The 72089-nt window shown below is 37.6% G+C and overlaps 2 protein-coding genes across 3 annotated transcripts; both read right to left on the reverse strand.

Annotated features, from left to right (window-relative positions):
* Nucleotides 1-1595: 1595 nt before the first annotated feature.
* Nucleotides 1596-21002, reverse strand: CCNL1 (cyclin L1). 2 transcript variants are annotated; one of them, XM_072408016.1, is made up of 11 exons: nucleotides 20680-20997; nucleotides 20477-20551; nucleotides 17670-17779; nucleotides 8095-8215; nucleotides 7363-7427; nucleotides 5761-5860; nucleotides 5354-5458; nucleotides 4949-5090; nucleotides 4179-4278; nucleotides 3472-3555; nucleotides 1596-2320 (listed from the first exon to the last, which is right to left on the reverse strand). In XM_072408016.1, exons 1-11 carry the CDS (start codon nucleotides 20920-20922, stop codon nucleotides 1969-1971), a joined length of 1497 nt encoding a protein of 498 aa, XP_072264117.1. In that variant the 5' UTR covers nucleotides 20923-20997; the 3' UTR covers nucleotides 1596-1968. The 2 variants fall into 2 exon arrangements, with proteins under 2 accessions (XP_072264117.1, XP_072264118.1); XM_072408017.1 differs by lacking the exons at nucleotides 1596-2320; nucleotides 3472-3555; nucleotides 4179-4278; nucleotides 4949-5090; nucleotides 5354-5458 and having other exon boundaries at nucleotides 5851-7143; nucleotides 20680-21002.
* A 3856-nt stretch (nucleotides 21003-24858) lies between these two features.
* On the reverse strand, nucleotides 24859-45408 carry LOC140328428 (uncharacterized). The gene is made up of 3 exons (XM_072408018.1): nucleotides 45072-45408; nucleotides 31273-31822; nucleotides 24859-29161 (listed from the first exon to the last, which is right to left on the reverse strand). The coding sequence occupies exons 1-3, from the start codon at nucleotides 45320-45322 to the stop codon at nucleotides 28724-28726; spliced, it is 1239 nt and encodes a 412-aa protein (XP_072264119.1). The 5' UTR covers nucleotides 45323-45408; the 3' UTR covers nucleotides 24859-28723.
* Between the last annotated feature and the right edge of the window lie 26681 nt (nucleotides 45409-72089).

Raw genomic sequence — 72089 nt, forward strand, 5'->3', positions numbered from 1 at the left:
TGAATCCTGTGTATCACTCCAACTGAGAAGTATTTCCTCAGCATGGGGACATTCATTTTCCAAAGGTTCTCATGAAAATGAGGGAGATTTTCTCAATTTTAAACAATGATTTGATAGTTGTGGATGTTCCAGTCAGCCTCTCTAGCAATCCTTTATGAAGCACAGAAGTATCTGTGACAGATTTTGCATTCTAGGGTTTTTAATACCATGTGAAATGCTTACATCATGAGGGCTTGATTCCATTGCAAGAAGGCAAGAGACATTCAAATAGGGAAGGGGCAACCTTATAGACTTCATTTACAGAAGTATCTACGGAAGTGATCTGTAAATACCAGTTGGAAGTCTTCCAACATTCATTTAGCTTTATGGGTTGGAGCTTCAACCACCTTGGGGCTTCCTTTTGACAAGTGGCTCTTTCTAAAGAGTAACTTTGTTTCCATGGCGTTGTTTTCTTCCCTCTCTCATGTTATTGCTTGCTACATCTCATTTGTACATGCTGCCAGGAGGAGTGTCAGGAAAATGGAAAATTGTTGTCATACTTACCTGTAATCTCTTCCTGACAGCATGTTTCCCTCCCTTATCCTGTCGCGAGCTTGTTACAGAACACCTGTATAGGAGAGGGAGGTTACTTTTATTGCTTGGGTAAAGTGGTCCTGTGGAGAGCAAGGGCCAGAGATTACCCATTTGTACATGCTGTCAGGAGGAGTTTACAGGAAAAGAAAATTACAGGCAAGTATGACAACAATTTTCCATAATTCCTCTTTATAAGGGTAAAAGCATGGTAAGAATAAAGTGCAAACAGATTATCAGGTTGTTTCTAATCTCCACAAAGGAAGTCCTCAGAAAACAGCAGAGGAACTGGACAGGTCTGACACCTTACCAGACCCAAAATGGTCTCTTATTATGGAGTTGCGTTAGACTCATAAAATACAGATTGCAGCAACAATTTTAGATACAAATTTTGCAAGGGAAAGTACCAAAGCTGCCTGTGGCCCAAGTCACTGATAAAATAGGTTATCTGGGTCATACGTGAAAAAAATCTCTGACAAGGTAGAAAAAGAAGCCATAACAGACACAGCTAGGGAAGACTCAGCTCATGAAAGAATAATTCAAGGCTGTCTCATCATAAGGCGTGCTACAGGCAACCCTAAGACATTGGTGGAGTGTGGGCTGGGAGAACTTTACAGCAGGACTGACACTTGTGTCTAAAAAAACACAGGGTCAGAGATGTCCACTACTAGGGACGATTATCTAAAATTGGAAAGATCAGCCGTCGCAGTGATAAATCTCCATCAATAAAACATTGAAGAAAAACTAAGCTAGCAGAGATGGAGGTTTTGAACCTTGCACCTATCCATACTCCTGAGCCACTACAAAAATAAAAATATAAGACATGCAGGTAGAGATGTTATCCTAGGCAAGCCATACCCATACCCATAACAAGAGGAAATCATCCCAAAACACAATAAAACAAAGTTCCTGAACTGAAAGTTCCTGTTCCTGAAAGTAACTTTGTGATCTCCTGTAATCACTGTAGTCCCCCCATATCTCTTAGGTGGTACAAACCCACTTACAATTACACAATGCAGCACACATTGGATATTTTAAATTTATTTCCTAATAAAATTAATATTGTACACATGCAGACTAAAACCAGTATGAAAGATTCCACAATTCTTTTAAATAATCCTTAAATATAACAGTGTCTGCAACCAATTTATTTAAAAAAAATACATTTTACAGCAATTCAGCAACAGAAGCTGTTTTAATACAGAACTCAAAATCAATGCCATCAAACTATGGTTCCATAAGAAAGATACTGTCAAGGTATAATGTGCAAAAGTATAGATAGAAAGAAAACCAAAACAGCCTGTTAATTGTCTTTCATTGTAATTTATTGTTAGAAAAACATGATGACAAGAGTCCATATCCAGCAAACTTCTATTTGCTCCATATATGCTGGTGAGTTCAGCGTCTGTGTCTGCTGTGTCCAGAATGACCACTGCTGTGATGTTTACTTTTGTGTGACCTTTCAAATGAGCGAGAACGCTCCCTTCGATCTCTGTGATGATGGCTCCGATCATGTCGGTGTTTCTTAGAGGGATCTCCATGATCCCTGGATTTGCCTGGGGTAGGGGAATGTGACCTTTTCTGTTTATGTCCATGTCTGTTTGAACCTCGCAGATCATCCCCACGATGCTTAGATTTGAGGTGTGGTGATCCATGGTTGTGGTGTCTGCGTGGGCTATCACTGTGGCTACGAGAACGGCTTCTTGACCTTGAGCTGTAGGTTCCAGATCGACTCCGTCGGTTGTTGTAGCTTGAGAAAAAGAAGACTCTTTTAGTGGTGTTTGTCAACACTAAACTCTGATTTACTATAAACCAGGCAAGTCAAAATTGTGTTTTAGGCCCACATAAAGCCCTTTTCTTCCGGCCCTTAAACTAGTTTAGGAATTGAAATGGCAGGAGGCGCTAACCAATTAAGGTAAAATTAAACTTTTCAGAATGAGTATTAGAGGACTCTTCATTGACCCTTTTCCATGGTAAAATTAAAATGTATACTCCAATGAGTGTATTTATGCATTATTCCCCTGTCAATTCACTCTAAATTCAACTATAATATCTTTTATACATATAGCATTTACTATCGTGACAGCTGTGCACTTATGACAATGACCCACTAGGTGGCAGAACGAATCATTGTTTTAATAGGCACTGAAATACTGACAATTTAAAGCTGACAGAGTTTCTAGCATTTCATTCTACTTTTCTGTGTTGCTGTTAAGCGAGATTTCCCCTCATTTCCTGTCCTGGATACGGCCTATTTACAAAATAGGAAGTATGTAAATCCCTCCATTAGTAGTATAACCTGACAGAAAGAAAGAAATTGGTTATGGAATACCTAAGCGATGTCATTTTTTTCTAGAATATAGTAAGTGTGACAATCCGTAGCCACTTCCAACATAACACAATTTTGGCTTACAGTTTCTTCAATTGGCATCCCTTTTTCCTACCATAGGACAAATATCTAACATGTCCCAAGAAACTACAACAGTGTGCATAATATTAAAAAACAATGGGCACAAATATTTCAACTCGTCAAATATGAGAAAGCTATTTTCTAGTGAACTAAATAAAGAAAGTTTCCTTCAATCCCTCAGGGTTCAGAAAGAATGCTATAATGCTCAGTTGCAGAAAATGTACACTTTTCAGGGATCATCAAAAAATAAACATAACAAAGATGTACTTTATATTCACTATCCTAAAGTTAAGCTGCATTTTGATGATTTAAGAAAACAAGCAGAGTTGTAACCTAAAGCTGTGAATCAAAATACCTTTCCTTGATCCCATTTCAACTAAAATCCATATAGTATTATTGCACACCTGTATACTGCTTTATAAACCTGGTCAGTCTGTTCAAAGGAAAAAGCATACTACTAAAAATATTGAGATCGAAGGATTTGAACTTACTGTCTTCGTGGGGATCGAGATCTTGATTTTGTCCGTGATCTTGACCTACTGCCACTTCGGCTTCTTTTGATTTCCTTACGCAGCCTACAAGATATGGAAATTATTTAACTGGTGCTAAAAATCGGTTAAACCCACAAAATAGGTTCAAGTATAAAGAAAACAAAAACCTCTTATATTATCAACAAAGGTGCTATTACCTAAAATTAAAAAGGGAATGCTTTTTCTATTTGGTTTTACTTTTGGCATGCTTGTAAACCTTTTTCTTTTACTATACAGTGAAAATAATTGTACACTTACCTTGACAGCCTGGAAATTCATTCAGCACTCCATTTGTATTAAGCTAGTTTTGCAAACGGGGCAATCAGCTAAATTGTGTGGGGAAGTTAGATGTAATCTATGAATAGTGTCCAATCCTTAGGACTTACACGTAATAAATATCTTGTTTTGGTCTTTTGATGTAATTCCTAGTCTATGTTTACCTTTTTTGACAGTGATTGTTACCTCTAATAATGAATTTTATTTTTTCTCTCTACTTGTACTTGGTGTTGCCATGTTTTATTCCTGTTGGTCTGTTTGAGGTTGTTTGGATTAATACTAGTTAAGGGTCTGCTTAAAGCAGCAATTCTCAACCTGTACCTAAAAATCATCCACACATTTCAAACAAGCTACATTATCAAGTTAGCCTTTCTATCATAAACATTACGCACCCATTATAAGGGCTCTTTAACGACTGTTTTTCCTCAGGTTCACGTTTGACTTTTGCAAGTACTGGAGACTTCTCTTCTACTTTCACTTCCCTTGGAGTTGCTGCAAAATAAGACAAAGTATGGTGCTCAAAGTAATTTTTTTTATAACATTTGGTATCTGCAAGGCTGATAGGAAATGCAAATAGCTGCAGTAATGTCTCTAAATCTGGCTCCAATACAATTAGTTCATCAGTTATGTCTTGTATATTAGTATAAATCTACATTATTAGTATCCCAATTTGAATGCATTGCAATGTCAAAATGTATTACAGTCCAAAGATCAGAATAGGCCCCTGGCAGAAAAGCAATGACATCCTTTATATAAGCAAAATAGAGGTTCAATGGAGAGAGAAAAAAGCCTGATGAAATCATCTGATTATAATAACTGCAGAGCCCCATGCAACAGTGCTGGAAAGATGTAAGGAAACCAATACACCTAATGTTACCATTTATATTCAATTACAGTTATTCAGGCAGCTACATGTGACGTGATTCTGTTGTATTCTGCCAGAGTAAACTTGATCTTGCCCAATGGACAAATATAACTGCAGTTTTTGTAAAAGTGATAAGAACAAAAAAAGGAAACTGCAGTAAAGGGAAATTTCAAAAAAATGATTTACAAAAATTGATTCATTGTCAAGAATAGTTATTAAAACTACCTAAATACTTGCTCTGCATAAATAAAGTTATATAAATATGACAGACAGAATGAAAAAATGAAGCATATGTACATGGTTTAGATGCTGGAGAAAAGCCTCCTATTGTAGAAAGGGCAGGCGTTCCATCGGGGTGTAATCCCTTAGCCTTTAGCTTGGCTTCCTGTAAGGACACTTTTCGCTTCTCTACTTCTTTGTCCAATATTTCGAAATTCGGCTGTTGATGGAGGAAAAAATACAATATATATCAAAACGATTCAATACAAATACACAAGAACATGTAAAGACATGTCGAGAAAGGCTGGCCTGTTTTACAGAATACAAAGGGGTATACAATTGTAGTAGCAAATAATGTTGGTTAGTACTGGGAAGAAACCTGGAAATGACATTATTTTGATTTAAATATATTAGGATCTTAATAAATTATTGATGTAAGGACCACTCTTTATCAAAGTACTGCTAAGAGAAAAAACAAGTTACCTTTTTCCGTGTGTAAAGCCTGAGAGCTGTAAAACAAATCTCTTGCATGTTTTCCTCATTAGCTCCAAAAAGTAAAAACCAGTGAGGCTTATTGGGTAAAGGAATCTGAAAAAAATGGAGGGGGGAGAGGTAAGTTACCCTAAACTTTAGGTTAAGCATAAATACTCCTAATTACTTATATTTCAAAAAATAAGGTTTATAACACTTTTTTTTAGACTACATGCAGATTTACAGCAGTTTAATAAACCTATTGAACTGAGCAGACGCAAAGTATTCAGAACTAGTCAAGCACTAGAAATACTCTACAGAAAGTAGTCCAGTGTCATCTACATTAACCACAATCACTTTATTTACACTGTGAAAAACACCCTTTGTGTAAAGGACACAGAAGGAAAACATCATCTAACCTGCAATACTCTTGCCGCAAGATAAATGCACGCACATGCTATTGTTTCAGCATCAAATCTGACAAACACATTTGTACGAAGGCAATCATTCATGTAATTCCTGGAAAACACAAACGTGAAAACTGGTTAGCCACAAAATGTGCTACACAATACAAATTGTTTGGAGACTCAGCATACTTTGTTTTTTTTTCTTCTCTCTGAACTCTAGCATAAAATTATACTAACATATACACAGTTAAGCCTTGTACAGACATGTACAGACTGTCATCAGTATATAACACATTATAATAAAACAATGCAGTATATATGGGAAGTGTAACCTCATTAGGATTTCTCCTAGTAATGAAAATAAGTTTAAATAGAAATAGCTAATTCTGCACTGCTAAATTCTATAAGCCAAAAGGGCTAACAAATGATCACAATAGAGATTTTCTTTTAATAGCTCACATATTATGTCTGCCAACATCTATAAAAAGAATACCTGGTTAAAGCCTCACTTATACACTATCCTAGCTATATAATAAATTAATACAAATGTATTTCTTCTATATCACACTGGTTTTCATTTATGGTCCACTACAGTCAATGCAATTCCTAAGTCACCAAGAGGCACACATGCACTTATTTTGGAAGTTTGTGATTGTCTCGTCATGGTTTGTCAGCAATATATTTTCACTGAGAAAGTGCACTATGGATAAACTATTACTGTAGTTTCCAAGTCTTCCTTGGAATAATTCATTTTGGGTAAAAAAATCAGAAAGTCAAGTTGAAAACAATAACACAAATATGTATAATAGATATGAATCCTTATCATGTTGCTCCAACAGAGCTAAGAGGATTAATCTGCTGGTATTAGTCTGTGCAAGCTAACAAGAAACTAACTCTTACGGACACAGGTTCCAAATGTTAAACAATGTGTGCTTGTTGGATCAGACATGTCTCAAAGTCATGATTTTTATCTCACCTGTTTTTCCCCACAGGACAGTGAAGACTCCAATGCAGAGATGAATACAACATTCTTTGTTTTAACTCACCTTACGTTCATTTATAGAAATAATACTTTTGTAACAAACTATGGAAAGTGTTATATCCTTTTCATACATGACCTGTATTTTTATAAATGTCATATAGGGATATATAGCTAAATATATACTATTGCCTGCTTAAGTGCACAAAACATAGAAGTTCTGAAAGCAAATATACAAATCCTTTGGAACCCAGGACAGAACTAGAAGATGCGGCCAGATGGATATGGACCACTTCAGTGAATCTCGGATGAAAGCTTGCACTGCATTGGCTGAAGAGAAGGGCAGCCAATCAGGCCATCCAGAGGTTGGTGTGGTGCTGAGGGTACAGTTCTATGACTTACCATCATGGACTACCCTTTAACCAAAGAGTAGAAAAAAGAACAAAGTTAAACAGAGATCTCCAACTAAGGTCTAGCTTAAGCCATGAAAACAGTAAGCAGAAACATGTATGTAACCTTAAGCTCTAAAAATTTGCTCCCTAGCTCATGGAGCACAAATATATATATATATATACATTTATAAATATTTCTGCTACTATTTCCCTGGCCCATTAGGAATATAAAAACACGCTTACCAAGCTGTTTGAACCAGAGTCTGATTTTTTTCACATTCTAAAACTTGAAGGTACATTACAATGATCTAAAAACAAAAACAAACAAAAAACAGAAGTTTTACAATGGTAAATTTTAACATTTTGTGGGGGAAAGTGCAGTATAATGCATAATTGTGCCTAGATAAAGTCTTACTCTAGGATTTAAACATGGCAAGGTAGGATGTCCATGACCGGTGTACAACTGGCACCTCCAGATGATAAAGAACTTCCAGCGGAGCAATGCATAGCGTAAGAAAATCTCCTAGATTTAAACAAGCTTCTAAAACTTGAGGTATTAGGGATAACCCACTTTGGGTTTAAATACTAAAGTTTAGAATTAAAGGTGCAGTCAAATCCAAATAAAAAAATTAGGTTTTTTTTTTAGAAAATGATGAGTTACACCACCTGCCTGTTTCTTACTTCACTAAAGGATTTCCATTTAACATAACTGACATTGCCACAAAGGGGTCCTGACATGCAAAAGCTGTTCCTGATTTAGGCAGGACCAGCTAAATGTCTCTAGTGAGACAGGAACAAAATATAAATAATGGCAGGAATGTCTTTTTTGTAGGAGTTTTGCTGACCTAAATAGCAAGCCATAAATTTATACAGTTAGGTACATAAATATTTGGACAACTTTCTCATTTTTGTTCTGTACATTACCACTAGGTAAGACACAGTAAACAATCTTCAAATAGTAATGCATGAGCTCACCTTGTGTGGGTGTTTTACATGAACACAAAATCCCAACTCCTTCAACACTCTTCTTTCCGCCTTGATTACTTGGTTTTTGGTATTTATGTAGCTTTGATCAAGTATGAGTGAACTTGGGGTCCTAATTGGTGGGAAACAAAATCAAAATGGCTTTGAAGGAAAAAAAAAAATTCTCGCTGAATTTATCTTTCCCTCCAACCGACTAGACGGCAACAGAAACTTAACATTAGCTTCCTGCAGCCAAGTCCAAACCTTCGCCTCGAGCTGTCCAAGTTTAATTTAAGTGATATTTGGGCATTTATTGAACTGTAATATACACAGAGAAATTTATTATGAAGCTAGATTGAGCAAATAGGTAAAGAAGAGTTTTCATTTAGAAAGTAAATTCTAGAGCACTCCAACATTTAGCTTTAACTATGGCACGCATACTATAATGCACATTTTTTGGTGGCATTTTAATCCTTACTTACCACTGGGAAAATATGCCTCTATTTCCTATTTAAATAAATATGGGACATTGGATGTTGTGGTAGTTTGACACATTCAGCACAGATTAGCCAAGTAAGGATTAGACAAACTCCATAAGCATGATAGCCAACACACCTGAAAACTATCATAGCTGGTTCATCTTTCCACCTCTGTAGTCATTAGGGAAAATGCTTGCTTCCTTTTGTGGACCTATATTCAAACACTTTCAGATGTTAAGATGGGTGGCTGCTGTAAGAGGTATTGCTGCAAATTACAAATTTGGAACTAGTACTGAGCTGTTCAAAGCCCTCAGTATCATTGAAATTAATGAGAGCAGTTCAAAATCATTTGAAGGTTGTGCTTTTGGTTTTTTTTGCAAAGCTTCAGGTCAATCTGACACTTAAAGCATACCTAAACTCAGAATTTTCACTTTACATAAAAGGACATCTATGACACAATCTGCAACACGTACAAGTGAGCTACAATTGCTTACTACATTGTTTTAGCAAATTTTCCCAAATGCAGGTCAATGTCTCCACTACTCCTAAATACACAGCAGTTAAAAATTGAGTACCAGGATCTGGTAAAGATCCTTTGGAACTGCACTACAAAGGATTGATTAGCTAAGTCTTAAACTAAGACTCCTATGTGTAAAAACAAAAAGAATGTCTTGTATCCCCCACAGGGCCACTTCTATAAATTGTATTTTCTTATTGGACTACTGGGTGTGAGAAAGGTCCTAAACATATTAGGATTTTCCAAAGAGTATTCACTGCTTCCAAGAGTCAGACACATCTTTTCTTTTAATGGGACCATCACCATTTTTAATCACAATAAGCCAGAAAGCTATGAAATGGGGCTGCAACTGATCTTGCTCGCCATATCAGTCCCACTAGATTCTACAAATACCAGTGACTAAAGTGTTATTAAACTATTCAAAACTTACTCTGTAGAGTATGATGGAATCATCAAAACATTATGACTAGCACAAGCTACAATAAATGTCAGCTTGTAGAGCTCAACAGAAACATGGGAAACCAGAAACCTATTAAAAGTGCATAGAACTTCATATTCTTCAGCAGAATAAACATGGGTCAGGCCCTGCAATAAATGGTATTAGATACTTATCTATACATACATGACAGATGTGAAAACACTTTGGCTCCCAATCAGTATATCTCTGTTGTTCTTTTCTTTATGGGTGGCTTATTGAAAACAAAGCTATCATAAAAGAACAATAGTGAGTTTACGTACTGAACTAATATTAATCATATAAACTATAAATGATATATGGGGGGAAACAAAATGCAACATTGACTGTCACAATGTTTATGTACATAAAATACAAGCTGATATTAGAAAACAATTTACATAAATCACATCATAGCATTGAATATCTTTAAGAGATTTAAGACCCTATTGACAGTCCATATATACAGCACATATATGAAATGTATTCATATTTTGCACCAGGTTACATATTTAGTTTAACTTATGCTATACATTATGGATCAAATTTAATAAAAATAAATATGTCAAAAGTGGTACATTGTTTTGTGTGGAAATTTGTTGTTTAATATTTTAGGCCTGTAATTCTTAGGAATAACTCCCAGGTATGATAAAGTTTGAACACAAATCATAAATTATAATAAATACCTATAATTTTATAAATAAAATAAACCTTAAAAATGTTAAAAATGTTTAATTTTGTCCAAACAAGGGTACAATAATAGAATAAACTTTTGGATTTAATATTTGGATTTTTTATAACTTTATCACTGTGATCAATGTTTTAAAAGCAGATCACAATGTAATCTGCTTTTAAATTTCCCACCAAGCCACACCTTCCCAATGTACCAACGCTTCACGCATCTTATCAATCGCACCGGGGATGAGATGCAGAACCCCGCTGGGGATCGTTGAGGAAGCTGCTGGATCGAGGGGAGCAGGTAGGATTTTTTTCCCTAGTGTTTCCCGAGTGTGGCTCGGGGAATACGCTTTTGGTATGTAAGTTTCACCCCAAGCTACACTCAGGAATACCGCCAAGCCAGTTAAACAAATTTCCAAAAGTGGAAACAGGTTCAGTTCCCCAGCAATAAGGATTTCAAAGATAGCTCTATACATGCCAGTTCTAGGCAGAGAACATGTTTTTCAGGATACAATCCAATGTCAAGTGATTTCTGCAAGTCAGATGTATCTCTGGAGGTTTTAGCTTCTTGGCCTTAAAGGTTTACAATGTGTGCATGGCACAAAGCAAAACATTTCTCTGAAGTATTTAATGGAAGCAGCCCTTTTACATTTATTAGGCGTCCTGTTTTAAATCACGTCATCTAGTTACTAAGCATTTATTTGATATTGACCAAGGAATGATAATTTAATGTACATTCTTTATTATCAATATAATATACAAGAAACTACAAGAGACAAATGATTTATAATATGCAGTCTAGTTAGTTATCAGGGATTATTTAGTTCTAGGTAACAAGGGTTATTTTAAAACGTAAAAGTGTAACAAACTCCGCTGGCAAAGCATTGCTATTTTTTAATAAATGCAAAAGTTCTTTTTTTCAGACATGTTTACTTTACTCTTCTTCCTATTTGTGTTTAGTAATGTACACTGCACAGCTTATTCTCAACATATTGGGTACAACGCAACTCCTTTACACATGTACACGAGTTACACAATTAATGGTAAAGCAGCTACCATACTTGTGTAAGCAAGTAAAAAGCGCAATTGTGCAAGTATGCAGTACAGAAATAGTTATTCTTTACAAGTAGAATTTAGTACTGATTTATTACCAGTGTTACTGCAATGTGACAATTATGGCTAAAAATAACCTATTCAAGAGAAGCCAAAATATCTGTCAGGTAACCCACTGGCATTTTTAGGAGGATTGAGAAGACAACATTTTTTCTAGTTATTGTAGTGTATCATAAGACCAATTAGGTATAACTTAGTATTTGTATAGTTAGAGCTCAAACACAGTCTTATATTTTCTATTAAATGATCCATACAGAGAGACCCTTTGGAAGCTGCAGCACCATGGCTGCAAACCCTCTAGGCTACGGTCTTCTTTCTGAGCAAACATTGAAAAATCTCACTTATTAAGCCATCTACCCTCTGGGGGCATAATAGACCAGGCCAGTGCAGAAATAGTGAGGCTCTGCCTGGAGAGTTCGCAGCAGCTTCATTTGGGCATGGCAGTGTGGATCTTGCAGAAGAATGAACAGCTAACCAAAATTCTGCAGTGTGAAATTGATAATTGCATAAGGGAATATACAACTGTCAATTAGATCATACTAATATTTTCATTTTACATACTACATAATTTTTCATTCACGCCAACAAGCATATTTTAGAATCTACATTTAAATAATTCAGTCATCAGAACTATTCATTGGGCAATAGCGAAGACAAGATTCAATAAACAAAATCACGACCTTGTTAGCTCTGTAGACAGGAGGCACTTTTAAAGGAAATGGATGATAAAGTGAAGTACCTGTCTCAGAAGTCAGTAATCGGAGAAACAATTCTCTAATTTACACACAGAATAAAATTTTATATGGGTTATCTTACAGCAGCACATTCTATTTTCTTTTTTCTTGACATATGTAAACGGTATGCAAGACACAAAAAGAACTCCTTATATCAGTACTTCAAGGTGTTGCCATGAAACTTTTATGATGTTTGAAAGACATGTAAAAGATATCAGCTAACATTTCTTAGACTGGCATTTGGCATTCTCACAAATTTTTAAAGCAAAGCCAAAAGCAAATACATGTCTACCGATACCACCATAAGTTTCACAAATGTTAAAAATTACAAAATGTAACCTTTTCTTAATAATGAAAACCCTGCATGCTTACGATGACAGGTCACGTACTGGTACCCTGCATATACATTCTCCTAAATTTAAATAACATTTTCCCTGAGTATTAGTGTGGACTATGTAGTACTTTTAAGCTTCAAATGGACCACTTTAGCCACTTCTATCCAACACTGTTTCTGCTAAAAGAAGAGGAGTATACTCATCTTTTATGCACCCCATTTCTTGAAATGCTGTATCCCTCCTGCCTGGCTGCTGCAAATATTTATCTTATGGGATGGTCTAAACACACAATAACCCTGACATTTGCAGTTCTCTCCCTTTGTATTGCACATTTGTAGTGACACGTAAACTGGCGTAAGAAAGTGTATCATGTGGCAAAGCAGAAGGTAATAAACACACCTGAAAGTTCAGAATACCTGCAGAAACTGTTGAGCAAGGAAATAGGGGTGTTTCAAGTGGTGGAAAGTATATTCATTTTTCTTCTAGCAGGTACGGTATTGGATAAATGTGGTCCAGTGCTGAGGAGGTAAATTTTGGAAATAAAATGATGGTGGCCAATTAGCAGAACCCAGTCCTGAGGTTTCTATAACTAATACCCTAAAAACAGGTAAATCAGACAACTTACAGATAGCCAGCAGTATGATGACAGTTCTAATAAAACCATCAATTGACTGATCACAGACAAAGTTACCCACATATCAGTGACAGACAATTTAATGAAAAAGGGTAAAAACCACTTGGTTGTACGCATGAGTAACTAAGACAAAGCAAACAATATTTCATGACTTCTTTGCTACATGTGCTATGTTTAACCATAAAATAGTCAGGGCAAAATCTGGTGTTGTTGAGTGTACTACTGAAAAGAATAATCGGCAGTAGTATGAATCCAGGTACTTTTGCACAATGCAATATAATGTGTGCAAGAGTCTTAGTGTACACACAAGAATACAGAAAGGTACACCTGCAGAACAAAACTTTGTACTTTGTTTTACCATGGATAATATGATAAAACCTAGTACAGCTTCTCATTACTGCCTAAAGGTCAAATAACTCAATTTAATAATTTATTAACCATAAGCCTGAACTGTTCTTACCCATAGTCTGTTATTTTCAGAGAATACATTTTATTTATAGCCATAGATTAACTCTCTGTAAGATATATTTTTAACAAAAAGTAAGAAATTAAAATCCAAATCTTGTAATTATCAATAACATAGTATTAAGAGGTCAGTAAGATGTTATTGTAAACAACTAACATCTAAAGGGCACTTGCAGACAATGCTAGTTTAACTTATGCTAGGCAAAAGGAAAATCGGGCAGATCTGAAAACTTCATCCAGTCAATACTGATTCACCTCCGATATATTGGGGCTGCTCACACAATGAACGACCAGCCATATAACGACCATGGCCACATGGTGTGTGGGGCTATATTGGCCAGTGCAAGGTACCTGGATCATACATGTTATTGCCTTCAGCCAGCTTTAGACACAAAAGGACCTAGTAATTGTTAAAAAAAAAAAAAATAATCCAGTGTAAAAGTACAACATTTTTAAAAGTTTAAGGAAAACCTGTCACACAGCTACATATCCATATTAGAAGCTTATAAAAGAAACTATAATCTTTGTTTTCTGATGTCTCTGCACCAAAGTATTACCTAAGTAAAAGTGACCTTTCTCCTGACCTCCTGGTCAGTGAAGTGCTGTCGATATGTTATGGCAGGCACATCCTAGGTTGGTACTTGGCCACATTCCCAACTGTGTGGCACAACTTGCCCTGGTCAAGCACCAACTTCCTAATATGAACTTATCATTTCCATGTATGAGTGCCCTGGGTTTTGCAGGGCCTGGAATATAATTAAAGCTGAAGTGATGTGCAGGAATCTGTGTGCTTGCATTAACATGGTGCCACTATACAGATTAGTGAACAAAATTAATTTAAACATCAGTGCCCCAGATTTCACAAATAAAGACTGCGTCCATTGGAGGGTACATGAAAACCTTCTTTACTCTGTGACAGTCTAATTCTAACATCTCGGCTGCAAGTGGTTTCAAAACATTGACAATATTTATAAAATATTCCTGGTAAATTAAAACTCTTAAGGTGTTCAGTTACCATGGCTGATCAACACATTTTGGGTATTAGTTTACCAAAAGTTGCTTTGTCTATTGCATAAAACAAAGAACACAAATCCAGAAGGGTCATATGGAAAATCAGAGATACCAATGGGTGTGTGTCTCTGTATGGTTTCTGGAACTGCGCCATTATTCAGTAAAGTGCTTACATTGAATGACTCCAAACCAGTCTCATTCAGTTGAATGGAAGCAGATGAGTCCTAAATTGAGCCTGCTGTGGAACGCTGTGGTCAACTGCAAGTCTGAAATGGCCCTAAAAAATATACTTTGTTCAAAGGTTGCTGTAATGCATTTGCTTGAAACCTTTATATAGTTCCACATATGTAAATCTAAAATATTTTTCAGTTATGGTGTATAGCAAAATTGAGAAAAGAAGTGAACATATAATGTATATTACAACACTACTGAAAAAACTGGATGGAAGAAGAGTAATTCTACCTTTACACAGGGCAAAAATGTGATGTTGTAGGTCCGTAACCAAGATAAAGAAAGTGGAAAGGTTAAAAGTGCTAAATAGCTAAACCAAAGTTTTCCAGTAATGTAAATCTCTAATGGATTAGTTGAATTGTAAATGCTGAACTCCTTTAGTAATAGAAATGTGTGGTATAAACAAGCTTGAGATGTTTTTACTGTAAGAGTGGACTCGATGTTTGAGAGATGCAACATAAATAACCATTAAATTAAACTTGGACAGCAAAGACAAAAGTTTAACATGACACAGGAGTCTGTCCAAATGGTTCACCAGTGGCCAACCTGTGAGTCCCCGATTCCAGTGACCTATTCTCAGAGCACTGGCTTCTCCATGGGGATTTTCGACACTTCACTCACTGTTGACGAGAGCTTCATCTCTATGTACCACTCCACATCACCCAGGCATTGGTAAATGTAGCTGGTTGCTGTATAGTCGGTTGCAAGGGAAAAAAATGTAAAGTCAATACACATGTTTAGAATATAAAAAAGGTAACAAGACTTTTCTTCTGCTTGCTTTACATGTCATAACCACTACTCTTGGCGTCTGCTTAGATTTCTCAAGATGCTCTGACTATACTAGGAAGTATAGAACTTAGATTCAAAGTGCATATGTAAAAAAAATAACATAAAGACCACATTAAAGAGTTGCTTTAATATCTTCTATGTCTTCATTCCACATGACATGCATGCTGAAGTGATATAATAATAACTCATTACGCCAATGTGTATTGACATTTACTGTAAAGCAAACCAAGTTTCTAGAAACAAGACATTTTATTAAAAGTCACCATTCTGACCAAAGCTTTATTTGTAATGGTGTCACAAAATACAGCCATAGACCTTAAAATTCAAAAAAGAACACCACTTCATGTTTTTGCAATCCTACAGTAGAGCTAGGGGGCAGAACATTTTGTTTCAGAATAAACATAAAGGGTTTGTGTTTTTTTAATGTAGTATTTGAGACTCATATCTGTAAAGGCTCTTCCATTACATGTAAATGTGAATTTAACCTCCCTGGAGGTATAAATAAGTATTTTTAAATGTAAAAGTGGTACATTTAAAAACGTTTAGTATTTTAAATTTTCCCGCCTCCCAGCCTCTGCCGACATCTGCTTCCTCTAGCCTCACATCCCCAACATTCATATGCCGGCCAGGCATCGCCAGGTTACATAGATGCCCCGGGCATCGCTGGAAGACACTGTGGGCACGTGGGACCCAGGTAAGCTTTTTTAACTCTCTAGCAAATCCACCACGAGTGTGGCTCGGGGTTACGGCTTTTGGTACTGAAAATTAACCCCGAGCCACACTCGGGATTACCACCAGGGAGGTTAAAATTTGTGGTTGAAAAACTTGCGGGGGACCAAAAAACCAAAATGGGTATGTATACAAAAAGGAGAGCGGACTTTAAATACTGCCAAAACAAAGCTCAATAAGGTGTAGTGTCTGCACTGTGGTTAATCTATTCAATGTAAAGTTTAATATGGAATATTTGTAGATTACAGTTTCCCTGTTCAGACAAGCAGTGGGAACAGAGGTTCATAATAGTTGGCACCTTGCTAGCACCTTGCTAGCAGCCCCCACTTTTTACATTACTGTACTTTAACTTAACCGCCTGTTTGTATAAGTTCATAAACAACTAAGCAAAGAGAAACGTTTCTTTACATAAACCAATGCACCCAGTGAATCTGGATGTACAGAACCAATTACAGGTATATAGGCTTATAACCAAGGGGGGTCGTGTTTAAAGGAGAATAGTTACTTCAAACATTACTTTTTATTTTGGTGCCTTTCCCTCATCACAATCTGCAGCTCTTTTGTGTGTTTTGGTCATTTAAATGTGGTAGATTGGTCTAATTCTCTGCTCTGTGAGGGTTGTGTGTTTACCAAGAAGTCAAACCAGGAATAACTTTACATTTATTGTTAAACTCTAAAGCAGGTATCTCCCCAGAAATGTTGTGATATTGTGACCCAACTTTTCAGTAACCACCCAAAAACAGCCAGGGTAGTTACTGAAAAGTGATGGGTGAACACTGCTGAAGAATGCAAACTGCTTATACTAAAGAAGAAAATAATCTACAAACATGGGCTTTAGGGCTGAACCATTTATGGAATGTCACAAAACTAGATCACAAAGTAAATGTTTTAACATTCAATACTGATCACTGAAACATAAAACCATTGTTCAAAATATCTCACATGCTATTTAGTTTAATAAAGAAGCGACCCTCTCATTTTTACTTATAAATTCTACTACAAAAATCAAACCTGAGTCTTGTCTCTCGACTTGTCACTAACTTAGGAGTCTGTTAATTAGGCCTGGGGATCCATACATAGCTAAGTGCTGAAAACAAATTCCAACACAAGACCTTAATAGAAAAAATTATGCAAGATGTCCAAATAAAAGGATTACCGGCAGGATGAAAAATATAGGGAGCAAGATTATCAGAGCCACAACACAAATCTGCAGTACCTGTGTAAATACCTAAATGTTTCCTCAAGAAAGCAAAATTGGCAATATTCAAAATAATTGCTGAAAAAAAGATATATCTTAAATTCTACAGCAACTTGAATACTGATTTTCATTCTATAGACTTGGAGGAGGACAATATGGTAAAGCTTTTGAAGAGTATTTACCAAATAAATAACTGCAGTTACATAACAAAGACACATACCGTTTTGCTCTTAATTGGCGCAAGTGATGAAAAACGTTTATCACATCTCTAATCCTTCTGGGTGCTTCTTCAATTTTGGAAGCGAGATTGATACAAGCCATGGCAACAATCTGAAAAGAAGTCATTTAGATGAGAGTACCATATTTCAACAATTGGTTCAAAGAAAAAGCAAGGAAAGGAAGTAAATGATAAGCAAGTAAAAAGCTACATTTAAAATGACATACAAAGCATTTGTTTGCTTTTTTTGACATAGGTGCGAACAAGACTAAAAAAATCAGTGCACAAACCTCTGACACCCATATACCTTTCCCCTACTCAGGGCAATGTCACGTGTCATCCTGTCACTGGTAACAACTAACCAGTAATCTAATCACTAAAAACTGCAGAGAAGATACACACCTGCTTCAATGTGTCACGCTTCTTCTGAGAGATGTCATTCCAGAACAATGTTACCCAAACAGGGTTCCTCCAGAGGTTGCTGGAGCAATGAGCAACTTGTGACTGTCAGTTCAAGTGACACCAATGATCCCTTTGGCTATCCGTAATGGTGACATTTTTCCCAAAGGACAGAAATATAGGAGGAATTCCTCCTACTGCCAACCACACTAATACACTTTAAACTGAGGGTATAGTAAATATAGCAGAGCGTCTCTGATAACCTGAATGTTATCTCACATAAAATTCTATACAGACAGCCTTCACACACCACAAACCACAGATGCCCTAATTACTGGTCGGGGGCTCTGGGAATAGAAAGTAATGGAATTTTTATGATGAAACCCATTTACATACACACAACCTGCCAACATGGCCTTGTATCTGTGGAAACACATGCACTTTCAGATGTCTGCATTTACCGTATTTTCCGGCGTATAAGACGACTGGGCGTATAAGACGACCCCAGCTTTTTCAGTTAAAATATAGAGTTTGTTCCATTTAAAAAAAAAACAGTAACAAAGAAAATTTTTACTTTCAATAATAGAATTGTCTACCATTCTATGTAAAAATGGTCACACAGCGCCACCTAGTGGCTGATTTGTAAATCACACTATTTTTTAACAAGCATGTAAATGTATACCGCATGGCTCACAGCGTTTCCCGAAGCTCTGCCGGCTGACCCGAACTCGGATCTTCTCCCCGTTCAGGGGATTGGTAAGTACCCGGTGTATAAGACGACCCCCGACTTTGACAAACATTTTTTGGGGTTAAAAAGTCGTCTTATACACCGGAAAATACGGTAATTCACTCAAATGGTGAACTGCAGACTGACAACACAACTCCATGAGGCAGTGGCCGCCAACCGGCAATCCGTGGACCTTTTCGCCTTTATTTTGTACTAAATTCCTGAACAGTACTAGGGATGGGGAAATAAAAAGGAGACGCAGCGGGAAGTCAGCGTGGTCTTAAGTTGTATGAGGCAACCATTGCTGAGCCGTACGCTTCAGTATTGTTTCCATCATTACAGCAGTCACCCCGCTCCGCGAATACCAATTCTCATCTGATTGTTTTATTTTATTTCTCAGATGCTCCTTTAGGTAAGTATAATAGTTCGACTATAATAGTAGGTATAATAGTTTGATAACTATCATTTCTTGTTTGGTTTTAGATTAGAATAAAATAAACCCAGAATGAGTAAGAAAAAGCAAACAGATATTTTGCATTTCTTTAGTAATACCAAAGATAATGCAACTAATGATAATAGCAAGAATAGTAATACTTCACCTAACCGTGAGCTTATCAATGAATCAGAGCCCCCACAGTCCTTGTCAGACACCTTTAGGAAGATCATTATTTTACAAATGTATTTATCTTTTCAAAAAAATTGATATTATTGTCTGCAGGATTTAAAATGATGAATTTAGTGGTTTATGAGGTCTGAAAGGTTGGTGACCGCTGCCATGAGGGATGATCTCCAAACATACTACAACGTATCACCCGGCAAAAACAGAACCAGAGCACACAAGGGACACACATCAAACACGATCGGAGCGTGTCAAAAGTGAACAGATAGCCCCTGCCCTTCAGAGAGGTAAGTGATATCTTTTTCAGACTACAAGACATGTATCTGGTGTAAGTAAGGTAATTAGGTCAATACCTATGATTATGTTGGTCCCTTTTTTTTTTTAATACTGTGTTCATGGAGAATAGTGGAGACACACAGGAGACCCCCATATACTTTTGTATTGTGATTTCTAGATAAAGGCATCTCTCTGATAAAAACAAACATGCACCTAAATATATACAGATGAGTTTTGTAAAGCAGAAGCTCCAGCAAAAGAAAAGAAAAAACACATTTTCAGGTGTAAAGTCCCACGCAGTCCTGGCTTCCTTCTTTCTGACGTGGATGGGCATGAACATTTTCTTTTAGCTTAGGTATGGGTCATCCTGAAATGACCGATCGAATGCTCTGCGGCATGGAAATTAAGTGGATTTTTTATTGTTTTATGTCATTTTTGGGTTTACTTCCTCTTTAAACCAAATCCAGAGCACGCACACGAGTATTGGCCATACACAAGCAAAGTATTACAAACTCTGCCCCCCTATCATTGGCACCATGTTTTTCTGGTATTCTTGTGCACATAACATCTTCTCTCTTCAGCTATTGGATAGCTGCTGATGATGTAATCCCTGAGCTGCTGTGACATCATAATGGCACCTGGTTACCCCTTTATGGGAGGAGCTTAGCGATTTCACATACTTCTAATGAATACTAATCAGTTTCCTGTCACAGAAATACAGGAGCCCTGGGAATAAAACTAGTTAGAATCCAGCCCAACCTTCTATGATTTCCATTAGGCATTTCTCACCTCGGAGCTGTGTTTGACAAAGGACTTGGAGTAGAAAAAGCGGTGAAATAACACCTGACCGGTCGCCATGGCCACCTGAGGAAGAGACAAGAAGATGGGAGGAAGACATGAGACAGCCGCCATCTTGGGAGCCCCGGGCCCAGTCACCATATCGCTAGGCCTAGCACACAGAGCCTTCCCCGCCGCCTCTACCCCCTCCTCACCTGAGGCATTCGGAGCAGAATCCCGGCGGACTGGATGAGCTCGCAGCCCAGCACACGTAGGTCTGTCTCCATGTTCAGGTCCAGGCCGTCCAGCATAGAGGGAGTCGGCGAGAGCCGTTCCTCGGGAATGATAGAATTATCGATGGTGAGGTAGACTTCGGAGTAGAGCCGGTCACCGATAAGAATGCCTTCGTTGGGCCGTGGCGGGGCAGCGGGAGCGGAGAGGTAGGGTAAAGCCGCCATCGCGCTCTGCCAGGAACGTAACTGCAACGATGTAGTGGCCGGCTGCGACTGGTCTGCTCGCAGTATCCTTCCGCCTGCGTCATCGCATCAAATGCTGCCCCCTGCTGGTGCTGGCAGACAGTGCGCCCGGCTCCTCAGTTATTACGTGACAGGGCCTCTGTGTTGATGTATTCATGTCAAGGAAATAAAATACGGCTATTATAAGGCATTATTCCCTTATTCTGGTAGAGATAAACCAGATAATTACATCCCCTGTGCGACATTACTGCATGAGAAATAATATATTGCATCCTAGAAATCCTTAGATGTAATGGCTGCCTCAAGTTACTTCATTCACCACAGATTCACCCTTCCCGTCCTGGGTGCGGTGTTGTCACCTTGGCTGCACTCCTGATATTGAATACAAGCATCTCCTTCTCTCCTCATGCATATTACATTGAAGGACCATGATTTTAATGAGTGAAAAACATTGTTTAATCAGTTTATTTCCACAACACCAAACAGGACACCAGGAAATGTAACATTTACTGATGGACTTGGAAGGTTCTCCATTACAGAATGTTTCAGTGAATGTAAGATTCACCGCTTTATATATAGACCCTTTATTAGGTATGTAGTCACAAAAATAAGATGGGGCACAGTACGTGGCCGCCCCACCACACCCCTGCCTGTGTCACTCACAGGGGAAGAAACTTCCTCCATAGTGACGTCATGATACCGGAACCTGCCCATTCCCCCATCGCAGGTCTGAGCCTGTCCACAGACATAAACCACTTCCCGAGTCTGCGATTAGTATGGGAGACCTGGTTCGCGGCTTTGTCCGGTGCACAACCCCCCCAGCAGAGGTCTTTTTTCTGACCCCATGTGAGGGCGAGCCAGACCGGCCAGAGCCGGTGAGTGTGTGTTCACTCCCGAAAAAAGTGAGGGCACGGCGTTCCCACCCATGCCTTCCGCCATCACACCCCTGCCCTTTATACATCATACACGATTTAAGCTGAGAATGTAAAAGAAAATCAGCACAGGAACTGCCAGCCGCAGTCTATGGTCGTCACCCTATGATTTGCTATGTGTTTTTTTTGTTGTTGAATATTTGTTGTCTTTAATAAATATCTATTATGCTAAACCTGTGTGATTTGTACTTTGTCACACTGACGGAATGAATAAGAAGCAGCATCAAATAGCAGTGGACATCATTACAAATCATGTACAATTCCAATGAGACAAACCTGTCCAATATTAATGGTGGCAGGCGGCTGGAGAGGTTTGGACTCCATACAGGTGGGTTCATACCTGTAGTGGAAGTAAATGTTCCCACACAGCTGGGTCACTCGCACTGCAGCTCTAGCGCACACAGATTTGACAGCACGCAGCAATTAGAAGTACTGAACTGCATACCGTTACCTCCATTTATTTCTCATGGGGCTGCTGCAGGCAGTAGCTACATGGCACCAGGGAGCAGTAACTGCACTACAACTTCATTGCCAGTCTGATCATAGCCTAAAGGTTACTTATATTGTGACTTGAGGCTTTGTACATAAACTAGATTCATAGACATTTGTGAGATTGAGGAAATTATTTCTAAACTGACATATTGGATCACTAAACCTACATTCACATGTCACGTTTCTCTCTTGATCATTTCCAGTGACAGGAGAATAGACGAGCTCTGTACACACAGCATTGTCTGATTTTATAGAGAGGAGAGGGGAGGATGGATGAGAGGGACTCTGCTGTGTCCTCCTCTATAAGAAATCACAGCAGTCATTCATAGTCATGTAGCAATTTACAATAGTGCAGAACAGTGTATACACTCTAGAACAGGGGTGCCCAACAGGTGGATTGTGATCTACCGGTGGATTACAAAGGCAACACGAGTAGATCGCGGAGCCCTATCTTTTAAAATAAACTCTACCGTGCACAGGAGTTATTAATTTCAAGTTTTTATTGTTGGAAGATCATTTTGATATGGTCATTTTAAAAGTAGCTTGCGAGCCCAAAAAGTGTGGGCACCCCTGATCTAGACTTTCACCAGAGATGAACACAATTGTTGATCTCAGGGCAGAATTATCTAGCTTGTGTAGCTTTATAGTCAATGCTTTTGTTATTTCAACCAATGTCCCCAAAGTGGGGCACCTCCTGCATGTTCTTCCCTCTCTATACAAAACAGGCTGCTAGGCACAGACCCAACCAGTAGGTTTCTACAGCCAACTGTTTTGAGCGACTGTATATAACAGCAGTCGACAACCTTTTCAAGTGGGCGGACCACTAAAATCACCGACCCCCGACCACGCATGTGTGGGGAGCCGGGTGTCCCCCAGAGTGACGTCAATTTGACATAACTGCGCCCACTCTCCCATCGCAGATCGGAGCCTGCAATGAAAGAGTGGGCAGGTTGTGTGCACAGCCCGCTAACCTCCCTAAGTCTGGGAACTGTACGGGGACATGTTCCACGGCTCTGGCCTGTGCGTCACTCCAGTGGCCTGTGCGTCACTCCAGTGGGGTCCTTCTGACCCCACTCAGGGGTGCACCGACCAGAGCTGGGCACCCCCAAAATTTTCTCGCGGACCACTGGTTGGCAATGGCTGGTATATAAAATTGCATACAAAGTATAAGTATAGACCAATGTGGTAATTATCTTCAGTGTTCCAAAGAGATATATTTGACAGCAAGTAAAAAAAACAAAAAGGAAGAAGGAGGACAAGAAGGTTTCAGTGTTTTAGTTTCATCAGAATGCCCCTTTCATAGTTAAGGGACAACAAGGTTATATAGTTTGCAACACCACATTGGCATGACTTGCACTCTCCCACCTAAATCTTTAGTTTATTTATCCTTTTGATTTTTTATAGGTAAACCAGGTTTGGCTAGAGTATTTTATTTATTATTATTGCATTTATCTTAATTTAATGTGCTTTTCCTACTATTTTAGAGATTGTTTCCACTTTGAATGATTATTATACCATTGTTTGTTATGTATATCAGACACATTGTTACTGTAGGATTATCATCACATAATGTAACTCGGGGTCCTATTAAGATACAAGTACTGTAGATCTCCAGCCTTAACATTGCTGTGTGCATTTTTTCATTAGCAGGTGAATGTTTTTGTTTTTCTAACAGAACAGCAGGAGGGAGGATATTTACAGTACTCTTGGGGGTTTTGCTTTTAAGATTATGTGAGATTTTAGTGATTAGGTTTAGATCTATTTTAAGACCTTTGGCCTTGATACAATGTATTTTTGGAGCATGCCGTGTGACCAGCACATGACTTGTAGGATCTGTTAAAAAAAAGCAATCCATTGATGATGCATACAGTGAAACACAATAGTAACAAGAAAGCAGTGTGCTAATATAAAATTAATCCGATTAGCAACCAGATTGTTGTATAGGAACTGAATATTGTACAGTAACCAGGTCTGCTTTTTCCTTTTTCACATCTCCTCTAAAGTTAGAATAGCAGAGACTGTGAAATATGATATAATAAAGATTCTACTTGGTCCTCCTAGACAGTTATGGTGGTCACTAGAATTTATGTTAAAATATGCAAGTCACTTAGAAATAAAAGTTATCTAAGGCCCAATCAAAGCTTTGTTTATTATTCCTGCAATGCAGTCAATTTGAAAGTTGGGATGTTTTGGAGTTTTGGCTTTTCTTCGTCTAAACTTTTTGCTGCAGAAAAGGTTAAGATACTCTTTGCTAGCTGCATGCAGCATGATTAAATCATAGAAAAAGTCCAAGCACAGCAGTCCAAGTCTTTGGCAGTTTAACATGACCCTAACTATAACATATTACATATTTATGGGACTACAAGTGTCAGGAAGGGTTAAAGAACAACACAAAACACTCAGGCACTGTTTTAATAAACGTTAGTACTTATCTTTATTGGATGCATACAATGCCCCCCCCCCCCATTCCTATCCCATAATCAAAAACATTTAGTTACTTTTTTTTAAGAGTGCACTTCGTCATTTGATTAACCAAACATATTTTTCTAGCATATCTATAAATTATTTAATCCAGGTCTGTGAACCCCTGGAGGTACATTACACCTGTTACAGGGTAACCCAGGGGGAACTGACAATATGGCAGACAATGTCATCATAAGTAGCATGTGTAGTGACAAGGGCTATTCTGCCTGTGTCCCCTGCCTGTGCAATAACAGAACCATCATTTTCTTTCTCAGGGTGCCCAAGGGTATGTTTTCTGCCTTTCAATTAGATAGAGAGTGCATTGTTTTAGAGATGACCCAAAATTTCCATGCATAATTATACATTTATTTAAAAATGTAACTTTGTAAGCACAAATATATTATTGCCATCTTTTTCACTAGCATTTACATTATGATACATTTATTAGGAAATGCACAGAAAACCAAAAAACTGTTTTCTCTTTATATGGCCTTGTAGCTGACATTTAGCCATTTGGTAATTCTGGTATCAATTTACATAAGGCTTCTTTTGCAATTTCCTTTGGCTTGGTTTCTGTAGTTGGATCTATGTTCTTACCACGTCACTTCAACAGGTAACATTCCTCCCAATGTTTCTATTCTTCCAGTGATATAATTCCCTGCTGGTCTGTGGTTTATATAGACCCTTGCATGTGTCGCAATGTAGGGCAGCAACTTATTGTTAGGAACCAAATAAATCAGCATACAAATAGACATGTACATCATTTTTTAAAATGACATTTTTAAACTTTACAACCACCCAAAACATGTTTAGTCTAAAACTAATTTACTTTCAATGGTAACATGCATTTTGCTAATCCTCCGATTTGAGTGCTTTTGAGTCACTGACCTAGAATATACATGAAGGATGGACATTACAAGTGCAGTATATTACTTGATTCATGATATTTCTTTGGGGTAGTCGTACACAAGGAATAAAGGCTGTTCACTTGGAACAGTAAAATTAGGGATGTGGTCTTTTCTCCTCAGTTTTATAAGCTATCCTTACCCACCCAATCAGATTTAATTTTCTTATTCTTTTGGAAAAATAAACCTGGGGCCTGATTGTTCACAATTACCAAGTGGAAAGCTTTCCTTGCATTGTTCCATATTGTCAACTCTCAATGCCATTGTTGTCACTATGTTTCTTCGTAACAGTAAGTTACATAAAAAGAGATTTGGATTCTTTGCATAAAAGGGATTTTTTTATCTAGGGCAGGTGAAGGGCAAGAGGAACTGCTGGGTCCTATCAGCGCTTACCCACATTTCCTTCTAGATTTTTAGCACTGTCATTGCAGTGCTCCACTTACTACTGATCCATATTCACCTACTTATCCCTAGTATGAGTCCATTATGTGTGCAGAAATGGTGCACCACCAACACATTAGCAAAGAAGGCAAATGTATCCTGTTCCCCCTATATCCTGATTTCAGTTGTGTTCTGTTCAGTTGCACAAGTGAAATAAGGTAAAGGCTTGTCCTGACTGCAGCCAGATTAAACTGCTTATGTTACGCACAGTTGTATTTTAAATCACTGCTGGCAGTTTAGAATTTTTATTTTACTGACCGTTGTACTTTATATACTGCTACAATTTTTGAATGCTTATTACTGAAAGTTGTACTTCAAAGGGCTGTGGCCAGTTTAGAATGTCTGTTACTGACAGTTGCACTTTAAATTCTTGCATAGGATTCTTTTTACTGACAGGTGCAGTATTTATAGTACTACAGACTGTTAGAAATGCCTATAATACTGACAGTTGTACTGCTGACAGTTTAGAGTACTGACAGTCGTGCTTTAAAATTCTTCTTGTTTTAAATAAATGGGAGAAGACCCTGAAAACCTTGGTACTGTATTAAGGAATTTGATTATTTAAAAATTATTCAGTTAATGAGTTATAGAAATGATTATGAAATGTTTACAAATGTGGACAAACAACAAAGACAAAAGACTACAGGTGATGAAACGCTCCAGATATTATTTTAAGGAATTTTATTTCATTGACTCATACTCTGATCTCTGGTCTTTTTCTTTTTTTATTTGAACTGAATTGTATAAATTTATTTAATAATTTAACATGCATTCTGAGACAGAATTTGCATGACCTGTGGAATGTTATGCTTAGGATTTTCTGACGTGCGTAGCCAGTTTATCAGATCATCATTATCCTGTTCTTGTTGTGGTTGCAACTAGAAAGACATTGTAGTCTAATAAAGTTGGTTCACATGCACAAAAATCAACAATCACATCATCTTGCAAAATATCTAAACAGGAAACATAAAAAATGGGCAAAAAACAGTTATGATGTGCACAGCAATGAAACTTTTGATAGCATTTATTCTCTGATTGAATCAGGCAGGCACCTTTTCCACCTAGCAATTAAACCTTATACTGGAAACAGCAATGATTTAGCTTTTGTCCTTGTCCTGTCACATTTGAGATCATAGATGAATTTTCTATTAACATTTAGTAAGGATGCTTTACCCAGATAAGTGTCACAGGAATGCTGTTTATGCATTTACAGCAATAGCTAAAGTGAAACTAAACTTGTTGGTGTGGGTGAGTTTTTGCAGATATTGGCAAGTATGCTGTCCAATTATGACACACATCTATTTTTTTATTACTACCCTTCTGTAATGCTCGGTCCAGGATCCTGTCACTGCTGCATCCTTTAAAGACATCATATTTTTTACCGCATCTTCTGCATCCACCACTATTCTCTTCAGCCATTGGGTGGCCACTGGTCGTGCACCTAAGTTGCATATTTTTTGGCATCTAGGTCTATTCTTGTCAGGCCTGGGTGTTGAGTCAGGCTTTACACTGGATAGCTCATGCACTGTGCAATGGTAATTGCAACAAAAACAATTAGGAGCTGGGACAAAATTTATTTTGGATGGTTATCTCTCAAATTAGGGGTAGAACTGACTGATTAGTATGAAATACCACAACCTACACATCTACTGTTATTATTGTACTTGAGATTCATAATTCAAACTAATGTTTGCTAATGTAGCCTTCTATCTAAATATCAAAATATACATTTCCAACAAATATGTTCACATAGGATTCAATAGTCAAGTAAATCGACAATGAAAGGAGATAACTGAGATTCCTGCTGACATTGGGATTTCCACCCTAAAACCGTTGCACCTGAACATGTCATGTACATTTTATTTTCGATCCAAAGAATTGTTCATATTTCTGTACACTTTTCTTTAGTACTTCTGTATTACCGCCTTGTCAAACATATACATAATAGCGGCCTAATTTTATATATTTTATCTAATATACAAAGATATATATATAAAAGTCCTAGCTGTCGTTACTGTATGTGTAATTGGAGATGAAGATCCTGAGGGTAATGCAGATTTATTCACATAAGGGAACAATAATATTCAAATATATGGAAAGTGAATGCAGGGAAATGGTGTTAGGTCACTATCACAATCAACACATTCCATTATGGTCCTAATAAGTGCTATTTAGAAAGTGACAATTCTGGAAGGATATTTAGAGAGCCTGCTTTACGTTATCACCAGGCTTTGAGGAGTTGGTTAACCCCAGGGTGTTTTTAGGTTCAGCAATTCAAGTTTAGAATGCATATAAATACAAGAAAAAACAGAACCGATTACATTTGCATGCTGATCACATCAATTTTTCATGTTTAAACATAGATAGATTTTAATGTGAATTGTGCAGAAATAAGTGCTTAAATAAAAAAAAAATACAAATGTGATGTGGAATGCATAATATATTTCACCTTTGCTGAATATAAAAACTAGATGTAGAGTATGTGCTGAAAATGATGTGTTGTCCTTTTAGGTTTAATGTTTTAGTCTGCTCATTTTTTTTTCTGTTGCTCTAACATAAATTCATACCCCCCATGTTTAATATATTAAGAATATCTTTATAGCTGTCTTGTGGAGCCATGTCTGAAGCTGACTCATTCCACTTTGTTTTAACACAAGGATCAGCTCCCCATTCTTTTAGTGTTTTTACTACATCAGTATGGCCTCTCTCTACAGCCAGGTGCAATGCAGTCTTTCCCAGCCAGCCCTTAGCATGCAGGTTGGCTTCATGTTGAAGCAGATACACACATACCACGCTATGACCCTTGTAGGCTGCATAGTGTAAAGGTGTTAGGTTTAACAAATCAGTGCTGTTCACTTCAGCTCCTTCTCTCAGCAGTAGCTCCACTGTGTCAGTGTGACCACGTCCTGCCGCCCGATGTAGTGGCGTGAGATGGTTTTCATCCAATGTCTTCAGATTGGCACCTTTTCTCAGAAGAAACTCTGTCATCTGAAACAGGAGTTGGAATAGCATTACAGCCGAGCTTTAGAAAATCAGGCCCATACAGTATGTATAGCCTAGTCCACAGTACATTGGACTGGACAGCAGAAAAGGAACATTACACTGATATGGTCATTGCCTAAATGTCTTAAAGTAAGGAATGTAAGGAAGTAATGTAAGGAAGTACAGAATTTTAATTTTAAATTAGGTACACTTATGCTATTTTTAAATCAAAAGTAATGTAATATTTCCAATGTATACCTAAATTTTGGATGTGTGCCTGGCCTATGTGACACTCCATCCTGTGTTCCAGTGCCTGGTCTGTACACACACATGTGGCTGCCGACACTTCCAGAGATATTGATTCCATGACTCCCGGTAGTATCTCAGCCATCGCTTGAGCAATGTATGGCTACACTGATTCCTTTAGCTGTACCTTAAACCTCCGTGACACCAATCCCTCCTGTGGTCAATGGTGAATATGATGCAGAAATTCACATTTTCTGCATCTTATTGATCATCTCTACCTCAGAGTGACCCCTGTGTCCCTGTGTCTTCCATCTTCCCTTTCTTGCTTCTGTGATCCTTATGTCCCTGTGTTTACACTTGCTGTGTCTCCGCTTACTGACTCTGATGTTTCTGACTATGTTTGTTTTGCTAGCCCTGGCCTGTTCCTGTCATAATTAGCCTGTCAAAATTATACCCTGCTCTACTACTGCCTAAAAGCCACAACCTAGAAGTTGTCTACAGCAAAGCAGCAAGGTTATTTTTACGGTTCACACCTTCCAGCGATTACACCAAGCACTTACTACCTGGATGAGCCACATTCTCATGGTTTCAGATTCAGGAACAGGCCAAAGGTCTGCCTCACCTCAGGACCAATTATTTACAGTTTGTTTAGGCAGATACAGGAAAATCTGACTGTCTTTAATCAATCTAATTTATTGACACAATATCTGTTACATTATATGTTTGTGACTGTCTGTTATGTCAGGTATGACATGGGACAACACATGTGAAGGACCTTCAGACAGAAATCCAATTATCCCTAGGAGGCAAGGCTGCACTTATAAATAACCCAGGATTAGATATTCAGACAATTACATTGTGCCTTTAAAGTTATATAAGGAGGACTTCCAGAATATGAGTAAACTTGTTTTATCTTTTTTTTATCTAAAAAATGTATCTTGTTTTACCTGTATAAATATATAAATGGTCCATATAGGGAACTCTCTTCCCAATTATTCACTTTGATATCATTACAAAGAACAAGAGGGCACTCTGCGTCTGGAGGAAAAGAAGTTTAAGCTCCGGATAAGGAAGGGATTCTTTACTGTAAGGTCTGTGAAAATGTGGAATCGGCTCCCTCAGGAAGTAGTTTCAGCAACTACTATAGATTGCTTTAACCTCCTAGGTGGTAACCCAGAGTGTGACTCGGGGTAGAAAAAAGATGCTACTAGCAGTAACCCCGAGTCACACTCGTGGCAGGTAAACCAATAAGAAAGATAGTAAATAGTGTGCTTTCCTGATCCACAGGCGTCCCGCGTTGTCCTTTGCGTCTTTTTTCTTCCTCTGGCGGCTCCTTCTGCACTCGATGAGTCACCGGGGAGTTCTCTGTGACGTTGGTGTGTGTGGACGTTCCGTTCGAGGAAATTCAAATTCGTATTGCATGCAATTTAAAATAACTGTATTGAATGCAATACAGTGGATTTACATGTTTAAAAGCAGTACATAAATAAATTAATAAAACCGCCCAGGAGGTTAAGTAAAAGCTGGATGCTTTTCTAGAAGCACAGAATATGACTGGGTATTAGGGCTTTAAATAATAAACAGAGACTGTTGATCCAGGGAACATCCGATTTCCCAATGGAATCAGGTAAGAATATTTTTCCCCTGTTAAAGCAAATTGTACCAGGGTTTTTTTGCCTTCCTTTTTACCAACTATGTCCACATGGTTTTATATCTGGGATATGCTTACTTCCCTAGTGGTTTAACTTGAAGAACTTATGTATTTTTTCAACCTTACCTACTATGTAACTATGTAACTATCTATGAAAAACATATTTCCACTACCCAGACCATGTGAGGTTTGTGTTCTTGCGTATTAAATGGCTGCTTACCTCACTGAAACCATTTTCTGCAGCTAGGTGTAGAGCTGTTTTACCCTTTGCATCTTTCGCATTTATATCATATTTTCTCTTTAGTACGTAGTTAGTAATTTGTATGTTTCCAGCCAGCACAGACAGATGAAGCATGTTCATGCCAATGTTGCTTTCATCTTCAAGAGAAAGTCCAAGTGATACCAGGTAATCCAGTACATCTATGTGATCATTGACAGAGCACCAGTGCAGTGCAGTCCACTTGTTGTTGTCTCTGATGGTGGGAGAAGCTTTATATTTTAGCAGGGTTTGAACACATTGCAGGTAGCCATTTGCTGCAGCCAAATGCAATGGTGATTCTCCTGAAGAGGTCTGAGTATCAGGCAATGCCCCACATTGTAAAAGCAGTTCTGATATCTCAGTATGTCCATTCAATGCAGCGCGATGAAGTGGGGTGTAGCTCCACAAATCCCTGATGTTTAGAGAAGCTCCTTTTTGTAGAAGGTATTTGACTAAATCCAGATTACCGCAGCATGAAGCCATGTGTAAAGGGGTCCATCCTCTGCAATTTCTGCCAAATACAAATACAGATATATGATTGTTTATATATATTTATATATGGTTGTAGAGGTCAGCAGTATATAACCTAGATTACAGCTCATAATCAAGTGATTGGCAGTATGTAACTGATAATACAGTACAAAGCAGACTGTCACCAGTAGGTATCATACAGTGCAGCACACATATTGCTGGGCTTGGAAGAATATATTGTATAGTAAAGCATATAGATATCAACAGTAGTTGGGTATGTTCAATACACCATACAATGCTTCCATAGGTATGCAGAGGTATGTAACGTACTGTACACCACACCATGTAGAACAGTCCGGACTATGCAAAAACCCTTCATTGCCTGTTCCACACATTCCCATGTGTATACTGCATTATGTGCTGGATATTACACATGATGCACCCTCCTAATTGGTACACGGTGCATTATATTCTCTTTTCCATAATATCAACATTTGCATACTGTCCTATAAATGATCTGAACCACCCCATTCCATTCTAAGCACTGTGTTATGTTTTCATATTCATAGAGGATGCATGTAGGCTGTGATAAGTTTCCCCCTAATCCAAAAGTTCTCCATCCCTACCTGATGAAAACAGAGTTAGGTATACAAAAAGAAAAGTAAGTATATAAAGTGTTAGGTTTCATGATCAACTTATTTTTCTTTTCATATTTCACAGAGCAGGAAATGGTCTCTATAAATCACTAGAACAGTTGGAAATGTTTAGTAATACTTCCTGTTCCTGTTGTGGTGACAACTGATTTCTTATATGGGCAATCACACAGACAACATGTGAAGCGAAAGCTTTTTACAAAAAAAATAAATAAATGATAAATTAAAAATATTAACATTTGAATACATTGCACTGCAGGCTAAACCACCAATCCAAAACCAATAAATCCACCTACCAACAGACATTTAGTCAACTTCCATTTACATTTTGTCCATCCATCAAGATATATTTTCCTTATTCAACTACATATAATGGTGACATCCAAGCTAATTCAAATTGTTTACTGAAAAAGTGCACAATACATTGAATACTTGGTAGTTTATGTTAGGCTTAGTCTATACAGAGGTTTTCCCCAGTGTTGAACCTGAGGCTTTTAAAGCCCATGTTTGAAATTACCATGCATTCCAATGGGCTAATCTACACCAGGAGTTTTTAAGCACTTAAAACGTTAACACGGTAATACTACGGGAAAACGCGGCATAGACGTTTTACAGCGTTTTAAAAGCAAGCTTTAAAGTGCTAATAAAAGTGCTTACGTTTACATGTGTTTTTATAAACGTCTGCGTGGACTCAGCCTTAGGTGGTCAACAAGTACCAATGCTCAGCATATGGTGCTAAAATGTATCACATTTAGGTTTATATAGTCATACAATTTCTTTGTGCTCACATAAAAGCAATTTCCTTGTGTTCTGCAAGCAACTTGCTTTGTCACATATGTCTCTGCATACTTTGTGTGCTCTGTGCTCCATATCTCTATTGAGGGGATTACCTTGTATGACTTATTATATCAGCCTAGATTTTTTTCAAGTCATCATAATCTTAATTTATCTTTCCATGATCTATCAGGAAACATTTTTCTATAAAAAGAAACTCTTTAATAACTGCTATGAAATCACTACCAGATGGCCAAAGGTACAGATCTTATAAATTTCCCCCAAGTTGAGGACATGTATCGGCCAGCATACTGATTAAAATTTATAGGCTAATAGTGTCAGCAGAATGCTGCAAAGACTTTTCTTGTTTAATGTAGCATACATTTTAACAAAATTTAACTTATTTTCTGCCCCTCTGTATTTACTTACTACTTTTTTTAGTATAAATTAGTACTAAGTATTATTTAGTATCAGTATTTAGTACTGGATTGCATGATAAACTGAAGATACATTTGTAAAATGACTGCCCCAATCTGTAGTGCATTTCAGAATAAACTATGACTCTCTTGTACTAATGGAACTGACATTGTTCAAATATTTTATATAATCAGCCTAATTTATTGAGGCTCTCCAACACTGGGGAAGATAGAATGTCATGGAACGACATGGATAATCCAGCAAACCTAGAAAGGATTTCTTAAAATCCTTTGCTGTTGTCAAATGTTTTCAATCCTGGACCAGATCTATTCTGGGTTGCTGGATCATCCATGTTCTGCCATGACAGTTTATCTTCTCCATTCTTGGAGAGCTTTAAAAAAAAGGTCCAGTGTGTCTTGTTCAACATGTAGCTGAAAAGGTGACACTGCTTTTAGCAGCAAGAAACAATTATTATCTCTCTCCCTGCTGTGTTTTGACAACAATAAGCTATAGTTCAGGCGGGTATTATGTATTAGGTATTAGGCTTTCAAATGCTATCCTGAAAAGTAATCTGCAGAAAAAGCCTTTTAAAAGCATTTCATAAACTTTAGGCAGTAACATTAAGGGCACCCCTATCATATTGTCTATCATTGTTAAAAACTGTGCCCTGCCTGCTCAGGGCAAAAGCAAGTGGCTTTCTTCAACACCCTCCACCATTCCCCCATTTCTCCATTGTTACATCCAGCAATGACAGCCCAACAAAATGTACTACAGGGTATGGCAGGTCATTTGATTTTGTGACAGTTCTAGGCCAACCAGCCATACAGGAGTTCAAACCCCTAAGTGAGCTATGACTGCCCTAATTTAGCTTACCCAAGGCTTTGCTGTGGGTCTTGTTGGCTGAATGGTGTGACATGAAAGCAAAAAAAAAGTTAAATATATGTGTATGTGAAGGTCTAAATCAAACCTTGGTACATCAAAATGACATTTTTATTACTGAGGGAAAGCTTTGCATAGACATTTTTTGTCATACATTTTGTTTGAATTGGCAATGTTTTTATTTTAATGGTAGTGAAAGCTTTAGTAAGGCTCTTATAAAGTTCATGTTTTACTAACTCCTGTTGGCTTTTATTATTTTACATTCAGGGAGGTTGATTGCTTTTTTTTTTACAGCTGAACTGCAGCCTTATGTTCTGTTCTGCACAGTTGTACGGCCTTTTCTCCAATACAGGTAGTTTCTGGGTTAGGCACATCCGACATAGGAACGGGGCTTCCCTGCTCCCTCGTGTGCAGGACAGAGGCTTGGAGGGGGCGGTTTCAATGACTTGCAGAAGAAATCTTTTGCTAAACACAGCTGATATTGTGGGTGATCTTAGGAACTGAGCTGATCTGTAGCATCTTGTAACTCTTTAATGACCAAGACAAACTCTGCAGTTGTTTCTTTTTTGCATATCAAAGCACAGCTTGCTTTAGAAGTTAATAAATGTCTAGGCTCCATATTTTTTTTATTTTTTGCTTGTGTTTGTGATTAGCACACAGTGAGGATTTTATACAGTAACTGACACCATGTTGCTTATTAATATGTTGAGACAAACATCTTTCCTAGTTGCATTTATCAAAAAAATGTACCTGTTCCAACTTACATACAAGTTCAACTTAAGAACAAACCTACAGTCCCTATCTCGTATGTAACCCGGGGACTACCTGTACTGAATTTTCTTACTATGATTTTAATGCACACATTCAGCTTCTTACAATGCACAAAAGAATATGCAGCAAGTCCTATAGAGCCTTTATAGTCTCATGCCTGTTTCTTTGCAACATCATACCACATTATAGATAAAGGTATTTTTCTAAGGTCTATTGATGGCTCTGTAAGTATATCCTATTTTCTTGGTAAGGCATTTTACAAAATAAAATTGAATACTTTGGTTGCCCAGTGAACTATTCCATGTAGATGAACTCTACTCTTGTCTCTCAGGGAGATGTATTTGCTTTGAGTTAAATATTCTATTCATATCCAGCTAATGAAAAGTTATGTGATGTTGTTTTGCTTGCGTTCTTCCTGTTCTCCTTGGTGTTCTCAGATTGCATACTGTTCCCTAAAGTAATTATGTGCATGAATCTGTTGTGTTCTCCTTTGTAATTAACTCTGTGCCTGAGGGTTCACAGTGCTACTCACTGATTGATGTACAGTAAACCTCCAATTAGTGATGTAGAATTTACATAGTAGTTGGTTGTAAATAGAATAAAAAAAGGTTACAAATAAAAGTCATTTATATCAAACAAGGGTTTGTATAGAGAGTTTGACAAATATCTGGGGTGTAAGAAATTGTTTATTTGTTTGGATGTGATCTTTGAATATTTACTCAAAAGAAAGTATTAAAGGTCTGACAAAGAGTAAGGTCAAGCATAAGAGATATGGTAAAACTAAGAGGTTTCCAGGCCACAGCATCATTTGGAGAAAGAACCCTCATTATTCAGTGATGTCAAAAACCTGTCATTGTGATTTACAAAATGCCTGCTACCTTCAAGTGTAGATGTAATGATAGGATATGCCCTTTATAAATAATTGTATTATGCCACACAGGATACTTCTACTTAAAATATGAACATTCCCAGTTATCTTATGAACACTCAGTGGATGATTGGTTCCAACACATGGAATACACCAGAACATTTACAGACACACAACCTGGATATTCTGATATGTTGCTGGAAATATTCCTTCCTTCGTTAATATGCATCTGCAGCATGACACCCATCTATTGAGTGACATGATATGACTGAATGACATAATTGTGACGCTGATGAGTGATAAAATATACATCTAGTAAGTGACTTAATAAATCTCTACAGAGTGACATAATATACTTTAGCAAATTGAGTGAGTGACAATGTTTATGAATGACACAACATGCTCATATTGTGAGAGAGATGATGATGTGAGAGGGTGATGTAGTATCTGCCAGGCAATACAATTTGCTTTAACAGCATCACATAATATGTTGTTTTATAGTGACACAATTTGCTAGAATTGTATAATTTCCTTCTTCTGGGCAATGTGTTGATGGATATTTTCGTATATCCTGCTGCTAAGTGACATGTTATGCCTATGACATACAAATAACATTTCTTGTTATTCTTTCAATGGTAATCATCTGTTTTTTGTCAACTGTGAAAGACCGTGATGAATTATTATGCTCCTTAAGCAGACACCCAAGGTGAGAAGAGAAAAAATTAAACTAACTGCAACTAATTGGATGATTCAGTGATTTTACCGAGTTTATTAGAGTTTATGAAATGTTTAGTATAGGTAGGGTATAAAAGACTCATGTTATATTAGGATAATTCTCAACTGTTATCATCTTTCATTTCATTTAGGTGCCTCTGTCCTTCTTATTTCAAAAACTTTTTTTTAGCTTTGTTTTCTGTTTCCAAAAGGCTGATTTCATTAATGTATAATACATGTGCTAAATGACATATCAATATAAATTGTTAGTGAGTGAATAATCTGCTCCTCCAGTAATTTGATTATACTGGCATGCTAGTGGATTCGTTCCTACTGTTGCATCACCCTCCTTCAATGGAAAACACAGACTTACCTCCCTCAAGAGTTGTGTGGGATGATAATAAAATTGTATATTTCCTATCACACTTTATACTATAGGTCTGTTATATCACACAGAGGGAATATAAAATAACCTTACAGCTGTACCAATCCTTCTGTCTGCACATTATTCAACAAGTACCATCAATAAAATAATTAACAATCAAGAATCAACTAGCTGTGCCAAATGACATAAAATAAAATAGTCTGTAATAGTGACTATCCCTTTAATGTTTACTTCTTGACAAATCTAAAAGCTGCAATATATTTTAATCAGAGGTTTAAAATATTACAGAAAATAGAATGAAATCATCAATAAGAATAAACTTCACAGAACATACAATTTCCCAGGTTCACAGTTTTTATATTTATATAATTGAGTGGGTAGAAGACATCTGGTTCATTATATTTTGTCAGCCTAATCCTATTTCTTTGACACCCTCTTAAATTATATTTATTATCATAACATAACATGATTCGATTTATTGCCAGCTCAAATTCCAAGAATATTTTTGTTTTGCTCTTTTATCTGTGAACCACAATCTCGGATTTTCTTTAAACAACAAAAAACTATGGAAGTGATTATTTGACTATTTCATTGTCAAAATTAAATTGCAACTTTTGCTGCAAAATCATAGTTTTGCTTTCAGTGTTGTGATAATTTCATTAATAATATTGAAATAATGAACTGAAGGACCGCTTCAGATTTATATAATATGATTTCCCTGTGTACAGTGGTTTGAAGTTTCAGCTAAAATTTCTTTCCGCTGTTTTGGAGAGCATTGCTGAGATGTGGAACCTCTACTATGTTTTATTGTGGTCCATGGCCCTTGTGGAGAGATACCACTCATTAACCGCCCATTTCATAAAACCTAAAAATGTTTCCTTTCCACTGTATCTGAAACTAATACATAAATGCTTGGTTGGAGTTGCAGTTTAGGAATGTGTATTTGCTGCAGGATTATATACATACCATCAGCTGGTCTTCAATTTCTGGAAGCTTGTCTTTTTCAGTAGGAAGATCACACATTACAATAATTTAGTAACATTAAACTAAAAATACAAATAGATGGATAACCAATATAACAGTCTTGTTCCCCAATTTGCTGTGAAAGGGTCCATAATGATCATAATGGAAAACACTGCAGAAGAAGCAGATATGAAAATGTTGGACATTTAGTTTAAGCCAATGAGATCACCATGGACCATTGATAAACCATGTACTGAACTATACATGTGTGTATTGGTGTAAAATAGAGTTGTTTGTGATTTCTGGATATTTATGTTTTTCTAGATACATTTTGTAGTTGGTAATATGAACATAGTTCTGTTTGTTTAGCTTCAGGTTACTGACTAGTTTAACTGCCTTTATTGACTAAACTGCACACAGTCTTGATGCACACATTACCAATCAATGTAATGCTGATAACTTGTTCAGTTATTAACTTAAGCTTTGCTAGAGAATGTCACATAATGCGAACACAAAGGACACGTACAGTTGCAGAAAAAATGTCAGCTGTTAAGAATCACCTGCATTTCTATGTAAATAGCTCTTGAAACATTTCTAAAAAACAAATAATAGCAATAATTTGCCTCAACTAATTATACACAAACTGTTTTATTCTAGCTGTGTTTAAAATTTATTACATTTCTCAAAGCGAACCTTCGGGAACACCCCTTAGGGGGTTAAATTTTAAAAAAAAAAAGAATAAATATTATAGTCATACTATTATATATACTGTAAAATATATGTTCTTGAAAACAATGTACTGCTTTTACACATTTAAATCCAATGTATTGCATTCAATAGTTATTTTGTGTTGAATGCAATACAAATGGATTTCGAATTTCCCGCCCCGCCGCAAACATGCACACGCACCAACATCACTGGGAACTCCCTGGTGACACATGGCGTGCAGAAGACGCCAGAGGAAGAAGACAGGAATCGCGGCGATGGACGATGCAGGACGCTGGCGGATCAGGTAAGGCTTTATTTATTTTACCTTCCCATAGGTTTACCTACCCCGAGTGTGACTTGGGGTTACCGCTTTTAGCAACTTTTTTCAACCCCGAGTCACACATTTAGGGTTGCCGCTAGTGAGGTTAAAAACAGATAAACTGTTGGACATAAAAGACAGCTGTTAAGCTACATACACACTTCCAATTATTATCGTTGGAAAACGAATGACGAACGTTCATGCACGATATTTATGAACGATCGTATAGCACCGATCCTGCACATAGAGTTAACGACACGATACTTTAGGGCCCATGTGGCCAAATAAAGAGGCGCTGTAGGCGCTTACACTACGGGGAATCCCCAGGCGGGATACGGAGCTCAGGAATCAGCGTCCTGCTCCGCCGCCATCAGACCACGCCCCTATGATTGGAATACTTTGTCACAATTATGTCTTCTGAGTATATCTTCTAAAAGTTTGAAAGAACTTTCCAATAAATGCCATGATTGTTTTAATAATTTATTCAAAAAAGAGGTATCTATTTATAATTTTTTTCACCAAATGTCTATCCAAAATATAAACATTTTTCACACTGGATTCAGAAGATATACAAATCAATTTTAACTTATTATACATTATACAGTCTCTAAATATATGCAATTTAAAAAATGTGTACCTTTTGGGTAAAAGTTTAGTAAACCCTAGTGTGAAAAATATACATAGACCCCACATTATTCAATGATGAACGTTATGTATTGTTTGTCTTTGTTATTGTAACTTTCATCAAGATCAGATCTTGTTGGCGAAACCCTTCTAACAGAAATACTTACATTTCTTACAGGTATTCAATGCCATTTTACAAACCATTTTTTGCAACTCTATATCATAAAAATTACTTATTTAAGTAACCCTTTTTTCCAGTCGGATAAAGAATTTGATGTTGAATCAATCTTTAACCTCCCTAGCGGTACATTTCTTTTTGGTTTCATGTCTAAAAGCGGTACATTGTTTTTCATAAAAACTTATTTTACAGTATAATACGATAGTATGAGTATAATAAAGTTTGAAACACAAAATCATGTAAAAATATAAAATTAAATAAGTTAAAAAATTATATATATATATTTTTTTTAATTTAAAAAAAAAAGAATAAATATTATAGTCATACTATTATATATACTGTAAAATAAATGTTCTTGAAAACAATGTACTGCTTTTACACATTTAAATCCATTGTATTTCATTCAATAGTTATTTTGTATTGAATGCAATACAAATGGATTTCGAATTTCCCACCCCGCCGCAAAGGTACACACGCACCAACATCACTGGGAACTCCCTGGTGACACATGGCGTGCAGAAGACGCCAGAGGAAGAAGACAGGAATCGCGGTGATGGACGACGCAGGACGCTGGCAGATCAGGTAAGGCTTTATTTACTTTACCTTCCCATAGGTTTACCTACCCCGAGTGTGACTTGGGGTTACCGCTTTTAGCAACTTTTTTCAACCCCGAGTCACACATTTAGGGTTACCGCTAGTGAGGTTAAAAACAGATAAACTGTTGGACATAAAAGACAGCTGTTAGTCCCCAAGGTAATCTGTTAGGACTTATTCACACATAACAGATAACAGAAGAATGAAATCCTCAGGCTATGTTTAGACTGGAGGTAAGGTTCTTGTGCAGTTACCACTTCATCACGCCTATAAACTGCTTCCTGAAGCGCTACATGTATGTCTCACCCATGGCAGCCCATATAGAATGAATGGCAGTGAGCCTTTCAGTACCACCCGCTGTAAAATGGGAAAAAAACAGTGCAGCAGTGCAGGTGGCTGAGCAGCTGGCAAGGTGCCAGCCACTGGCAAATGCACAGGAACACTTGTTTCCACTAGATCTGAGTCTAACCTTAAACTGTCAGAAATTGGACAAACTACATCTCATGTCAAAAGGCAGAAAGAATATTAAAATATTTTTATAATGCTCATGGTACAGCTGAAACTAGTCTGTGGCTTTTGGTAGAGATGAGAAGCTTCTTCGTTGCTGCTGTGCTACATGACATTATAACATTACTTGGTCCCAACTAATTATGAAATGTTTTCAGTGTACCTGTTACCTTATCCCATTTCTTGATTGTTAAAAGATGCTACATCGTACCTAAATTGGGCATCCATTGTTTCTTCCTTTTTAATCAAAACTAATATAACATACATCTCTGGGGGAGTGACGGTAAGTGTGATTTTTTTGTTTTTGGTTTACTTCGGCTTTAATAATAGGTGAGTGATAATCAGTGGAGATGGAGAACTGCAAACTGTTTACATAGGGGACAAACACAACCCACTCTCAGTAAGAACATTTTCTTATAGACTAAAGTATGTGGCTCACATATAGTGTGCCTCAGTGCTGCAGTGATGGATTAGACAGAAGAACAATGGTTTTTTAATATATTTGTGTACATTAGGGAAAATGCTTACATTAGGGAAAGAGATTAGGTACTGAATTAAGTTACAGTGGGAGCAGATATTGGTGGGTGTACAAAGGGAGCAGCAAGACTGTATGCCGGGGAAGCAAAGAAAGCAGGAAGGCAGGATTAGGCTAACAAGACTCCTGTTCAAACAAGTGATCACAGTACCGGGCAGATACAAATCTTCAAGGCTGGATATTATTATTATTATTATTAAACAGGATTTATATAGCGCCAACATATTACGCAGCGCTGTACATTAAATAGGGATATTCTGCAATTCTCTGTATTTATTCACATGTGATCTCAGATTCATAAAGAAAGTTGGTGCTTGATGTCTGAACAGGCAAATTACGGCTAAATAGTGCAAAACAGCTGTCACTAACTGTGGACTTCAGCCTGATGGGCCACCAGCCTAACATATATTTCTGTTAGCCTACCAGCTTTATCCTCCCATTATGTCAACAGCATGATTTCTTCACATTACGTATTTAGTCTTCTAGCAATTGTCCTTGCTTTCACATTCTAGTAAAAATAGCATTTCATTTTTCTGCTCTGCTTGTAAATGTGTAATCCCCGACCCTTCACAGTTGTACATAAAGATTAGGTTGCATGGTTTAATGCATACTCATTTCTTCATAGTGTAGTGCATACATGACACTGCTAATATCAAACATTTATCATTGTGTGATGACAGGCTATTTCTGAATTGCAACTTTTGATGATAAGCACCTTGGAAAATCATTGTCGCCCCTTTGGTGCTCAGAGGATTTTGAAGCTTTTTTAAAAGTCTCCTTGTGAGTGATGTCCACTTTATCTATTATTTATATAAAAAAGTAGGGAGCAGATGTCATGCATGTAGGGACTGGTAATCATTTAAGTTGTAGGAAGAGGATAATTTCTAGCCTTTTATTCTGAGGAAGTTGTTTCTCTATGGCCACCATTGAATATCTATTAAAGCCCAGCTCCAGTCAAAGATTACCTTTATATGGTAGTTATTTGTGTGCCCAAAGGCTGATGGATGGTTGGAGGAACATAAAATACTGCGAAATCTCTCCAACAGAGATGGGGAAAGTCACAAAAACATTTTAAACATACACGATTGGGCTTGTTCTTGTAATGTTTAGGGCACTTGCTAGCTTGTCCAAGCCACAACCATATCCACACAGGTTCCACACAATGGGAACCATTGGGTAATTGTAAATACTGCTTTAAATGTGCTTTCCTAGTAAGTCAATCCCATTGGATCAAAATACAAAAGATTTTAGCTATAAACTTCTTTCAGCGTTATCTTTATAATTTGACAAGTCACGTATACAGTATTTGTATGTGCTATTTTCAATGAATTTATTTTTATTATGGATGTATCTTCATCAAACCCTGATACCATTAAAATGTTTGCATTGTAAACATTCCATCATGTTCTATTGTGCTCTTATTTTCTATATAAATGAATTGTGTTGTAATTTCTGAAGTACTGGCTACAATGTATAATAGTAATCCAAACAAATCAGTATTTGCTATGTTATGAGTACAGATTAAGATACAATAATGTTACCATGTATTACTTTGGTGTTTGTTTACAGTGTTGAACTCACAGGTCTCTGAACACAAAGCGCATTATACCTGGCAAAACTTCTTGAGTGCATGAACTTATTCCCTGATACGTGAAGGTAACAGCAAAAGACATCACTGGTCTGTGACCACTATTCAAGTATTTTTAGTAATATGATCTATCTATTATATGTTGTATATTGCTATAACACAATAGAGTTGTTGGACGCTGACATAAAACTATTCTGTATAGTAATGTCAAAATGTCCTGTGTTCATTATGACATCTGTGACAAGTCATTAGCTACAGACAAAAAAGGGTTCTGATGCTTGCAGATGGGTTCTAATGTAAGAGACAAAAGACTCGATTGTTTAATGATATTGGTTACAATGACTGATCCAATCATTCTTTGACAACATCTATCAACACCATCTATTAACAACATCTTCGGTTGGAGATCTGACTGTTGTTCTTACCCCATACAAGGGGTTGTGACCTCCACACACTAAAGGATAATTTGTGTTAAATAATACATTGCATCACTTTACTTTACATAGATTTTATATTTAGGTATATTCAAATAGAAATATAGTATACTAATAGTAAACTAAAGCAGGACTAAAGTTTCACTTTTAAAAAATTTTTGATCAGACAAGGCATTATTGCAGAAAGGGACAGCTGATGTCTAAGCTATTAGGATAGCCAAAGATTATATCTAGGAAGAGAAGATGATAGCACACTGCAGCTAAAAGGGGAAACTGTGGGTATAGTGGGGTTTAAATGGTGGGTTCCACTTTAAATAAAAGTCAAGATGTAAAAACAGGAAAACTTTTTTTTTATCTATACCTAAATTATTATGAAAACTTGAATATTAGTTTTAGTACCTAAAATGTATAAATGTTCCCGCCAAAAATGAGTTTCACTTTCCTTGGCAGACTTTATGAGAAAATGAGGCTAGCTGTTGGTTAGCTGTTGGTTTCAACAAGCAGTGCTTTCTAATACATGTGAAGATTTTTGTTTTAGCCAAGAAAGAACCAATTAAGAAAGTTCTATCTTATTGATAGCATTGTTTTTTCATTATTTTTTTTCTTTACAGGACACCCAATTGGATATAGTAGATGGCAAGAGATAGAATCTGTGCATTCAGAGATCCATGATAAAGCACTGACTTTTCAATTACATTTTCCAGGGGAGAATGTATCACTTCCATTGAAAATGTATATACCTGGAAGATTCTCTGCCAAAGAATGTTTGGTGAATGTCAGATTCAGTGCTTTATAAATTAGACCCCTGAAAGACCTTGGGCTCTCCTTAAAAAACAGGGAATCTGACATTACCTCAAACATTCCCTGGTGGGAATCTTCCAGGTCCATGTGTTCTATGGCAGAAATTTATTTCCACCAGGGAATGTATGAGAGAATGTCAGATTCCTTGTTTTTTAAGGAGAGCCCAAGGTCTTTCAGGGGTCTAATTTATAAAGCACTGAATCTGACATTCACCAAACATTCTTTGGCAGAATGTATTACGCATAAAACCCTATGCGTAATATCAATAAGTCCTGGGTGCTTTATCCTGTATGCATCTACCAAAAAACATAAATAATTTAGTATTCGGTGGAGCTACTCTATATGTTTGTCTGATTTGCATTCGATTTATTTAACCTTGGGAAATTACACAAGAAGTATCATTAGGAACTGTGCATTACAGAAAGTCTACCCCTGTAACCATTCATTTTTATTATTGAAATGTATTTAGTATTTCCTCAGTAATATTATTTGCTGAATATTATTTCTAACATTCAACTAATGGTATAGTATTTTTCACAGCTTTTTTTAATGGACTTTAATGTTTAAAAACACTTACTGGCAGTTGACAGATATTCCAAGGTTGAGTAAGGTGTTCACTTGATCCAGGTCCCCTCTCCAGGCAGCCTCATACAATAAAGTCTTTTTTTGTTCCAGTGAGTGAGTCATTGATGAGTTTAAGTGTGGACATCTATCCAGCTGCCATTGCTTCAGGCCCCCTGTCCTTCTCACTTGCCTCTCTGCCTTGGAAAGTGAGATGGAGTCATGCAAATCAAGGTGTTTCCATGCAATTTCCATTTGCTCAGCCATTGATATAATTATTTAACTTTTTAGCTTGGATGAAGCTTAAAGCAAGGTACAGTGGCTGCATTCAGGCTTGAGAGTGCTGTCTCACATTCCAGAGCTGTCAGATTACTGCTGAGCCTATTCCTGTTTTGCTGTTGTCATGGGTTGCACAATTTGACACTCAGTGTACCAAGGCTTTGCTCAAGGTCATTAGAATTAACTAGTAAGTTATTCCAACATTCTGTTCTTTGTTACATGATGAATGAAAACATTCAAATATGGGACAATATACAATGTGTTTCATGCTGTTCAGCCAGAAAACAATTTGTCTGACTTGAATTACTGTTTTATTAAATTAAAACTTTACCTCCAAGTCAGATTTCTTTGTATTACTTTGTATTGAATGCTACTGCTGCTAAAATAATGGCAAACTAAAAGCTATATTATACTATATCTATTAGATCACTATTACATAAATTACATAGTTTTTGCTTCTAAAAAAAGCTTTAGGTTCATGTTGACAATAAAAGTACATGTCAGCATGATAAACATGTCCAAATGGAGCCTATTGTCTATAAAAAGCCTTTTTTTCTTTTGTTTTTGAACAAAACCGTAATTACAAGTGCAATACCTTTATTATATTTCTCAATTTCCTGCCATGCAGGCATAACAGGAAAATAAAGAGAAATCTCTACAAAATTTGCAAAAATTTCCTCTAAGATCTAATGTCTACAATGGAAAATTTAATCCTACTTTCCATTCTGGTAAAAACTGTAAATGTTTAGATTTACCAGTCTGGTAAAAACTGTAAATGTTTAGGGGTTATTCTAAAGCTAAAAGTTTTGTTAAAAGTTTTGTTCTAAAGGTTATTTTAAATAAGGTAAAAAAATGGACTATTCATATTCTAAAAGTTATGTACACTCTAACAATGAACTTTTATGTTCTCTTTTTGGTTGATAAATATAGTATTTTTGTTATATCTGGTGAATTAGAGGAAATAAATTCCTGTAGATCATGCCAAAATTCTACTGCAGTCCTATACACCCTGCCTGTGCTATTTTAAGCAATGTTACCAAGGAAAGAAGCCAAGAAACTAATACAGCTACTAAATCTCAGGATTAGTAATCTGCAATATAATACATTTTTGTTTTGGTCCTAGAACAGCATAGATAATGGTTTAAATCCTTATCAGTTTTTTGTGGGGCTTTCTGAGTTCCTTTGGGGAAAATTACCTTAACTTCTTATTCTCCAAAATAAGGACATTTCCATTTAAACAGTTGTCAATTGTAAATTTCCTTTTTTTGACCTTATTGAGGTTTTACCACCTCCTGATATGTTTTGTTTGAAATATACTTTCAGATGTCTATGTACATTAGATGACAGTCTCCTGATCTGTCCATTCTACAGATGAGCGACTGAGAATATTAGGTTTGATCTTGCGTCGAATCGGGCTATTCTTGCTTACCGAAAATGTAAGTGAGAACTACCTTCTAAATCACAGAGAGGTCAAGCTTTTGCAGAACTGGAGGATTTCCAGGGCCCTGAAAATCCTCTGCGATCCCCGGCCACTAGAGGTTAATTAACATCTAGTGCCCCGGGGATCGCACACTCTTCTCAATGAATGCAGCCACAGCTGCAATCATTGAGAAGATGCCCAGCACAGGAGAAACTCCTGACATTGTAATATAAGTATCTCTTACAAATGATACATTTGTATCTGTAACAAATGAATTATTTGTAAGAGATATTTATATTACAATGTCGAGAGGTTCTCCTTTGCTGGGCATCTTCTCAATCAGCGGTTGCCGACCGTTGGTCCGTGAGAAAATTTTGGGGGTCCCCGGCTCTGGTGGGTGCATCCCCGTGTGGGGTCAGGAGAAGGACCCCGCTAGGGGGGACGCACCAGCCAGAGCCGCGGTGCATGTACCCCGAGCAGTTTCGAGCCTCAGGAAGGTGGGGCAGGCTGTCTCTGCACACAACCTGCCCACTCTCCCATCGCAGGCTCAGATCTGTGATGGAGGAGTGGGGGGGGTTATGTCTTAATGACATCACTCTGGGGGAGGTTTCTCCCCCTTTGAGTGACACCCGGCTCCCCACACATGCGTGGTCGGGAGCCGGTGTTTTAAGTGGTCCACGAACGTGAAAAGGTTGGTGACCGCTGTTCTCAATGATTGCAGCTGTGGCTGCATTCATTGAGAAGAGTGTGCGATCCCCAGGGCACTAGAGTTATTAGTTATAAAGGCCCATTTATACATACATACAGCTCCAGCACATGTGTGCACCCATATATTCACATATATACATTCATATCATTGTTGTGTTGGGAAAGTCTGTTCACTGGGATTTCTGGCTGATCAACTCTTTACAATACTCCTAAACTTGCACCTGTACTATTTTGAGGAAAGCACCACACTACAGCCTATTGTCCCGCAGTGCAGCACAAAGGAGAGCTGAGTTTCCATTAATGACATCAAAACTCATGGTATATGTCTTACTGTGTGGCTGTAGAAACCTGTGTGTTATTGCACGTATTCTTGCAGTACATATATGTGAATGGGCCCTTTTTATGTGTGTATTTTTTTTACATATTAGACTAATGTAAGCGATAATATAACAAGGTGCTACTGCTTTCTTTACTTTTGACTATATTTTTTTTTATTTTGATCATGCTGTACATATGAGGACAGCTGTATTTTCTAATCACATACTGAACATTCTGCTTAGCAGTGCAGCACAGCCAGAGTTCTTTCCTGTCTTTTAGTGCAAAATTATGGATAGTCCTGCTGACAGACTTACACTGAATGTAGTTCAAAGACAAAGTACTCAGCAGGTAGCTTATTTTCTCATTTTCTCACAGCAGTTTTTTCTTAAGCATACAGTGTGCACTATCTGCCATACATAGGGTGGTCCTACATTTTTGTATATGCATATATTATCATGTATACACATCAGGAATTGTGAACTGACCACGTCCTAGTGAACACAGAGTTTTATTTAAAATGTAAAGTTCTACAACATGTCTATGCAAGTAAATAATGCCTCATAAAGAGTTTAAACAAAGAATATATTTAAATAAACAATCAAATAAGAGAAGGCAAACAAGATTTTTAAAAAGCTGAATGGTAAATTCTGTTTTGTTGCCATGGATAATAGAACACCATAGGAATTTGTATTGTATTATTTATGCACATCAAAAACCAAGATCATAAACCCTGAAGTTTACTGGTGCTAATGTAACAAATATAGAAAAAATAATTGGAAAACATTAGCAAAACAAGCGTTGGGGGCAAGCATAGTGAATATGGAGATCCTAACTTGCCAGGGCTCTGGCCTTCTACTTCTTTGAATAGTATTCTCCACAATTTGTGTCTGTACCTTCCTTTAGGATATTATATTTGCCAAGTGTATGCTTACTATCTATTATACTGTGTATATTATACTTTTCTGAATGGAAATTTAGGAGTCCCTCTACTAATGCCTTATTCTTTGGTAGCACTACTATAGAACTACTATGTATTGGACAAAACTTTACTGCTAGGGATTTTGGTTGTTGTCCTTGAGAATCTGCTTTTGAAAAATAACATACGAACTCATTCACAACAGCCAGCCCTTCCTGGACCAGAATATATTGAACTTTCCAATGTGCACTATAGCCCTGCGCTCTACCATGATATTTACTCTATATGTTAGAATTAAACCATCGAGGGGGCAGGGAACAATACTAACTGATAACTGTCAGTACAGTTTCTGGCAAGGCTAACAGATTTTTTTGCTCATTCAAAGGTATTTGCATTTTAGAGTCACCAGGAAAAATATGGAGATCAGAAGTTCTGCCTTCACTTTGACTCTTCTGAACTGCATGCTTGGTGGTTTGGAAAGCATTAAAGCCAAAGGCATTGGGCCTGATTTGGTAAAGCTCTCAAAGACTGGAGAAGATACACTTGCAACAAATCTGGTCCAGGATTGAAAATGTTTGCTAACAAATAGCAAATTACTTTTAAAATATACATTCCAGGGTTGCTAGATCCCCCGGTTCACTGATGAAAGTGTATCTTCTCCAGGATTTGAGAGCTTTAATAAATCAGGCCCAGTGAGTAGTGGGAGACCCCACCTGTTCTCTAGTACTCTTTCTCTTTAAACAGTTCCTTGTAGGTCAAAATATAATTGCCGTTGATGCCTCCAAAATAAACATTCTAAGGCTGGAACCCAACTGATCAGTTGTTGCTTGATCCCCTAGCAACAACTGTAGGTATCTGTGTTTATGTCAATGAAATGCCTCATCCTGCTTTTTTTGGAACTAGTCATAGAACTCAGCGGTAATTATAGGGTTCCAATAGTCCTTGAAAAGGCACAAACTGTAATTTTAGATTGTTCTATTCACCTTGAAAACAATAGTCAACAACAGGGAAGTATGTTTTTATACAAATAGCAGGGTAGGTCTGGCAAAGGCAAAGTCTTACTGTGTTATATTACCAAGCATTTTTATTTAAGTAGTAATTTTAAAAATTATAATGAAATATAAATAAATACATATATTAAAAGCAAAAAAATCATATAAACTAACTATTGACTTGCAGTAGGGTAAAGATTATCTCTTGACAATGAAATATGTACATAACAGTGGAGTAGAATTCCAAAATGTAGGGTCTCAGGGTGTTGAAGTCAAGTATCTAATGGTGTATAGGGGTTTCTTAGTGTCAGAACTCTAGTGCTGGTGAGAAGTGTATTTTAATTGAATTGTATTTATATGTGAATAGGGTGCATTGGCACCACCCCGTCCAATGAATACTGCTTTGTTTCAGATGTGAGCCCCGTCAATACACTGCTGTATAATGTGTTATTTTCGGGCAAATTACATCCTAAAACATGTGCATTTATCGACCAGTTCCTAATGATTACCATCTTGAGTATAATATTTTTATTCAATTTCAGCAAACTTGATAAATTATACCAATTACACTTGCCTCCCTTTTACCCACATAAAGCATAGATATTAGGGTATCTTGTGTTCATAATAATTTCCCAAGTGGACAAGAAAGGCAAATGATGGAAACAATGGTTATTATGTGTCAGATGCGATTTGCATAGACATGGTAGTCAGGATGACAGCCCAGTCACTCAGCAGTCTTGTCATGCGATATAACCTGACAGGATGCTGATTGAAGAGACTACCATATCAGAGCTTCACATCATACTGCACGAGATGCTAATTTTTCCCATATGTGATTATTTTTCTTCACTGTTGAACAAAGTAGAGATTTATTACTTTCATTTTTGATAAATTATAAATAAATCCAGACTAAATGATACACAGATGTCCCATAGACAGGTCATCGACATAAGACATATTTTATAGCTATTATTTTTATATAGGCAGAATTGAAATTTTATAACCCTGTCTCTGACCTCCAAATCAGCAATTTTAATCTCAGGAGTGATATAAGATACCGGAGGCAAAACATATGCACATACATGTCTGTGTTATCAGTATTGCGGTTATCCATGCCTCAAATCTGGACAATCGTTTAATAAAAGGTAATTTTAGGTTGACTCGGTGAATACTGATTTTGAACTTCAATTGTTCTCTAAGGAAATAAACTAGTAAATGATATTGTGTATAGCTGGATAATGTTAACTTTGCTATTCCTGCTTATTCCTGTAATATATAGACATGTTTGCTGTCCTTAAAATGATATATTCTATATAATTGCTACACAAAACATTTGTTATTTTTTTGGTATTTGAAAGTGAAGTGAAGAGGTCATTTATAATTCAAACTATGGTAAAGGTAGGGGTATCCTATATATTTTTGTCCCCCATAGATCTTATTTCTACTGCATTATTGTTATTGATCACTGCTTTATCCAAAAATTTGACACACATACATTTGTGTGTTGCTGTGGCTGTGGTGGAATCCTTTCCCCAGAGAAGGAAAAGCAAGCTGCCAAAGGGACTTGAAATGGCTAAGCTTGCATAGGGCAGCATCTACCCTAGTGTCACGCGTACCTCTTTCTCACTAAATCTTAGGCGCCTCTCTTCTGCGCTTGCTGGCCGTTCTGACTGTGGGCACCCCTGCTTTTTCAAGTTAAACTAGTTTCGCCCATCCCGCTGGCCAATCCGGAAATAGCCCCAGATCATATCTGGCTATTTATTTAGCTCAGACACAGCACTCTGCGTTCGTGCAAAGTGTCTCCACTAATGCTGAGCCCCCTAGCTCTGCTAAGCATTTCCTCTATGCCTGCTAATTCAGTGCTTTCCCTGTCCAACTTCAATGTTAACCCACTCTGGTGTTTCCCTGACTGTGCCCTTGTGCTGTTCTAGTGTTCCTCTGTGTCTGCAGTAATACGTGTGTCTCCCGTTTCACCTGTGCCTCCTGTCGCTTCCAGTGTCTCCTGTATCTGCAGTTGCCCTTGTATCACCGGTGTCTATTCCCTGGATTTCTGGTTCTTGACTCCTGGCTTGTTCCTGACCTTTCTTGCTTGTTGCCTGCCTTGACCCGGCCTTCTTTGACAATTCTCCCACCCGGTGATTTGGTACCATGCATCATCCTGCCCACATTGGTGTGCCCAAGGACCACAAAATGGCAGTAACCAGCAGCAGAACATCCTCACCACTGAAGGCCCTGGAGAAGACCTGGTATTGCTTAGATTCTGCGCCTTGGCCTGTCTCAGGGCTCACACCACTCCTGAGCAAGCTGTAGCGCCCTCTAGAGGCCCCGTACCCCCAAGCTTGAAGGTCAACAGAGCAGTGAGGAGTAAAGGACAGGTGAGGATGTGTTGACTTTTGTATCTGCTGTGTTGAATTGAAGTTACGATATCCCACCAACCATGCTAAAAGGATGCATTATAGGATCAATAAATATGCTATACAAAACACCAAAAATACACAGCAGAATGAATTATGAACATATCTGTGTCGCAAAGTATAAGAAGTCAATTAAATGAGTTCTTCTATTCTTAACCATACGTTACTGAAGCTAAATAATGTATTGATTAACCACAGAAATCACAGTAGGTTCTGTGACAAATCTACTTATTTATTTTAGGACTGTGACCCTCATCATAATTTATAGGGTTTCCTATTCTGCAAAATAGCATAAATGAAATTATTTCACATGATAAGGATTATAATAGCAGACTATGCAGAATTGTCCTGTAATCCTTGTAACTGACTCAACACTAAGTGGCAGCATCTTCCTGTAAATGTGCTTCACTTTGTTCATTGAGTTTCACTCAGCATGAAAAATTTTAGTCATGAGTAAGTGTATTCATTCTAATGATTTATAACACTCAGAACAGTTTAAGAAAAACAGATATTGGTCTACCTTTGTTATTGTAAAGGTATGCTTTTCCTCTTTAAAATATACAAGACTAGCTCATCAGTCATAGAGTCTGGTATCCCTATAGGAAGGCATCAATTCAAAATCAAAATGTAAAACAGAAACGGAAATGAAAAAATAAATATAAAAAATTATTCACAAAAGCCATTTTTACCTGCCCAGTGTGAACTTTTGTTTGTTAAAAGACCCACACTAGGTATAATGATAGCAGGAACGCCTTTACTCTGCAGTTTCCAGGAAGAATAATCTGAATCACTGAGAATCACTATATTATTCTAGACTCATTGGGCTTTACATTTAAAGCAGTGAATGTGACATTCACTGAAACATTCCCTGGTAAGGAATCTTCTAGGTTCATGTGTTTCAATGGCAGTAATTGATTCTCCACCACGGAATGTTTCGATGAATGTTAAATTCACAACTTTAAATATAGACTCCAGAAAATTGCCATAGTTCATTTTCACATTCTGATTTGTTCTATATACTAAGTGGAATGAGTAAGAACAGACAGGCCTGTTATATTATTTTCTTTGTATGAATAAATATCAATAAATGAATTAGTCCTTGCATAGAACCCATGCAGAAATCCAATTCTTCAGTAACCCAGTTAGTCTGCAAACAATTCATTGAGTAGCTTTTTTACAGTTATACACAGCTGTATACTGAAGGGCATATTAGCTGGAATTCGTATAGCATATGTTATATATAATATTATTTTCTTCTGTCTTAAATATTTGGAAAAGTACTGGTTTTACAGTAAACATAAAAAGTGAGCAGTACACATATCATATAAATACATCACACAAATGGTGGTGACTAAAATGGCAAAAATTTTAAGTACATGTAAATCCTAACTTTTAACATTATTTTGTTAAAGCGATTTTTATCATAAACATTTACAATTTTTATTCAAATAAAATACTGTTTTCATCTTTTTCTCATCCTTTGTTGAATTGCAGTGCTGCTGATTTCCTGTAGCTTCTATGCAGCCACTGTCACATGCATTTTAGTAACCATTGTGCATCATTTCTCAGGGTTAGTTTCCTTACTGTCATAACAATGCAACATGCCTATTCCAAAAAGAAAACAAGGCTAAACATTGACAACCTATAAGTGAAAGTGCCTGAACAAATACCTTAATAGCAGAAGCTGGTGTCCTAAAGTACAGTAACTTTAGTATGTGTGGCATGGTGCTTACTACCTCCAGAGCTTGCCATTCAGCTGCAAGGAAAGCAGGGACCATTTAGCAGGTGGCACTGTCCTTAAGGTATTGCATAGGTAAATCTTGAGTGATATGTTACAGTCAAAGCTGAATATTCTATTTTTAAGCATACTTTGGGGACACATTGAGTAGCTCTGACTCTTATGCTATTTGCTGGGGGCAAAAGTGAATGCTATGGTTCTAACATTACATTTGCTTTGATCAAACAGCAGCTACACCTATTCACAGTGAAGTATTAGATGAAAGTTGTAATACATATATTAATGTAACAAATTGCTGTCTCCTACCCAGCAACATATTTGCTATATTTAGCATGGTAACATGGGTTTAGAAATAGAATGGACAGTTTGTTGAATGCTTTTATTGTTTGAATTGCATTTTGGAGACTTATACCAATAATGAGTTTTTGATGCACTTTAATCCTTCAATGCATCAATATTTATTCAATCACGCTGGTGGCTTTTGTTTTTAGCACATTTAAATAGAAGGTTTTTGATATATATGTTGGAATGTTACCCTGTGCTCTCCTGTAAGTTTGGAGCACACACAAGCATCCCAAATGTGGGTACAATAGTTCTAACAATACAACTTTGGCATCTTTGCCTTGATTGACATTGACTCATTGGTCACACATCAATAAAGGCCATTCTATTCACATTTTTAATCTAATGTTTTCATTTACAAAAAAATCATGGTTGGGTCTAAAACATTAATATAATACAGAGTTATTATGAAGGTCTATGCAATGGGAAATGACTCCTGTCTGGTCAAATACTGTATGAGCCCAACATAGAAGAATTTGTGACTTGAGAGCAGATTCCATGATATTCTGCCATTCAAATTCTAGGAGTTTAGAATTCCAACAAGAAGAATGTCAAATCCAACAATAAATATTATGGAAATATGTGTAAATATATTCATGATTATTAATGACTAGTTTATTTTACAGTTTGAACAAAATTTGAAAGTAAATTGTGAAAGCCTTCTTTATGCACAACTTTTTTTTTTCTTTTTTTATATAATGAGAAAGATTAAGAAGCAATAACAGATGTTTTATTTTATGTTTTGTCCCCAGTGAAATAGAAGGCTCAATTCACACCTAAAGATAAAGAGACACATAAAGACTGATATAAACACTCTCGTGCCTGAAAACAACAGTCATTATGTGAAATGATACATGCATTATAGACACAAATATTACATAATAAAACTTGGTAGAGGTTCTAACATGTACAAACATTTTTTTTTAATTTAGGCTTTATTGGGAAGGTTCAATGACATAAACCTAGCGGTCTAATTCCGTCCAAATTTCCATGCAAAAAGCGATACAATTTTTTGCATGGAAATCTATTTTTCATTGTAGGCTGTAATTCTTAGGCATAATTCACTGATATTTTGATATTTAATAAATTCAATAAAAAACTTTCAATAACAAAACATAAAAATCTGAAAAAAAAATTTAAACATGTAATGTAACTGTATAGTAGCATAAAAATATATATATTTATTATAATTATATATATATATATATATATATATATATATATATATATTATATGCATATTTCTTTGTTTTGGACTCAATACAGCTATTTTGTATTGAATCCAATACAAAATTATTTGAATTTCCCGACGATCCTCCCACCAACACCGACGCATGTACCAACGTCACCGGGAAACCCTGTAGATTTTGTCTATGCACTTCGCTACTGGAGATAGAAGAAGCAGGACGTGTCCCCAGGACCTGCGGGGACCAGGAGGACACTGGGGGACAGCGACGGAGCAGGGTTAAAAGTGACCCCAAATGTGACTTGGGATTACCGCTTTTTGCATGTAAAATCCATCCCGAGTCACACTCGGGATTAACTCCCGAGAGGGTTAAAATTCACAAAACAGTACAACAATCATGAACATAACAGTTGTGTAATAAACATGTCACAACAAAACATTAGTTAAATGTCAGGAAAATAGCTGACATATTAAAATATATAACATTAGCATTTGAGTACACACTGAGAATTTCTTCTCCTGAAGAACTCAACTCACAAGAATAATTGGGGAAAAATAACTATTGGGAAGATGGGGGGTTATTGAAGGTCTGGGCAAGATAAGAGGAGAGGGGTATAGGAAATACAGAACTCAGTGCTGGGCTGAGAACATTAGAACTGCAGGTGAGCATGTCTTACTTATCATATTTATACCAAAAGGTTACTTTTTTTGTGAAATAGACAATTATGGATGCTACGAATAATGATAAAGCTTACACAATAGCTTGGAGTGTGGTCAGATAGTCGGGTGAGTCTCTGAACAAAACCCAATAAAACCATCTGGTTATGTTTGTCTTCTATGCCTTTTATAGAGGCAGTCAGGTCTTCCATTATGTACATTCCATTACCCTGTTGAAACCATTGGGCTAAAGTAGTAGTCCCTGTTTGACGCCACAGTCCAGGCATGCGGTTCCCGCTGCATCAATTATTCTGATAAGGAAGGAATTAAGATAGACCTCTCTTGGGATGGTGGTATAGTGTAGCAGGAAGAAACCCACTTCAAGAGGGATTGAAAAATCCATGAAGCGTAGGAGAAGCCTATGTACTTGCTCCCAAAATAGACGAAACCTCGGGCACTCCCAAAAAACGTACAGAAAAGTATGCTTTTCCTCACAGGGAACTCCAATGTGTATCCAAGGCCAGCGGGAACATAAAATGTATCTGGGACAGCACTCTATACCACCTAGTTAGTATCTTATAGCCTGTTTCCTGATACACAGAGCTGTTACATGAGGATTGAGCTATAGATAAAAATTGGTCTGCTTCGGGTTGTGAAAAGTCTATACCTAAATCTCGAGCCCATCTCACCAAGTATGGTGGCGCAAAATGTGCCACAGGTGCAATTAAAATGTAGTACAAATACGAGGTCAGGTGTCTAACCGGGACACATTTTAAAGTGGAGCTTTGCTTTGATGGAGTTTTGCTTTAAGGGATTTTTTTATAAAGCTAAAAATCTGACATTCACCAAACATTTGATGGGGGAGAATCACCAAACATTTAATAGGGGATAATCAATGCCATTAAAACACATGAACTGGGGACTGCGCATGCGCGTGGACGGGTAGGACGCTCTCCTTCAGGCTCCCGGACCCGCGCCCTGCATACGGCTGGCATAACACCGCTGTGCTGGCATATCAGCGCAGTGTCAGGCATCAAGATGGGACACAGATCTCAGCGCAGTGTCAGGCTGCAGGGAGACACACCGCGGCCACGTGAAATCGGCTCCTTCTTTCATAAAACGGGCTCTTTAGAGGAAACATCGGAGGATTCCCCTCCCCCCAAGATTGGCCAACGATGCTGAATCCTCTGCCACCAACTTCAGCTGCCCAGTGGCATACGCAGACTGGCAGAACCCGGCGCCGCCGTGCTCCACCTCATCAAGATGGACTTGCTTGATCTGGGTTTTCAGAAGGACTGGTCCTACTCCACCTATGGTCCTCACCTCAAGAACTTTACCTCTCAAGTTTGCACTACTGTGTTCCTGTGGCCTTCAAGGTACATTCGACCCACCCCTTCAGGGGATGGGTCGGGGTAATTATATATAATATATGCCTGTACTGCGGGTTATTTGTTAGGCCATTCTCAGGTGAATTGTGAACCCTGCTGCTACTTTCAAGTTCCATGTTATGCCTAGCATTAGGTTACTGGGTACCTCATTAATGAGTCTGTTGAATAGATTCACAGTTATTTTTTTTTTACTTGTATGCACTTTGACCCTTTTCATATGTGTCCAGTAATGTTGTATGTGCAATGGCTGATGCAGTGTTATTACTACCAGCTATAAGTTGTTCGGTTTTCATTAGGCCGTGTGTGGGGGGCGGGTTGGGGGCCCCCACCCATGACGTCGTAGAGTTTGTATAACTCCCCCACTTAGGCCTCTCAGGTTATCTGAGACTTGACACCCTTTGGTGCCTTACGTACCTTTGGTACTTAGTTACTTGGTTGCCCCCCCTCCCCCACCCCTCAACCTCTCTTCAAATAGTCCCCCTCCTCCCTGCCCTTCCTTGTGTCTGACCCCTTCCCTAGGTACCGCCTACCCACCCCTAACCCCGGCTTAAGCAGGGAGACCTGATGCAGGTTGTGGATTGCAAGATTGGGAACATTGCGTTCTCAGATCATGCACCAGTGATTCTCACGTTACATTTAGCTTACACTTCCCCCAAGTCTTGGCACTGGAAACTAAATGAACCGCTCTTGGCTGACCCAGTGGTTACTGCGGAGCTGACCTCCGAAATGAGGAGTTACTTTACTTTGAATGTTGCTCCTTACTGCTCCCCCACTGTGATTTGGGAAGCACACAAGGCTGTAATTAGGGGAATTCTTATAAAACAAGGGGCCAGATTGAAGAGGGAAAGACAAGCTAAAATTGCCTCCACTATAAAACGCCTGCAGGAGTTAGAGCTCCTTCATAAGCGCTCCTTGGACAAACAGGTGGGTTCAGACTTGGCTCTTCTACGTCAGAAATTACCCTCTCTCTGTCTTGGCAAAGCGAGGGCAGCCCTGGTTAAATGCGGGTTAACCTATTATGAACATGGCCATAAATGTGGGTGGCTACTGGCAAGAGCCCTCAGAGGCCTAAGGGCCCGCACACATGTCCCTTTTTTAGCTACTGATTCTGGGGGAAAGATATACCGGGTGAAAGAGATAGCCGAAAAATTCAGAGATTATTTCGCCTCCCTATACAATCTAAAACTGCCCGATCAGTCGAGGGCAGCACCCAACTCCCATTTGGGGAAAATACAGCGCTATTTAGAGGGAGTTGATTTACCATGCCTGTCTGATTCAGCACGTCAGGATATGGAAGCCCCGATAACTGTTGCGGAATTCCAGGCAGGTATAAAGCAAACTAAGTCAGGGAAGGAGCCAGGACCAGATGGCTTTTCACTCCCTTATTACAGGAAGTTCGCTGAGGACCTGGCCCCTCACTTTGTAGCGGCCTTCAATTCATTGACGGATGGGAGCTCTCTTCCACTGGATTCCTTAAGAGCTATAGTCACTGTAATCCCCAAAGCAGATAAGGACCCTTCGGCATGTAGCAGCTACAGGCCTATTTCGCTTCTGAATCAAGATCTTAAGTTGTTTACCAAAATTCTAGCCAACAGACTACAAAGCCACATTCATGCTCTTATCCACGTAGATCAAGTAGGGTTTATGCCTTCCAGGGAAGCCCGAGACAACACTTTACGAGCCATTTCATGGATTCACGCGGCGGCTTCTTCTGACAGATCTTCGTTATTGCTCTCCACCGATGCAGAAAAAGCCTTCGATAGAGTGGATTGGGACTTTATGCTGGCCTCGCTCCGTACCATGGGCATGGGGAATAAGATGATGACTTGGATCCAGGCTTTGTACTCGTCCCCTTCTGCATCGGTCAAGGTGAACGGAGAAGTGTACTCACCTTTTAGTATCTCTAACGGCACTAGACAGGGCTGCCCTCTGTCCCCCCTTATTTTTATTTTGTCTCTGGAACCCCCGTATTGTCAGCAATACGTTCCAATCCAGATATTCCGGGCCTTAGGCTAAATGGGTGTGAAAATAAGGTGGCAGCCTATGCAGACGACCTTCTTTTTATCAGAACTAACCCTCTTACATCTCTACCGAACCTTATCCAAACGATACGGGAATATGGGGTGGTGTCAAACTTTAAAATCAACTACTCTAAATCTGCGGCCCTGAGTATCTCTATGCCTCAGATCCTTTGATCTCATCTTATTCCCTCTTTCTCTTTTAAATGGGAAGATAAGGCGATTCAATACCTGGGGACTCGGATTCCAGCGGACCTATCTCAGCTCCATGCTCTAAATTTTGCTCCCATTCTCACTACCATTAACATTGAATTGGAGTCTTGGTCCTCCTTGACTCTGTCCTGGCTAGGACGCATACAGGCAGTGAAAATGAACGTCCTGCCACGGATCCTGTACCTTCTTCAAGCTCTGCCAATTTCTTTGCCGGCCTCATTCTTTAAATCATTACACACTAAGGTATTCCACTTCATTTGGGGCAAAAGAACCACAGGCTTAGCAGGAGTCTGGTATTCAGGAGCAAGAGTGGAGGGGGTCTGGGAGTCCCCAATTTTTCTCTTTACTACATGGCGACCCAAATGGTACGAATTTTGGACTGGTTCCGACATGGGGAGTTTAAACAATGGATAAGAGTGGAACAATCTTTCACACGGATACCTTTGACGGCGCTCCCCTGGTTACAGAAGCTCCCTCACCCGAATCTGAGAGCTCACCCTGTGATCTTTGCTACTTGGAAAGCCTGTCAGAGACCTATATTTAAACCGAACCTATCGCCTGGACCTTCTCCTATGTATCCGATTATTGGAAACCCCTCCTTCCCTCCTGGGTTGGAGGATGGGAAATTTGGGGAGCTGCGTGAGAGAGGGCTCCTTAGAGCAGAACATTTTATCCACCAAGGGCAGTGGGATTCGATAGAGGCACCGATAGATAGGTTTGGAGACTTTAACCTTGATTTTTGGAGGTCACTTCAGCTGTCCCACTTTCTACGGTCCCTTCCCCCAGATTTTTGCAATAACCGAGTGAAAACGAGCTTTGAGACGGCCTGTAAGGGAAGTGGCCCTCTTAGACACTCTCTGTCTTACCTTTATGCTGTGCTTAACCAGACTCCGGAGAATTTTTCCCCCTCATATCTACAGGCATGGGAGGCTGAACTGGGGTATACTCTGGGACCAGAGCAAAAATGCAAGATCCTCTCTACAGTTCACCGGTCCTCTACGAGTAGCAAGTATCAGGAACTGAGTTTTAAGATCCTCTCTCGGTGGTATAGGACCCCAGAGCGGCTACATAGTTTTTTCCCTGAAGTCTCAGACAGATGTTGGTGGTGTAATCAGGAAAAGGGCACCATTTTTTGGTCCTGCCCATTACTGGTCCCCTATGGGAACAGGTGAGAGCACTCATGCAGAAGGTTACCACTCACAATGTCCCACGGAATCCCGGGTTTTTCCTTTTGAACCATAACACTATTCCGGATAAGAGCTACAGGAAGTCTATTCTCAGACATCTTATAGTGGCAGCGACCGCCTGTATTCCTATGTTGTGGAAGACAGCGTCGGTTCCCACTGTGGACATGTGGCTTCACAGGGTTAATGATATAATGCTCATGGAGGACCTGACTGCGAGCTTAAGGGGTACGCAAGAGAAATTTAATGTGATGTGGGGTAGCTGGATTTACTACCGAGACACCCGGGAGTTCAAGCACCACTTGGATCCGAGCTTCTCGGGCTGAAGAGAGAGGGGTTGGGTGTATTTTGTGATGTATTTATATATTTGTTTTCCTCGCACCTCATTTTTTCTCTCCCCTTAGTATTGCGGTTGTCCAATGATGATGCTGTGTCTGTAACTGCACCACAAGTAATCTCTTTGTTTTTGATATTATGTGGAATGTGTAACGCAACGGTCTTTGTTTCCCTTAGTTACCCTTACCTTGTTCTGTATTGCCCTATGACTGTATTGTCCCTGCCCATGTTGTTTATTGTGTTTTTTGTTTTTACAAAATAAAAATAAAGAATGTTATAAAAAAAAACACCTGAACTTGTAAGACTGGTGGAGAGTCTTACAAGTTTGTGTGTGGTAATGACATTGATTATCCCCCATAACATGTTTGGTGATTCTCTCCCATAAAATGTTTGGTGATTGTCAAATTTATTGCTTTATAAATAGACTCATTAGTGTCAAAATTGTAATTTTTAACCTCCTGAGCGGTAACCCCGAGTGTGACGCGGGGTTGAAAAAAAGATGCTGAAAATGGTAACCCCAAATCACACTTGGGGTAGCTAAAACAATGAAAAACAATAGTAAATAGAGCCTTACCTGATCCGCCAGCATCCTCCTTCACGATCCCTGTCCTCGGTCCGCGTCCTCTGCATCCGATGAGTCACCGGGTGTTCCAAAATAACTGTATTAAATGCAATACAGTGGATTTATATGTGTAAAAGCAGTACATTGCCTTTCATGAAAATATATTTTACTGTTAAATTTAGTTATTTTTTATTTATTTAATTTATTAATTTGACATGATTTTGTGTTTCAAATTTTATTATACTCATACTATTATACTATACTTTTTAATAAATTTTTAATAAATTTTCATAAAAACAATGTACTGCTTTTAGACATATAAATCCTGACAGAAATGAACTGCCCAGGAGGTTAATGTTTGCATCTGAATTTTTTTTTTTTGTTTAAAAAAAGGGTGAAGCTTCTCCCCTTCTGTCTTTATCGTTGTGGCTACGTCACCCGATCTCGCACCTGCGCAGTGCATGATCGGGTGTGGTAGGCAGAAGCAGGAAGAAAAGGAAAGAAGATGGTGGTGCCCAGTGCTTTCTCTGCTTCAGGACAAAGACAATACTAGATGGTGCGGAACCCAATCGAGGAAACCTTTGCAGGGGTCGAGGGATCTGCAGAAGTAGAAGTGAGTTTGTTTGTTTTTGGTTGAGTTCAGCTTTAAGCTAGCCATACGACATGAAATATATTTTGACCATTTATTATTAATAAATTAGACAATTGATTCTAAAAATAAACAACAATACGTTCGAATAAGTTTACTTTCAATGATAATTTAGATCATTATTTGGGAAGACTGAAAATTAATTGGGCAAGGCATTTATTTTGTTGATTGGTAAACCATCATACTAGAATCAAAACTACTTTTTGTGGTATAAATGTAATGGTAAAATCCATCAAAGGTAACTTACTTTTATTCAACAGTGGGTTGATTCTTAAGGTCAATTTGAATCCATGGTTACATCAAACAAAAATCGTACAGGTTATGCCTCGCATAAATGTACAGACTATATCTGTTGATATTCTATAAGTGGCCAAGAAGGACAAATGTGCCAGAACACTAGGTATAGGTCTAGCCATGAAGAAGACATATCATGAAGACCAGAGTTCATGGCAAGGATGACCCCAGGTCTTTTTAGATTTGTTGTCACAATGTGTAGTAAATTGGCTGGTATCTGTTTATTTTTTTATATTAAAGACAATTGTCGAGACAAGAGTGGACTGGACTCACTAGGGATTTGAGAATTACATACATTGACTACACTTCAAATAATGAATTTAATAAAAATTGAACATGGTGTCTTGATTGAAGGAATTTGACATGCTGCTGATAATATAGTTAACCCTGTTGTCACACTGAAATGGTTATTTTCTAAACCGAATAATGACTAGGCTCACAACTGTCAGAGCTATCTCTCTGTAGACAATCATTTGAACACTAGTAAGATTAATGGATTGACCATACTGTTAATAATTTTCAGGTATCCCTCAGCTACTTTTTAGTTACTTGAACTGACAATACCTTACTACCACCAGGGACAAGATGAATACTATATTGCATGTAAATGGTAAATATTTTTAAAAAATTACCTTTCAATGCATTTTTATACATTTTTTGGATTGCATGAACTGTAAGTAACAGGAGCTGAAGCTATATACAGAAAAGCAATGTATTTCCTAATATTGGAACATTCCTATTACCTACAGTCTTTTCTAATAATGTAATTTATAACGGATATAAGTAGCCTTAAAGTAGCTTTTCAAGAATTCTTTTGAGAGTATAAACTTTCTGTAAAAGCAGATGTAACAAATAAATGTGATGACAAATATTGGAATGGAAAGGATCATATTATTTATGTTTAAGGTCTTTCTCATCTACAAGGCATTTCAACTATTCTTGTAATGTGCACTACAAGCCTTCCTGAATGCAACAGCTTGAAAGCACCGGGGTTGTAATGGGAGAGCAGCCCCAAGAATTTATTAATGTGTCCATTACTTTCCATCTTTCCCTGTTACCTTTAATGTAATCAACTCAACATAGTTTCCATAGATGTGAAACAAGAAGCATATGTCCTTCATAGGACACCACATATTTCTATGGCATATATAGGAGACCCCCTGGCTGGCAAGAATAACTGAAATACATTTATTGACTAACTGCAGTTGCGTTTCTTAAGCTTCAATACAAAGTGGCCACAGGAAAAAGTGAATAAAATTTAGAACTGATATTTTAGTTTTTGGGTACTGCCTTTCCACCTAATAACTGGTCAGCTTCCTGTATTACTCAAGGGTACTTGCTGTGTGATCTGTACAGTAGAGCGAGTGTGTTTACCAACTTACCACAGTCAATGTTATGGGCCTGATTTATTAAAGCTCTCCAAGATAAGAGAAGATAGCCTATCATGGTAAAACCTGGTTTTGGTCCCTAACCTTCAGTCTGAGAAACATCAGCACTGCTTACTTGCTTGGGGGTAGCTTGTATATAGCTGATCAAACCAGAATGTAAATTTCTTCTTGTAGGGGGGTATGATAGTTTCTGAATAAAGTATTCATTTAACAGTTCTGTTCCCTGTTCTGCTTTTTTTTAAAAAAAGAATTCAAAATCAAACTTGTATTTTTTTTCTCCTTCCTTCTTTGTCAGAAAGTGTATCTGCATACAAGGAATTTTTTGGGCTCATTTACACTGACACTCCCACAAAATGCATATGGAATTTTACTTCTTCTCTATGATCCTCATCTGCAGTTCTTCCTTAGATAAAAATGAAAGTCAGAGTAAAAAAAGGTTGTTGCATATATTTATTGAAAGTTCATATGAATTTATTCTATAAATGACAGATGGTAAAGGATTCATGAAGGAAATTGCTCCCTCTACATCAATGAATCTCCAGCTTTCCTGTCTTGGGAGCTTTTGGATATTCCTAAATCTGACTTGGCAAAATGCCATTGATTCAGACCACTGCTATTTCAGAAAGCTTTATGCTGAATGGCGTAGTGTACAGACATCATCATTTCAGACCATCTATAGTAAAAGGATAGATCTGACACCCTATCCGAGAGATACACCTCCACATATTTGCTCCCTGCAGAGAATTCATTCATCAAATAGCACTGACTTTTTGTCCATGGAGGAGGTTTTTTTTTACAACACTTTACAAATTTCAATATACCAGATGGACCAAATATTTTTTGGTTGTATTAAAAAAAATTTCAGATATCGGTAGAAATAGTCATAGCTTTAAAACTCTCTTAATATTGTTACGTTAAACAGACTAGTTATGTGTGTTTTAATACATTGTCAAAGCAGATTAAAAAGCCTGCCCTTTGTAACATGCCAGAAGCTTACTTTTATACACTGTGGACCATAAGATTGCAGGAAGATGGCAGGTGCTGTGCCCACAGGGCTGCTGTCATTGAGATAGGGAGTTGCAGAGCCAGCCCCATCTCAAATGCCTTTTTTTTCAATTAAAATTATTTTTTGCTGGGGACATATTCTCTCTAACCACTCCAGCAATTTTGGTAATGATTTTATGTTCAGGGGCCTTGTAATTAACCTAAAAATTCAAAGGGCAGCTTTTCCAAACTATACTTCACTATTTATTTCCACTTAATTTCTATCCCCTACTACATGCTCACTTCTTCACTCTGGCACTTCAACCTCTCCACTGGCATGTTCCCCCTAGCCTTCAAACATACTGTTGTCTTTCCAATTTAGTAGAAATCCTCACTCAATCCCTCCCTAATCGCTATCTACCACCTCATTTTGTACCTCCATAATTCCTCTAAACTGCTTGAATACCTAGAATGCTAAAATTTTTCAGCTCCAACTCACTACTGGGCACAGCGATTCATCTATTTCTGCTTAGAACCAAGCAGTCTTTTGGCATTGTAAATACAAATATACTTGTTCCAAATCTCATCTTCTTTCATTTCCATTTTGTCTAAACGGTCAGTCCTTGGCCTTGTACTTGTCTATGTCTACATCTCCTCTCTTGGGAAATATATATTCACTTTCATCCACTTACAAGTAGATGACACCCAAACTTACTTGCCCACTCTTGACTTGTCTTGTCACTCTCTAACCTGGGAAAAGTCTCACACTGCCTCTTCATCGATGTCGGACAGGTACTTGAAACTGAACCTGGATAAATGTGATTGTGTTCAGCTACCGTCACTTTTATGTTCTGTTGTTCAGTTTTATAGAGGAGTTTTTGTGTCTTGAGATAGGAGGTTCACTGCTATACATGAAGGCGTTTATAGCTTCCATACTGCGTCCTGGCTGGCACATGTACATGTAGCTTAGACACTAAAGATGCCCACACACTTTACAATTATTTAGAAATCATCAGTTTACCTACAGCAAAATCTAACAATAAAAACTGCAATTGAAATTTAACAAAACTTTAGGAGGCCCCATTAGATATTTAGATACTGAAACCAGTAGTGGGAAAAGCTTAATAAATGGCAACAAAAATTGTTGAAAGACTCCATCCCTTTTGCGGATTCCTTTTACTACAGGAAATACAAGCAAGCAGTAACAATGAGGGGAGCGGGTGTTCAACACAACCAGGCGATGGATACCTTCAGCAGTTAGGGATCAGAAAAGTATAAGACTTTGAAGATATGAGCTAAAAGAAACCTAAATATACAGCATCTTCTTTTAAAAGGTAACTAAATTTAGTTTGGAGCCTGTACTGTAGATTCAAACTCAGGAGATCAATTTCCATTTTTTGTACAAGCAAAATGTGGGTGGAGTGGCTTACAGAACTTTATTACCGGTAAATGGTAGGTGTACCTGTGACAAAAAACCTAGACCGATTATTTCACCCTCACATCAAAAAAGGTAATGTATACCTCTTAACTCTCGCTTTTTTGGACCAAATCCTTCTGCCCCTCATTTTTACACAGTTTCCTCTTGTTTTGGTCATATATATATATATTTATATATATATATTGTAACAAATGTTTTGTGTAATAATTTTCCTAGTTCGTATGGGTTGGGCAGGGGGGTTAATTTCTTATTTACTTTTTGCTTTAAGGTGTTCTTATATCTCATTTTAGGAACTTGTACAGTATCTATAATTTATAATTACAGACCTCGGATCTGATTAATGACTATACCCAAATTCCCTTGTGCATGTGGTATAATGTGTTATAAAGGCTGAATTGTTTTTCTTTTTCCATTACTTTACTGGCATTTATGAAAACAGGAAGAAAGAGGTACAGGGGAGGTAATAACAAACAATATGTTTTAATTAACATATATAGGCATATCACATAGTATTTCCATGCATAGTAGATGAACAAAAGTTATTATATTGGAAATCTGAACCATATATGAATCAAGTCACGATGGTACCAAGCATCACTGTTCCCTTAACAAAAAGGTATAAAAAGTATTGAGGTTTTATGCACACATATGAGTGCAAAAAACCTTCATCCAGTAAGCAGCCTACCCAGAAACACAAACAAGGGGGGGATGGGGGTAACAAAGAAGAGGAAAAGGGAAAGATGGTGGGGTAGGGTGGGAAGGGACCTGAATGCAAAGAAGGGAACTTTCCACCATGTCCCTCCAAATCTATGGAGAACTTCAGGGGCATGTAATATTTCAGAAGTGTTCTAAACCAAGAGGACCACTTACATATCATCCAAGCCGTCCAAGTAAATAGATATTGGTCTTCTTGGCCACTCTCTTTAGCAGCCTACTCCTGCATGTATTGAATTTAAACAAAGTCCTGAAACCATTCCTAAAGAGAGATATCTTGGAATCAACGCCCTGGCAGCAGTCAAGAAATGTCTGAAAATGATTCAATTACTCCATATTAAAGATTAGTGAATAATAATTTTTTTTTATTTCTTTGGTTTTAAAGAAAATAAATGTCTGCCTGCCTCCATGCCAATATTGGTATGTGGTGTTATGTAGTACAATACAGGGTGCCATTAAACCCAGGAATTACATTTAAGCCCTAAAAGCATGGGTCCTCTCACAATAAAACATAAATTCACAGACTACAGTCTAAACAAAATAAAAATGATCTACAGAGTCTATCTCTGTGATGATTGATGTAGATGCCTTACCTTGTCCTGGTTAAAAGTAATTCAAGTTTATTGCCTAAACCATCATTTTAGCAGCTGTAGTTTTTATAAAGTTTTCTAAATGTTGTAATATATAGTTGTTATTGCATTGAAACTTTACAGGGTGTCTGCTACTTCCAGTGAAGAATCAAATACCGGCTTCAGTATATTTAATTATTCTCTTTAAAGAGTTGCAAAGGTGAATAAGAACTTAGTAACACTAGTCAAAACATAAAATATATTTGTCATTATCCATTTTATTCTATAACAACTTTCAGATGATCACAAAAACAGAGCACTTTTGGAGAAAATACATGGCAAGTGTGATGACAGTATATTGTAACCATGAAGGTATTCTTCTCCTGAGTTGCAGTAAAGGTGGATATAAAATTACTGAAATAAAATTGTTTAAAAAGTGATTCCAGGAAACCAGTAAATTCAGTAAGGAAGTTACTAATGCTATACGGCAAGCACTACAAATCTTCTAAAATCATAATGTTTACCATATTTACTGTAAGTGAGCTAAAACCCTCTGCAACCTCTGGGACACTGGTAGTGTACCTTCTTATCTAACCTCAAAAGTATAAAAAAGGAAATGTGTATCCAAATATACACCATCCAAACTAATACTAAACTTTAGTGTATGTAGCCAAAAATATTGATTTCTATTGTTGTCTATATTACTTTTTTTTTATTTCCTTTACCACTTTTCCTGGTAACCTCTTAATAGAGTGAAAAAACATTACCAATATTTCTCCCTCCATCCAAAGATAAACAAAAAAGGTTTTGCCAGATTTGGACATAAAAAAGAAAAGGAAATTTAGGAATTGTCACCATTAGATCTTGTGCATAATGGAGTTAGAGAATACTCATCATATTTTAAGTAAATCTCTGGTTGGTGGGCTAAGAGAGGCTAGAAAAAAAAAACAGGAGAAACAACTGCAAACTAGATCCTGTTGGGCAAGATACATTTTTAAGGTGAAGGCAATGAAAGTAATGGTGGCTGTAATGGATATACCAGCTATAATGGTAAATGGGTAGCAGAACTGTTAACTAAATACAAGTCAGTGAGTCTGTCAAATGTAAGTCGCCCAGTAGAAGCATCTTCTTCTTTGCTATGTTAATATAAAAAAAATTAAAAGAACAAAACCATCTGGTCAGCACTCCTACAAAAGCTGGGTGAAGCCAGAGGAAAAGTCAAAAACTACTGCAGAGTAAATTGGAAGCAAGCTGCAGCATCAGAGTGTACCCTATGGTGACTAGAAGAAGCGAGGTGGGCCGGTCAAATGAGGATATGTATATGCTCAGGAGATGGAAATCAAATGAAAATTAATTCAAAGGAAACAAATTCAAAGGTAACTATGTATACACAAAATGACTCTTGGGAGTTTTGCATTTGAATGACATGGTATCTTCCTAAAACTCTCTAATTAATTACCATATGACAAACTGTTCTGCCATCTGGAAGTACCTGTGAAAATAAATAAATATTTAAACCAGATACATATTACTCAAGTGTCAAGGAAAGAGCCAGGGAGTCTATGTCATGCAAGGTGACATAGCAAGGGCCAGACTAGTTGTGTGAAACAGTAATGGAATCGTTTATTATTACCCTTAGCAGTGAGCTAAGATTTTGTTAACATTTCATTTATTCCTCATTTCTAAAGCCAACAAAATCTAAAATATGAAAATGTTCTCCACTGCAATGCACTATGCATTACAGACTATGTTACTATCTAACATAGTACACAAAGCCAGTGACATTAGGACTCACATTTTTAAATGTCCAATCTAACAGACCACCAGAAATTTGCCATAGTTTATACTAAATTAATGGCACACATGAGATAATGGCACACATGAGATCATCCCATTCATAAAACTAGCAATTAGCAATCAAGAATAAATACCAGTTTCCTAATAATCTTTATTGTTTACCATTTTTAGAGCCATTTGTCACATTCATAAAGTGACAATTAGACCTGATTTCCACTTTATGAGGACCTATGGTGATCTAATAGGTGTTTTTCTTAAACATGCTGATCACCACTTTTGCTCTAATCACTGCATGATCTGTGAATGATCACATGTGGTGATCAAGTTTCTAAAAGAAGACAACTAAAAATAAGTAAACAGTTTCTATAATAATAATTACAACAGCCTCTGTGGTGTGTAGGAATAATAAAATGCTCTGGTATGAGCAGGTAGCAATACATTCACTGGGTCATTGGCAAAATGATGCCCCATCACTGATGTCAGTTACTGGTTTTGGTGTCCTATATTTGGTGCCAGTTGTCAGTGGTACAAGTGATGCACCATCATTAGTGTCAGTGGTCAGTATTAGAAGTGTGAGAAGTGGAAATAATGCCCCAATACAGGTGTCAATGGTGGTAAGAATGGTGCATTAGTTTTAGGGTTTAGAATGGTTCCTCATCATTGGTTTAGATCAGCGGTCGCCAATCGCGGTCCTCAAGAACATTTTGGGGGTCCGTGGCTCTGGTCGGTGCATCCCCGAGCGGGGTCTGGAGAAGAACCCTGCTGGAGTGATGCATCAGCCACAGTCATGGACCACGTTCACTGAGCAGTTCCCAGGCTCAGGAAGGTGGGTGGGCTGTGTTCCTGGACACAACCCACCCACTCTCCCAATGCAGGCTCAGATCTGCGATGGGAGAGTGGCCGAGGTTATGTCATAATGACGTCACTCTGGGGGAAGTTTCTCCTCTTTTGAGTGACACCCGGCTCCCCGCACATGTGCGATTGGAAGCCGGTGATTTTAGTGGTCCGTGGACCTGAAAAGGATGGCGACCGCTGGTTTAGATGGTCAGAATGGTGTCCATTCACTGGTGTTCAGAGGCTTCTTGTGTGAGTCATTTCCCTTAAAATATCAGAGCCAGGACAATACAAAAAGATCACTCCACCCAATAGTTTGAGAAGGATGCTGGGACATAGTGGAAATTTGATCACATCAGTTCTTCAAAGGGGAATTATTAATATATAATGATAATATTTATGGGAAATGTTACAAAGCCAGGCCCAATCTGAGTTTAACATTTGTCACTACAAAGGGGGTAAACAAATGTTTTTTTTTTTTTAATATTCACCTGCTGATTGCTCCAGGGGTCCAATTCACTAGTTTCTATGTGTCTTCTGTTGCACACATTCTTCGTACGTCATGCCTTAAAAATTAGGATTTTACCCTGAACTATGCTTCTTAGTATATAACAAAACAATAATGCTAAACTACATAGAGTATGTAGATTAGCAATACAAATTAATATACTGTGGCTTCTGTGGTTTTTTATTCTGGACAGAATGTTACCAAGCCTGCTGTTAATTAAATAAAGTTGTGAGAAAACACAGGCTTTCTCTTTCTCATAATTTAAGTACTAAACCATTGGTAAAAACTTCTATATTTGTTTAACCTCATTTAGCAGTGCATGATTATTATTTTTTTATTTTTTAAATGATTTTTATTCACTGCTAGTGGCTTTTATATTCCTGTACAAAAAGATCACTCCTGTCCTGGGTTTTATTTTATTAATGCATCTATTATTCACCTTTTAGAAGGGATTGTTCAAACAGATCTGAAAGAAGACACAAGCCCCAAGCTTCATAATTTCTGTAAAGCCGCTCACAGACTTGCGTCACTTCCACATTGGTCACACATCAGGCTCATTGGTGTACATTGGTCTCCTTTGCTTTCTTGTCAGCTATCTATTATTCAGTAGAGGAACAGGCAAATTTAAAGTATGTCCATGTTTTCATCTTAGCAGCATCTGCCCCCTGCTTCTTGGGTTATATTGGATCTTGCAAAATGTTTAGGGGACACTTGACATTCATGTGGCATTCAGGGTTCCCTCTGAATCTGAAAGCGCCTTTTGTTGAGAGATGTTTAAGTACTTGAATAAAAGTTCTCTACAAATGCTGAGTAGTTATTTGTTTTATGAGCATGGATTTTAAACATTGTGAGTAAAGTCTAATTCTATCGAGACAAAAAAATAAGGCACACAGAATTCTTTCATAAAGTGGGCATTACACAGACAAGGATGGTTTAGTGATTTTTAGCAGCTGATAGACTAACCATACACTATGCGCTATTTTAATTGATTAGATGATGAAAATGTCAAACTGATGAAAGAAACGGTAATTGCAATTGTATTTATAATTGATTTATGATTACAATGTCAATTAAAAATCAGGCAAGATGTTCTTTTTTGCAGCTTGTTCAACCATCCCACTGAAACTGGAAACACTTTTTTGTGTTAAAGTCAGTATTTCAAATGGAAATAATGGTGAAAACAATCATA

The sequence above is a fragment of the Pyxicephalus adspersus genome, chromosome 4 (genome assembly GCF_032062135.1).
Source record: "Pyxicephalus adspersus chromosome 4, UCB_Pads_2.0, whole genome shotgun sequence".
Lineage (NCBI taxonomy): Eukaryota > Metazoa > Chordata > Amphibia > Anura > Pyxicephalidae > Pyxicephalus > Pyxicephalus adspersus.

What these genes read in the sequence shown, in the direction of transcription:
- LOC140328428 (XM_072408018.1), bottom strand. Translation starts at nt 45,322, where the DNA reads ATGGCTGAGCAAATGGAAATTGCATGGAAACACCTTGATTTGCATGAC. An exon ending in GGAATATCTGTCAACTGCCA is followed by an intron (nt 31,823 to 45,071) that starts GTAAGTGTTTTT and finishes TGTATTTGGCAG; the next exon opens with AAATTGCAGAGGATGGACCC. An exon ending in CAGAAAATGGTTTCAGTGAG is followed by an intron (nt 29,162 to 31,272) that starts GTAAGCAGCCAT and finishes CTCCTGTTTCAG; the next exon opens with ATGACAGAGTTTCTTCTGAG.
- CCNL1 (XM_072408016.1), bottom strand. Translation starts at nt 20,922, where the DNA reads ATGGCGGCTTTACCCTACCTCTCCGCTCCCGCTGCCCCGCCACGGCCC. An exon ending in ATGTAAAACACCCACACAAG is followed by an intron (nt 7,428 to 8,094) that starts GTGAGCTCATGC and finishes TTTTGTTTTTAG; the next exon opens with ATCATTGTAATGTACCTTCA. An exon ending in GGCTTTACACACGGAAAAAG is followed by an intron (nt 5,091 to 5,353) that starts GTAACTTGTTTT and finishes CTCCATCAACAG; the next exon opens with CCGAATTTCGAAATATTGGA.